The sequence below is a fragment of the Haemaphysalis longicornis genome, unplaced genomic scaffold, assembly GCF_048455015.1.
Source record: "Haemaphysalis longicornis isolate Haplotype H1 unplaced genomic scaffold, Haemaphysalis longicornis Haplotype H1 scaffold_7, whole genome shotgun sequence".
Classification (NCBI taxonomy): Eukaryota; Metazoa; Arthropoda; class Arachnida; order Ixodida; family Ixodidae; genus Haemaphysalis; species Haemaphysalis longicornis.
This window is the reverse complement of record NW_027526422.1, coordinates 111814370-111886458: the sequence shown is the minus strand read 5'-3', so window position 1 is coordinate 111886458 and position 72089 is coordinate 111814370.

Genomic DNA, 72089 nt, shown 5'->3' with positions numbered 1-72089 from the left:
GTCTTGTAGATGAAAAGCGAATAGTTGACGAGGGTAGAGAAACAGCGGTGACACTGACAAAAAACATTACGGTCTCTGGTCAGCCAAGCCCTTCTTTTGTTGTGCATGCTCTTGAAAGACGAGTAGCATAATCATTCCACTGCGGAGAGGGCTATACTCTAAGAAGTCGAGGAGTGCTGGGCAATCTGTCTAGAAGTAAAAACGTTTGTGCAACATTTCACTCCCAGTTGAAGCATTGGGATACTCTTCCCAGGAGTTGCGCGTTGCCGTCAAAGGGAGACGCAAAACACTCCTCGTGGGATTCACTTACTGCTTTCGAGGTGGAGTACTTGAACTCTGTATGGGAATTGCAATGCCATATGCAAGGCAGCGTTCTGTTACTCTCCTTAAGCTCTATTGGCTGCGGCGTTAACCTAAACTACAAAAGGGTACTACTACTCTCAATTGGAAAGCATCCATTTACGCCCCAAGAGCTTTCTGCCACTCCCCGCGAGGCAGCGTGTTTTTGCTCCTTTTGCTATTACCTCATCCTCCCCACGATGGTACTGTATAGTTACAAGCAAAAATGGAAAACAAGAAAAAACAAGCTAAAACTTTATTTTCCAAGAAAATGTTACAACAGTCGGTTCATTCTGCAATTTTACACAAAAAGCAATTTATTTGACAATAAAATATCACAGCATAATAAGCGGTTCCTACTCCCATCAACACAGATGGAGACGTAGCTCCTTTCTGGGGCACATTCAAACAAAATTCACAAATAAAAATGCAGCAAAGCAACTGAAAACACTGAAACTACAAACATTAAACTAAGACAATAAAGTGGACATTAACACCCACAAAAAAGATAATGGCATTAGCACAAAAAAGGATCAGCAGAAATGCAGCAGTGGGAGAACAGTTAACTCTATTAAAATAAGACAAAATGGCCTTAGTACATCAGTGAGAGCTTCACACGGACTGGAAAGCCAGCTCTTCTTTAGTACACAATACAGACCTTCACAAATAAATTTTACGAAAAAAAAATCTGACACTAAAACAAATCAGATTGTATTACTAATAACGCATTACAAGATGCCATCAACACATAGATTAAAAAAAATGACACAAACTCTGCAACAGATATATGTTGGTGGGACAATAGAAAATCGCAGGAAACGTTGCCACTGGGTTTTTACTAGGGGTGGTTCTAAAATAAGGAAGCGCTAGTAAAATAAAACAGGCATAACTTGGTTATAAAAACAAACAAGTTCAAGCTGACTGCTTCATAATGTAGAGGCGGCCTTCAGAAATGTACGGACCAGGTGATTGGGCTTGAGCCGAAGTAACGTCTCCAGAAGCAAGAAAATGCACTTCGCCTTTGAAGCGTATTACAGTGAAATCTCGATATAACGAACTTCAGGGGACCGTGGAAAATTGCTCGTTATTCTGAAAGGTCGTTATAGTGAAAATCGCAAAATTAAGAAAACAAATAGTATTTCAATGCCTAAAACGACCTACGTGTACAGCAGTACATCCTTGGAGTAATTTTTCACAAAAAAATGCAGTAGTGATTATGAAACAATGCACGTTTATTTAAAGTGGTTGGCGATTTTCATCTAGCGCGAGTAGCACAAGCTTCCTAGCACGAAGGACTCAAACTCTTACACCTTCCTGGGGAGTGAATCAGTGGCCGTGCGGTTTTTCCCCGGACATGTGCGGAGTTTTTGTATGCTGTGCACCACATCCGCAGTCGTCGTGTGCTCCTCAAAGTCTTCGAGTGCTGCTGCGGCACCTTCAGAGGCATCGTTGTTTATGCCATCCTCGCTGCCATCTTCACTTCTTCATCCTGAACGCTCACGGTCTGGGCAATGTCCTCTGTTGAGAGCTCCGCTGATGTCCGTGAAGTTCCAGCAAGCCACATGAGCAGCGGCGGAACGTAGAAAAAGTTGGGGTGAGCGCGAATAGCGCGGCCGCGGCTTTCGGGACGGAGAAGGCTACCCATGCTTCATTTTTTCTCTTCTCCTCACCTTTTTTTCTCCCTCTTGCATCGGCTCCCGCATTCCGCGGAGCAAGTTGCAAGACGTCCTCTTCTGCGCTGCGCTTTGCCGTGTCGTCTACTGGCACAATGCCGCGGTTGCCGCGATTGTTTAACTGACATCTAAGAATATCCGGCGTTAAAAATATGAGTTCGTAGTACTAAGGTGTTGTTAACATGGCACGGAACTAAATAAAACGATCGTTATTTTGAAAAGTTCGCTATTCTGAAGTACGTTGTAGTGAAATAATTTTACATTATTACTATAAGCAGTCGGCGTGGGATTTCTTAAATGCTCGTTAATCTGAAAAGTTCGTTAATGTGGTGTTCGTTGTACCGAGATTTTACAGTACACACTGAACAGCCAAAACACAGACAGCAGCAATGGCAACCGATCCGCTCACGGTATAAAAACATCGCAAAAATGTAAGTACAGACCACTCGTTGTGTAAGGTTATAATCACCGATTATTTTAATCCAATTTTGTCGTCCTGAGTCGTCTGCGACGTACGGCTTATTTTACGTTGGCAAATTTAGTGTGGTGAAGTTGCTTGTGGGTGACATAGCTACCGTGTTCTTCATTCTCGAGTACGCATTGTTGCATACACGCTGCAGATCGCAACATTGGATGAGAACCAATGTGCTCGTTATTGAATGATGAGAACGCTCGAACAATAAAGGGGTAACCACATGCAGCGACAGCAAACAAGCGACACGAAAAGCATGACGTAATGTGTGCAAGATCCGCGTGGGCGACTGCAACAAGCGAAAACAAAGCAATGTATTGCCGCCAATGCCCTCCATCATCGTCGCTGCCGCTCTCTTGTGGGATGTGTATGGCCGGAAAAAATCCCGCGATGGCGACATCCAATCGCCTGCCGCAGTCGCCGCCGCCGGCGGCTAGTGTAAACATTTTCCGCTTGTCTGCGTCGCCCGCAATACCCGTTTGCTGTACCCATTGAGGGAGGTTTCTCTCGCCGTTCATCGCCGTAGACGCATGTAGTTATCCCTTAAGAGTGCGTGGCGTACGCCCCAAAAAGTCCCGTTTCCGTCCATCGTAACCTGAATCAAAACGTAAAAACCCTGTCTGAACAGCATTTCAATCTGCTGCTGCTCGCGGGGCGTACACTAAAATTATTGTACATTTAGTGACTGCCACGCGCTACACACGCTCCTACCACTCAGCCTATTGTACAAAATTTTTTGGAGTCGTGCAAGTAGCCACAGCCACTGCACGATAGTCGCTCTAAACCTAGCTGCCGAGCGAAAAATGCTGGGAAGCAATGCCACTATTCGCGCCACCGTACTTCGTACGTGGGAAAACATTCAGCTAAAAAAAACATCCGATTAAAATACCAACAGTTCACGAAACGAAGGGATGAAAATGGTGCAAGAATTGAGGCTGTTTGCACACGGGAACAAAAGCCGCCCTTCAAATCTACGCAACGATCAACTTGAGTCTGCGCAAACGTTAGGGCAAACCGCTTCCCCGGAACGAAGTAGAGGGCAACTGTGCTTCGTTAAATATATAAGATAAGATGACTAGGTTTTCTCCGTCTGGTAGATAGCTTTTCTTCGTTTGGTAGATAAACTCAAGTGTGTCATAGCAGCGAAAGTTCCCAAGCCTAAGGCGCGAAGCCTGCGAAGGCCGCGAATCCACTCCAGCCAATTACGCGTGCATCGCTACACAGCGCACATAGTTGCGGTATCGGCCCCCGTGCAGCCGCCGCTCTGATGTTCGTTCCAGAGAAAACTAGTTCGAGGCACGCACGCACGAACGAACAAACGAATACATGGCTTGCTCGCTTGTTCGTGAACTAGCGCTGACACACAGGCATGCAAGCCGTTCCCGAGCACACGTCGTACTGTGTCAAAGCCAGTAAGACGATAAGGGCAGGTCCAACTTCCCATGTTGCATGAAGGGCCTGTTTGAAAGTCCACTTAGGGTGTAGCACATAGTTTACAAAACGCAGCCCTGTATTCTCCGCTTACGGGACATCACGGTCTGACGCGATCAGTTAGTCGCCCGCCCGGTCTTGGCGGGAACACCGCTTCTGTCGGCTGTCGCCATACACGCTACAGATTGTCGCGACCGCACCAGAATACCTGCAACAAACTTTCACGACGAAGTTCGCGCGGTAGAAAATCCGCCGTGGCAGAATGCCGCATGTTCGTCGGGCTCAGCTTTTCTTTCCTCTATGGTCAGAGTAAAGATGGTTGTGGTTCGTTCCCCCGAAGTCCAGCCTTGATCATGAACCAAATCGCCCGGGCTCCGGTTGATTTGGCACGGTGATGGCAGGGCGATGGTTTTGAAGCTCTTGGAGACGGCGGTCGAATTGATAAACTCAAGTCGTTGGGGTTGATTAAATGAAATGAAGAGTTTATATAAAGCTTTTTACAGCAGGAAAACTGGGCAGATGAGTAGTAAAAGGAAAAACTCCCAACTTCAGCTAGACGCTAGCTCCAAGTGCGTACAAATCACTCGAGTTTCTTAATCTTCGTCTAACTCTCCTATCCTCGCAACGTACACAAACCGCTCGAGAAACGACGGCCGAGACTCTGTCTCGCCGCAAGATTCGTCTAGTTGCCCGGTACGTCACTGTACCCTAAACTTCCGACGCGATCTTAACCTCTAGCCTAGGGGGCTCACAAATCCTAACGTAGCTTCAACAGTCGAGACTCCTTGTCCCGCCGGTGACTGCCCACCTCAGCGCTCAGAGAACAACGATATTTAACGGCCAAGTTCGGCCTTATAACACCTCGAGCTCACGCTGTCTCGGGAACGCCCCTGTAGCGTTTGTACACGCGGAAGGGAGTGCCAAATCCACGTAGACAGCTGTGACTCAGTGCGCTACGGAATATTCAATGAGGCGCCACCACCTTTGGTCAATGGCCCGCTCGCAGACGAGCAAGCGCGCGCGACCCCGCGGGGTAAGGGTGAAAGGCGACGACAGTGCACTATGCCGACCGGAGCACATTAACAATGGAGGCTCGCGCGGCGCACGCTCCGACGTCGGCAATTCTGCGTTCCGGTGGCGCACGCTCCGACATCGGCAACCCGGTGGCGCCGTCTGCGTTTTCAATGGGGGATTATCCCCGTGGTATTCGTTCGGCCAGACAATCCGTCTCTCGTGCATGCCGTGACAAATTGGCGTCGACTGCTCTGCAGTGTTGACAGTGCTACGTCGCCAGACAGAGTGGCGAGTTCTCAGGCGCCGCCCGGGCGCTTGGCCACTGACCTCATCAGTGGGTTTTACAACTGCTTCGACACCGACTGCATTCTGAATGGGGGATCATCCCAGCGGAATTCCGTTGGCCGGACTATCCGGCGCCCGTGCGTGCGGTGACGAATTGGCGACGGCTGCCGCGTAGAGTTCACAGTGTTGAGCCAACATACAGAGTGGTGGGTTCTCACGCGCAGCCTGCGGGCCTGGCCACTGACCTCACAAGTGGACCTTACAGCCAGGCTGAAGTACAAAGACATGGCGTCAACAACCACACCGCCACTGGGAAGCTCTCAGTGTGTCTAACACCGTGCCCATAATCAACGTCGGCGTTCAGTAAACAGACCCAGTGAAGGAGATTCCCGCTTGGGGTGCACGTCGTTTGACGATTCTGCATTACGGGGGGTGTTTCTTATGCTGAATTATGCATTTTCAGTTCTCAGAAGCGCTAAAACCAGTGAATAAATGAATAAAGAAACGAGCGTCCCTGGGGAGATTCAAGCCATGACTACCAGAACATGAAACTGGCGTTTACTTCCACTCCACCTCGCCAGAGGGCGCTTCAGTGCAAACAAGGGCATGCCAAGCGTGGTTCTAAATACATACTACTGGCTGCTTCTATTCTAATGTATAAGAGGCACCCTCGCAGTGATATTGCCTGTTCCTCACACGCCGGTCTTGCAGACGGGCCCCATGTTGCTGTTAATACAAGTTATGCAGCCGATTTCCTTTATTTAGCCTAATAAAAGCTACCATACATGCCTATCTCGGCGACACAAGCCACGGTATTTGGGGGGAGACTGTGTTGCGCTTGGCGCTTGAGCTATCATAAGAGCGCGGGCGTCACTTGTTGCAGCACAATGTTCCTCAATCGATCTCAGATTTGCAATCAATTTTCTGTTAGCTCGACTAGGCACGGGTCAAGCGCACCTCCATCAAACTCTTCCACGGCGACCGTCTGCAGCGGCTCGTAGATTGGTAAAGCTGTAGACCGGGCTAGTTGGTAAATCATAGTGAACAAATGTAGATTGTTTCCTTTGGATTCCCGCTCGCCGCCGCTACCCCGCCAAGAAACCTCTGGTCCAGCTAGATCGACAGCGGCTGACGTACTTTCCCCCGCCAGACGACGGGCGTGCGCCACCTGGTTTTGTTCGTCGTTTTTCGTCCATAATAACTCCATGTACTCTGGCCTTTACGCACGTATGCATGTTTGGCGTGCACGGTGCCGCGCGCAATGCGAGTCTAAATTGCCGGCAGCTCCACTGAAATCGGCGCGGAATATTCTTTCCCCTCTGGTGCGCACCTTTTATGATGCATAGTCAGCCAAATTTTTAAATGTCAATAACGAAGTCACGAAAGAGGAAAAACAAAAAATATTGACAAAAAAAAAACTAATCGAGACATGCATTTTTTGAGTTTTGTTAAGTTTGCTTCATTCATGTCACTGAACGAGGCGAACACTCGTTACATGAATTAATCTTGCACGTTTAGAAAGCGCGGAGGAAGTAATCAGGCGCTTTTTACACAACTGCATTATATTTTATATACGTATGCAAATAGAACATCGCTGATGAATTGGTGAGGGTAAATGGTAGGAGTCTATCTCCATGCTTACTCGCGCACTGGACAAGAATGAAATTGCAATTTTACTCTTCGTACTGGAGAGGGAGACGATTCGCCGGTTTACTCTTCATTGGTGCCGGAGCGGAACTGTGGCTGCACTCCTCCAACTACGAGAAAAGTACGCGGTCAGTTTTGCTCTTCCTCCTCATGGGGAGCGAACATTGCATCTAAACTCCCCGCAGCTTTCTAGGGGAGTGCACCAACGCTTACTCGAGTACAATGAATGTTGGAATCTTTAAATACTCCCCCAACTTCTTAGAGTGTACACCCATAGAAACCCTAACCATCATTCACACAACCTGTGTCTTGTGACTTCTCCTGCATCACAAAAGCATCAGTGGAAGCAGCGTTCACCTTTTTATTTACTCTTCGCCAACACAATCTTTAAGAGTGTGCGAACTGGATCGGGTAGCCGCGGAACCGACGTGACTAGGTTGCGGCCGCCTCCTCACCTTGCGTCGCAAATCCCTGACAAGCCAGATGTCACAACACCTGATTAAAATTTCCTGTACTCACCCCTCTTTTCTCATGTCATTCCGGAGACCTTAAACATATCGTCCCTACTTGAAATGCATTGCAAATTCGGGGCCCGGGGCCCGGACAAACAACGCCCCCGGAGTGCGCGAGCCATTTTCAGTGTTCATTGCCATAGCATCGCTGAAACTCGCTCCATTGGTCGCCTTGCAACAGCTTGGGCCTGAACGATCACCCTCGACAAGCAGATATGTCGCATGAAGGGTGTTTAAAACATTTCTTCTAATATCTGTGACTGAGACAGTAAACACGGCAAACTGCATAAATGAACGATTATAAATTTTGCATAGAAATTAGAAACACATACAATCAGTACCACCAATTATCTCCTTACGAGCCACGTTTGTGCCGTGGTTCATTTGTCGCTTTGCCCAGAACAGCCGCGATTACTCCTCCTTTGTGCCACGTGAAACCACAGAAAATATATTTCAAATGAATTAGGAACATGACAATTTGGCATTCGCATTGACCATATCTAGTGTAGGAAGCCAAATAGGCTGTTGGCTTGCAGCCTCACAATCATCGTTACTGCACATGTCCTCAAGTTTGGGCTTGATGCTGCCTTGAACTATGTTTAAAGACGGTCACGAGATTTTCAAATAGGGGCGTGTCTGCATGTTGTTCCCCTGGATCCAGTCGCTTCCTATTGAAAGGAAGAGAATGGATTCTTGTAGCAGAAAGACTTCTAGAAAATAATTTCCCTATTTTTCTTTTTCTGGACATTTTGACAACACGGTCAGTTGGGTGCATTTTGTTGATATGCTTCCGCATTTTATAGTGAAATTCTAAAGCTTTTCACTATTCGCTTCAGGGTTACTTTTGCTGTACAGCTGTTATATCAAACATCAACACAACTTAGTGACCGTTTCAGACGCATATTTTTCTTCCACAAAATACAGCGAATTTCTTCAGAAAAATAACCGTCCATTCCTCATCCCCTGTTACTACTCAATTTTAGTGTTTTATTTTTAAATTTCACTGTTTTCCTCCGGATAGCTGCAGAATTTGCCACCTGGCCGTCGCGTGGTAATGACACTGGGCTTCTTCAAACACAACAACAGCTCCTAAAACAATGTTTGCAGTTGTAATAAAGCTTATATTGTTTTTTTTCTTGTATCAGTGAAGGCGTAGTTTGCGCAATTCCTGTTCCTCCGCCTGTTGAATATTGTATTCAATTGCCACCCTGCCACCGCACCACGTTAGCGTTTTAGAGTGCTTAATACAAGGTTTCCAACAAAATGTTTCACAAGCTGTTCTGCCATCGCTTTGCATAGAGCCTGTCATGGCGATTGACTTTTAGGTGTTCGCTTGATATTATGAAAATTCGAACGCTCGTGGGCATTATCAAAAGCTCAATCTTGGCTGGTTGAATCAGTATAGTTCTATTACTTTTAGCCTGCGGATGTTAAGTGGTTCGTGAGAATTGCTAGATTGCGCTCATTTGTGCAGTCCCTCGTTTGTGAAGTTACAGTCCCTCAATGATTTCTTTTTGTATTTAGAGCAGCAATGCAGCCCCACGCATCGTAATAGACGCACTAGTATATTGCTTGGTGTGCCTCGATCCGTGGATAATCGCCCGTTTCATCCAGGGAATAATCACCATTCTCTGGCACCCTTAGCGGAGCACTGGTCTCCACCGCTGTTCGGTCTATTTAAAGTGCACTCGGCCCGGCTACCCTTTACTGTTTTATCGCCGTCTCACTAGATTACGCCATGGCTATAACATCATTGAATTTGGAGGAGCTGCTGCTTTGAAACTACTCCACAAAGCCAGCACGGAACTCAGTACCCGATACTGCGACTCATCTTCGTTTCCAACACGGCTGGTTAAACGGGAAGGATACCGCCCCTTAACAATCTTCCAACAACTGTACCGGACGTACTTGCAAGCGTTGACCCGAAATCTTTAGCGGGACCGTAAACAGTGCCAACGAAGTCTGGTTGGGCGGCTTAGGAGATGGAGAGCGCGCCTGAGAGATAGAATATTGTTACAAAGCAAATTAGGTTTTTTATCTCGGCAGTGTAGCCATCATGTTGCTACAAATCACGAATATGAAATACACACGTGGAGGACCTTTATGGCCTGCTTTGTAGACATTTTGCTCTGTAAGTCGTGCGCTAACCTCGTGCAGAGCAGTGCATAAGACTACGGTGGCAGCTGTATTATAAGCTCTATAGAAGACGCCATACGCATCTGCAAGCATGCGAACAGTGAAATTCCTGAGCACGAAAAGACAAAACACATTCTAAAGTGCGTCCAAGAAGACATCTTCTGTTTGTTGCAAGGTGAAAAACCTCAAAATGTCAAAGACGTCATTAGCATGTCTTAAATTCATGGCGAATAGCGAAAACTGTGTGTCTGCTTGCACCGTGCAACGTTCGACTGAAGCGTATCTATCGTCGTTCTCTTCTGATGACGCTTAAATAAAAGGGAGCATAAAAAACCTATTGCGAAGTAAGTCACTGTGCAACTTTGGCTGCTAAACCAGTTTGCGTGGTTGCTGCGTCAAAACACCACCTGAGAGCAAATAGCTGTGGCTCCTGCATCAGCCTGTCAGATCGAACTTGTGGGATATTCTCTTCTTCAGGCTTAAGTCGGGGGCAAGTCCTTCTCTCACAAAGCCTTACATGTTGCGACTTACACCAACACTGGCAATCCAATCTTATTGAAACGCTCGTTAACTTCAACTGTTTTGGCGCTCTTTGCCACCAACGGCCTGCTGATAATCATCCGATATGCTTTGCTTGTAGCATTTGTTGTCACGCCATTCGATTCTGTCACCGCGGGCTGGCAGATAGAAATGCGGCTGAATGCGGCGAATTTCAGTTTGGGGCGATGAGTGTTTTATATCGTGATCAACACCAGCCTATCTACACCCACTGCAGGACAAAGGCCTCTCCCAAAATTCTCCAATTACCCCCGTCCTGTGCTAACTGCGACCTCTTTATCCATGTAAACTTGTTGATCTCATCTGCCTATCTAACATTCTGCCGCCCCCTGCAACGCTTGCCTTCTCTAGGGATCCACTCTGTTACCCTCAATGGCCAACGATTATCTTGCCTCCGCATTATATGCCCTGCCCATGCCCATTCCTTCTTCTAAATAAATAGAGGAAGATTTTACAGTCAAAAATGCTGAAGCTGAGTTCGAAAGATTGCTCGAATATGAAATGAAGATAGGGAAGACCTTATCCATGATTGAATTGAACTTGAGGAAAACGGGCTTAATTCTCGCAGAGCCTATCGTGCTCGATAAAATAATGCCGATATCGACATGCAAGGTATTAACCGCACAGAACCATGTGACATAGTGAAACTGCCAAGGCTCGAAATGACCAAGTTGACGGAAGCAGGAAGCTGTGGCCCCGGTTTCGGAATCAATTGGAAACGACAATACGCGACAGAGAGAGCATGCCAAAGACGCAAAAATTCAATTACTTGCCGCCATCGCTAACAGGGGAAGCTAAGTCAATAGTTGAAGGGTTGCAGTTTTAAGAAGACAACTATGACCGCGCCGTAGAACTGCTGCGGGAAGCCTTCGGCAAAGCGGAGAATCTGGGAGAGGTCTATATTATGGATCTTACAAGTATCGAAGCTGTCAAGAGCAAAAAACCCCTGACGGGAGGAAAGCGGCTTTATAACAAGGTGCAGCTAACCACAGAAAACTCGAACTATTGGGAGTCAAAATGGAAAGCTATGCGACAATGCTACTGACATTGATCAAGAACGCTTCGCCTCTGCGCTTCGCCTTTGATGGTGGACTTCAAGATGGAGGAAGCCACCAAACCAACAAACAACGTGACAGCATCATCGCTATCTGCATCGGACGCCAGTGTTCAAATTTTCCAGAGACTGTTAGATTTTCTGCGAATGCACATTAGCAGAGGAGAATTTGATTTCCAAAGAAACAACTAAGCGGAAGACCATCGGGCACCCAGGACAAACGTCAGACCTGCGTTGAGGATGTCAAGTTTCCAGAGCGCCACAAGCAAAATGTGCGTCTTCTGTAAAACACAAGGACATTATACAGAATGCTCTATCTCGGTGTACTCGATGTACTCGGTGTACTCGATCTTTCTTTGTTAGTATTTTTTTGTTGTTGTTTTGTTTTTGTTTTTTTTTGCCTCTTTTTTTGTTTCTGCTAAGGCTAAGCATATATATTTGCCGTCTTGTGAATAAAGTCTCAGTTGGAAGAGAGCGCTCGTCCGTGTGCATTCTTTCTGCCTTTTGTGTTTCTTCTGCGCTACTTTTGTTCACTATGAATTACCAACTAGCCCAGTCTACAGCTTCACCTAATTATACAGAAGACAGCAGACGGACCATTAAGCTGATCGAAAAAGGGAAAATCGATGCTTCTGATGCACCAGACCAAACCATACGGCACCAATTTCGACCAAACGTTGGATGGAAGACCTGCAAAGGAAGACACACCACTTCGACGTGCTGTCCAAGAAAACGGGACCACGATAGGAGTGGTGAAGAAACGATGCATATTAAATGCAAGAAAACGTCAAGACAAGCTGCACCCAGCCTGTCATGCAATATGTGCATCTTGCTACAAACTGCTGTCTTTTGGACGGAAGGGCAAAAATCAGGCTGCTATGCAAGAATAATACTTGACAATGGGATCCGACGATCCTTCCTCATTCCCAGCTTGTCGCAAAAACTAGGGCGCAGGGAAGAAAATGTTGGAGAGGCTAACCGTTGGGCTGTTCGGGGGTGGCGAGAAAGAAATATAAATACGGGTTGTGGAAGTACACATTGAGCGGCATCCGTTAGAAGAACATATTATAATTGGAGCACTGCAAATGGACATGATCTCTAAAGACACCGTGCCATCACCACGACAGAGAGTAGTGCAGGAAGTGAAAGCTCCAGGACTGAGATTACAGATGACCTGGCGCAGTACCAGAAGACAAGGGCCCCATTAACAACATCGTTGCTCGTCGCAGCGGATTAATATTGGTAGGTCGTTACGGGACGAACCAAACGGCTTCAAGCCAAAGTAATGGCCGCGGAAACGAGTTTCGGGTGGACGTTAGATAGGTGAACGCAATTTTCAGCCCAACCAATGAATTTGTCAGCAGTGGTGGTGCTGAACAAAAACACTACGAATGAAGACATAAACAAAGAAGTAAAAACATTTAGGGAATTGGAATCAGTAGGCATAAGTGACAACATAGCTGACACCAAGATAACAGACAACAATGGAGTACATGCGTACATCAGACACCATGGCTTTCCAGCACCCACGTTACAAAGTCAGGCTTCTTTGGAACGAACATGTCACGTTGAACGAATACAAGGCGGTCACCGAAAAGAGACTCTTACAGGAGACAAAAAGTACTTAAGGACCCCAAAAATCTTCAAGCATACAATAACGCAATACGAGCATATATAGAACCAGGTATACCTGTGAAAGTGAGCACGTACGAAGACAAAAAATGGAAGAACTTCGCTTACTTTATGCCACATCAGGCCTTGAAAAAGATGATAGAGCGGCAACCAAGATTCGATTCGTGTGTGGTGCATCTGTAAGTCACAGGGAAATTGGACGTTAAATGACAACTTAGGGAATGGACCAAACCTTAACCCTCACATCGAATTCCTACTGATGCATTTCAGGCAGCACAAAATAGTGATGGCCGCAGACATGGAGAAAGCTTCCCTGCAAATAGCCATTCACGAGGAATATCGGGATGCACTTCGCTTCCTGTCGTGGAAGGAGGTACAGAACAAAGATTCCGAGCTCCCGACAGTTGATACCTGGAGGATGAAGAGAGTTACATTTGGCACGAAGCGCAGAAGTCTTCTATTATCTGCAGCGATTTATCATCATTTAGTTGCAGTGAGAGAAAGGTTCCTCTCCACAGTGTGTTAACTGAAAACAGCAATTTACGTCGATGATGTGTTGCTAGTTGCTGAAAATAAGCCAACAGTAGGAACCATGCACAACGAGGAACCATGTATATTTGCTGCAGCCTGTATTGATTAAAAAAGTGGACATCTAGCGATCCAACACTACGAAGTGTCTTTGACAAGGAAGGGGATGACCGAGACGGCGACCAGTGGCGCAGACTCTATTTTTCTGGGGGGATGGGGGGCGTTAGGCGAGGATCAGCTTTGGAATGTGCCTCGAAGCGGCGGAGGGGGGCGGGGGGTAGAGAAGGGGGAGGGAGATCCCTATAAAGGGCACCTTACAAGTGACGGCATTTACACTGTGACAGCTAACTACGGGGTGTCCGCAAAAAAGACATCCCGCGAATCCATGAACCATGAACTTCAGCGGTTTGACGCATCCATTAGAAATTTTTTTGAACACGTGTTTTACTGGTCACATTTATGCAATATTGCACGACTGAACCACCAGCCCAGAAAAGCGAGTGGATTTGTTTTTAATAGGCAGTTAAGGGGTAAACATTTGTTGCATAAATGTGACAGTAAAACACGTATTCAAAAAATATCTCTATTTGTTGCCAGAAGGAGCAAAATTTTGCTGGCCATTTTAGTCTGTCAAATCTATCTTGAAATGGCCTATACTAAGAAAGATCTCGCGCTGTCCCACAAGTGTTCATTTCAAAAAGCGGTGCCCAGCAACAAATGATCCCTCAGTAATCAGAAGCTTTTAATATTTTAACTTTCGCACAATGCATTCATAAAGAACAGATATATCTAAGGTACACGTTTAGCAATTTTCAATGCAATGGTTACAAGCCACTTGAACTTCAACATCCATAGACCGAACATACAAGCACTAATGACGTATCTCCTCGCTTATTTTTTGTACACTGCTATTTTTTTTTGTACATTCCCCTAACGTGACCGTTCACAAAATCATTCAAAAAGAAAGAAAAGGAAACAGAATCAACATGTCCTATCAACACTAAATGCGTGCATAATAGCGACAGAGAATTTCAGCTTTTCGCGGAGACCTGTGCAGCTCTCCCGCTGGTGGCTGTCCTTTCAATAGTGTAGTTATTTAGCGAAATAAAAATATTTGCGCAGCTCATATTTGGGGTGAAAACTTGCTTTGTAGAAAGTTTCAAGTCTTGCACTTTGCGCGACTAAGTTCCTAAGCCACAGATATGAAGGGGGAGTGACATTTGACAGCGAATTGCACAAAACATATTCAGAATCCTCGAAAATTCTTTTTTGTGTTTTCATCTTCAAGTTGACGTCTTCCGTTAGGCCGAATATCATATCATATCGTTAAGCCGAATATCACGACGGGAGCTTTCTACTCGCTCGATTAGCGTTTAAATTGGACACACGCATTTGTCACTACTTAGAATGTCTGTGGCACGGAAAGTAGTAATAATAGAAGGCGTGTAAAGGAGCACTTCAAACTTTGTTTTTAGTGACTAAAGCATCACCTAAAGGGTTCCTGGAAAGCGTTTTTAGCACACCAACTAAACAAGCGCAATCACAGGGTCGGGTAGTGAATGTCATCTCTGCCAAGAATAAGCTTTTACGTACAGCACAGAGCTCACACATTCGTCGAAAAACTTTTTGGCCATTTCCACCCTTTCCTGCGCGTTTTTGGACACCGTGGTTCAGGCCCATGTACGTCATGGATTCTCCAAAGTGCGTTACACAGCATAAATCCTGGTGTCCGAAATCTTTTTCTCGCACTTCTGTAGAAGAGAAGCGTCGTTTACTCAGCGACAGGGGGTTTTGGCGGCACCTTCAATAGATGGCGCTTCGTACATAGGGCTTGCATGCTATCATTTTTGTGTATTTGCCTTATTTACTCTAATACCGAGCTTCTTGTTAAGGCACCATCACACTAAGCTAACACGTCTTCCGGGTTTGCAGACCTCGTTTTCGCACGACGCCGGCGGGGACACAAACACTTCGGCCAACATAAAGTCTGCGTAGTGCGACTGGCTAGCCGAACGAACACGCCGAAAAAACCGGTCAGCCTAAAGGTCGAATGACGGGTCGTCGGGAATCAATCTATAATCAAAACCCGCGGCCCTATGTTCATACCGCAGTGAATACGGCTCTGTTCAGTTAGTTCCTAGAGTGAAATAAACGTAAGGAAGCCCTTACATTTCAGCACTAACACTAATGGGATCTTCACTTTGTCTTCTTCCGTGACTTTTAGTATATTTTTGTTTCCCTGGGGCTGCAAACTGCGTCGGCATTTGCCACCAACAGCATCGCAGAAATGAAAAGGTGAAATGAGCGCAGAACAAACTCAAGGTAGTTTAGGTAGTAAGGAATCAATATTGAGCAAAGTTTCAGCGTAAAACGTAAAATAAAAGCAAGGGAAACACTATTGCCCCATTCGAAATCGCAGTCATGGCGGGCATTCTTTTCAATTGCTCTTTGTTCTCCGAAACACTGCTGTTGCTGGCGATCATGCAGATATACTGCGGGCTCCAGGGAGCATTACTTTGCAAAAGTTATTAAAAAATGCTCAGATTACTTGCCGAGAATTCTACACACCAAATCGATTATTTTTGCAAACTTAGCCATTTTTTGCGGCACAGCTGTACAAATTGTTGTCCCGTTTTGTTATCGTTGCGGATTTTTATTTTTTCTGCGGTGGTTTTTATGTCATTTTTGCGCATTCTGTGGTCGAATTCAAACTCAAACATTTTTATCGAACTAGGGAAACATATCAAAGGTCCATACATCGTTTGTGTCCTTGATTTGATTTGATTAGTTTTGTACTACTGGTTTGCGCTTGGAAAAAGTCAACTGTACTCGCACAGGAAGAAATACTGATGAGTGTATGTTGCAAAATTGGTATGTCTTTATATAGGGTAAGCAGAGGTTTCTTCCATCCACTTAAAAAAACTCACAAGGTAGCTGTTGGGAAAGGAAGGGAGAATATAGGGCCGTTGTTGACAGGCCACTAAGCTATCATATATCGCACTTCGCAGTACGGAGCATGTAAAAAAAACATCGAACAAGCTTTATAAGGTAAAAAGCATCTGAAACGTCCGAGTAAAAGCAAGGGTGAAATGATTGTTCCGCACAGTGATACGCATTGTAGAACAATTGGGCACGCGCAGCACCAAAACTCTCTCTAGACAATTAAGAAAGCTTGTACAGGGTGGTACGATAGTAACTGGAACAGCTTAAAAAATTTTTGTTGAGCGAACCACCGCTGTTAGCCCTTAAACTTCACACGAAGATGGCACATACGCTCGGTTTTTCTTAAATTTGGAACAAGGACGGTACTGACCTCTTTATACTGAAAAGAAATAAGAATGATTTTTTCCTATGGGAAAAAGGCGGCTGCTTTGGACGTGCAAAACAGCGCAAGTTGATCTTGGAACGACGGCGCCACCTAGGGTATTAAGAGTGAAACGTACATTTGGGATTCACGGTAGGAAGGAGCCAAATAGTGCTGCAGACGATCAGAAAATGCACCTAGTAAAGAGCCAAATGACCTAGCAGACAATGAGAAAACCCGCTTTCACAATTTCTTGTCTGCTAACCAATTGGCTCCTTCATACCGTGAATTACAAACGTCCTTTCGATCTGAATACCGCAGGTGGCACAATCGTTCTAAGATCGAGTTGAGGTGGCTCGCACGTTTAAATTAGTCGCCTTTTTCCCATACGAGAAAAACATTTTTATTTATTTTCAGAAAAAAAGGAATAAGTAGCGTCGTTTTTTCCGGGTCAAACAAAATATTCCACAAAATTCGACATTCGTGTGACGTTTGAGCGTGAACAGAGCGTCGGTTCGCTCAGGAAGAATTTTAGAGGCGAAGTTCCTCTTGCTCGATCCCTGTCCCGGCCGTATGCGGCAGAATGATGATGATTGTGGAAGAATACTCCTAGGGATTGGCCAACAAAAATTGGCCGAAGAGGTCAAAACGTTCAACGCGTTCGTGGCTACCCAACAAGAAGGAGAGGAAGAAGAAGAGGTTGTCATTCGTCGCCTGCGAGCTCAAGACTCTTGCTCGGGCCCTGTCCCTTCCCACGTTGCTGCCATACACGCCAGTATGATGATGATTGTGCCAGGATGCCCCTAGGGATTGGACAACCAAAGATTGGCCGAATAGGTCAACACGTTCAACGCGTTCGTTGCTACCCAACAAGAAGGAGCGAAAGAAGAAGAGGTTGTCGTTCTTCGCCTGCGAGCTGAAGACACATACCGGGAGTACGCGACACAAGATGCTCAGCAGAAGGTGACAGCCAAGGTGGCTAAAATGTCACACACCGAATTCGCCAACTTACCTATGAAGATTCTCATCGTACCAAACAAGCCCAAAATAATCACCACAAACATCCACGTCGTCGACAGGCTTGTCAACAGAGCGGTGGAATGCTTGACGTGTCGAGTCTTGGTATGATGTGCGGGCGAATGTTTCACGGTTTTACCGATTAGCATTTTAGCTTCGCCCCTCTCATCATCATTCACTTCGTGGAGATGGCGGGACTTGATGTGTTCTTTCGAATGTCCATATTAAATCGTCAAAGCGTTCCGGCGTCATGGCGTCAGAAGAAGTTTGGGATCTATTAGATTCACCATAGGCTATTAACGTCTGCGTTTGCGGAGGGGTGTATACACATTTTAACCACATCCTCCGTTGGGGAATCCCGGTGTGATCACGGCACAAGAAGGCCGACCGTGATAGCATACCGATAAGCATTTTAGCTTCGCCTCTCTCATCATCATTCACTTCGTGGAGATGGCGGGATTTTAACCTTGGCAAAGGAAAGAACTTCAATGAAGGAGCGAAAATTATCCAGGTGTTCAATTGTCCCCGACCTCTCCTCCAGGGACACGCGCCACTGCACTGCTCTGAACAAAATAGACCACAAAATTCTACATTCGTGTGAAGTCTGAGCGTGAGCAGAGCGTCGGTTCGCTCAGGAAGAATTCGCTCAGGAGCGTCGGTTCCCTCAGGAAGAGTTCGAATTACCGTCAAACCACCCTTTATACCAGTTACATTTACTTGTATAATTGATAAACGCAGGGTTGTTGGCAAGTCTCCTGCGACAACACTTCAAAGTCCACGCCCTTTTTCAGCACTATCGTTGCACCACCTACCTCCCTGTGCACTATGGTCATTATGTACTAGTTCATGAGAGCTGGGTAACGGTTGCCATAAAAGTGGTGTTTAACATGTGCGTGAATTCCAAAGGTTTTTTGAAGAGTTATGGTTACCTTGGCGGAATTTCCTATGTTGAGACTTATTTTCTTGGAGTTAAGACCTGTTGTAATGGCTGATAGGTATTCATTTATGTGGTGAGATCTCGTCTTAATTGAATGGGCAGGTGCAGAATGCAGACATCCGCGAAAAAACGACACCGCGCGGTAGATTCAGAAACACGTCATTTAGATAAATAAAAAAAGTGGTCCTAAAACAGACCCCTGCGGTACCCCAGAATACACGGCAGCAGAAACTAGAAGTTATATCGCTATCTGGAGGAGTTGATAGCGGTGGGATAAATAAGAATCAATCCATCAAATAATTCTTTGGTTGTCCAGGACTCGGCTAATTTTAAATATCAAGTGAGAATGAGAAACTCTGTGGAAATCTTTTTCGAAGTATAAAAAGCCGCATTATTTTCCTATTTTTGTCGAGTGTTTTCAGAAAGTCATGAGTAGTGTGAATTAACTGTGTTGTGGTTGAAAACCATTTCCAGAAACCGTTGAATTTTGGCGACAAAATGTGGTTGCTCTCTAAAATAGAACTTACATGTTTGAAAAAAAGCTTTCGTAATTTTACCTGCTCTGTAAAACAATAAAATTGGGCGGTAGTTTTTCACGTCATGTTTGTCTTCCACTTATAAATGAGTACCAAGTTGACCTTGAACTCTTGTGGAACATCCCTTGCACCAGGCTTTCCCGAAATATTTAGCCCAAGTATTTGGAACACCACTCGGCGTACTAAAAAAAAAGCATTGGCAATTTCATCCGCCTTTAGTCAATTTTTTGGTGTAGAAAAAATGGAGAGCCCACAAGATGCCTTCTTCAGTTATGCCCGCATGAGGGAGTTCGAGATTGTTTGCATGGAAATCCGGAGGGGTGTCACCCATTCGCACAAGGACAAAGCAGAAGTTGTCGTTACATTCTTCCGCTTTCCACCTAGCATCGGGCACGAAAACGTCCTTCATTTTCTTCCTTGTAACTTTTTTTTGTCGGAAAGGTGCGACTACAATTTGTTTTGGTTAGTACCTAAAATGTTGTGCATTTTTACGCTGAAGAAAGGAAGTTGGGAGCTTTTATGTTTCTTGCGCAGTTCGGTGCGTAGGCTTGTCAGAACAGCGCCACTGGGTCGTGTTTTTAGCATGACAGGTGTTTTGTAGCGTGAGCTAGAGTGGCCGAGGTTGAGCAGTTTCGCGTGGCTCCTGAAGAGCCGTGCTCCTCATGCGCGAAGGGAAGTGATGTCACACGGAGCACAGAACGTGGCCCGCTGCCCGGTGACTGCAAAAACCCCACGTGCCTAGCGTCTTCGCCGACCTCCGTTCTGAACGTGGCACCCCCGTCCACTTGATGATCATCCGAGGGGTGGTGGGTGCGGAACCTGTGGCTGGTGCGTCGCAGTAACACCGGCATGCGCCTGTGGAACCAGCTTGTCTCTATGGCAATAGGTGACGCTGCGACGGAGCCGCTAGATAAATATACATGGGTCATATAATGCGTATACCGTGTGTGTGTCTTTGATGCAGCAGTAAGCACGATCATCAAGCTAACGCTAGACAACAAGGAAAGCTAAAAACAACCAGCTGAAGCTTAGCTCACGCTACGTTTATCCACTGCTAGTTTTCATCTCGCGTTTTATATGCAGTATTTCACGCGCAATCCAGAGACTTCGGCCATGTAATCTATCACTTAATACGGAATGAATAAACTCATAAATTTATTGATGGTTGTCCTAAAGTGTGACCATAGCTAGTTAATGTCACAATAAGTTGTTCATAAGAAATTTTGTCATATTCCTCCTCCAGAAGGTCTACAATGCTTTCGTCCGAAGCAGCATTGAAATGAGGAGTCTGCGTAGTTGGGTAGCGAGTGTGCACACAAGATTTTAGTTTTGACTAGTACTATTACTTGATTCGATATTCCTGGTAGATTTCCAATAGTATTGTTAGATTTGCAAAAGTTCTCGGAAACAAAAATAAGGTTCGAAATCGGACTCGCGCCTGCAGTGACACTCGTAGGCTTCTTTACAAGTCGGGTCATGGACAGGAAAAGGCTGTATCGAGTTGAAATTCGGAGTCTTGGGAGGATGTGTCAATGCAAAAGTGGTCCCAGGTTATTTTTGGAGATTAAATCACCACCTATAAGAATGTTGGTGTAACGCTTCCGTTGTGTTAGCCAAAAATCTGGCAAAGCTTCGAGTACCGCTTTATCAGAACTGGGCGACCGGTAGAGAGCGTTATGAGTATGCTCAAGTTTTTATGCCGAAAACTATCCAAATAATTTCTATGCAAGTCTCCTGCGACAACACTTCAAAGTCCACGCCCTTTTTCAGCACTATCGTTGCACCACCTACCTCCCTGTGCACTATGGTCATTATGTACTAGTTCATGAGAGCTGGTAGTTACTGTGGAGTCGGGAATATCGTTTTGAAGCCACCTACCTCAGTGGGGACCGTGATGTCCAGATTTTGAGTAATAAGGACACTTTCTAGATCATCCTATTTGTTGACAACCCTACAAGAATTATCGTTTATTACAGAAAACATTGACGGACCTGCATGAGGTAATGGAGCCGATCGCTTTTGCTGATTCTCCAAAGCGCTGCTTTGTTGTTGTCACGGTGCTGATACCGGAAGCCACGAGTTCAGACAAACATCACACCGATACAGCTTGCCGTTATCTTTCATCTTGTCGAAGATGACAACTACTTTTACTCCACTAACCCATTCTTCTCGTGAACCCGCCCATATCGTATTGAATATCGTTTTGAAGCCACCCACGGAATATCGTTTTGAAGCCACCTACCTCAGTGGGGACCGTGATGTCAAGATTTTGAGTAATAAGGACACTTTCTAGATCATCCTATTTGTTGACAACCCTCCAAGAATTATCGTTTATTACAGAAAACATTGACGGACGTGCAAGAGGTAGTGGAGCCGATCGCTTTTGCTGATTCTCCAAAGCGCTGCTTTGTTGTTGTCACGGTGTAGATACCGGAAGCCACGAGTTCAGACAAACATCACACCGATACAGCTTGCCGTTATCTTTCATCTTGTCGAAGATGACAACTACTTTTCTCCACTAACCCATTCTTCTCGCGAACCCGGCCATATCGTTTTGAATATCGTTTTGAAGGCACCCACGAGATATCGTTTTGAAGCCACCTACCTCAGTGGGGACCGTGATGTCAAGATTTTGAGTAATAAGGACACTTTCTAGATCATCCTATTTGTTGACAACCCTCCAAGAATTATTGTTTATTACAGAAAACATTGACGGACCTGCATGAGGTAGTGGAGCTGATCGCTTTTGCTGATTCTCCAGAGCGCTGCTTTGTTGTTGTCACGGTGCTGATACCGGAAGCCACCAGTTCAGACAAACATCACACCGATACAGCTTGCCGTTATCTTTAATCTTGTCGAAGATGACAACTACTTTTACTCCACTAACCCATTCTTCTCGTGAACCCGCCCATAACGTTTTCGTAGATCTTGCACTGGAGGCTAAAAATCCTCCGGAATGCTGTAGTCTGTGCCTTTGAAATTACTGCAGTTCTTCATAATCCTAGTTGGGTCATTTCCATTTACTCGCTTCAGATTGAATGGCCGGCACTTGTTCGCCGCAGGCTTACCAATACTGTGAATACCCTCGATAGTGACATTTGGCACCTTATTTGGGTGTGTTGGCAAATGCACATTAGAGAATCTATCATACATACGTTAAAAAGTATATTCAGAAATGTTTCTCAACAACTGACTGACGTGGGGTAAGATAGACCAAATAAGCGAAAAGCGAAGAATAGCGTCCTATATCGCCAGATCTTTGCAGGAGGGATCGCGAACAGCGGACGCATCAGCCTCTCTTATTTTAGAAATTTGCAGTACTTGCCCGTGGGAATAGAAACACAGCTCGTGGTCGCTGCCGCATGGCGTAGAGTTCCCAAACGTTTTCTGAGTCGCAAGCAAACGTATCTCCATCGTGAAGAGTTGTGCGTCCGCGTATTACACTTGTGCAGAACGGGGTTTTGAGCCGGAACTCCCGAGGGGAACTTTAGGAGGTGATCCAGTCCGCCCTGTAAACATCTTTCTGTCCCGAAAAGAAGCCTTTTTGCTAAACATTGACATTTCTAGAAACTTGCGAGTGCAGACAGATCATTTAGCGCATTGAACGAGCGGAATAAATGACGTTTTTTACAAAGCGCGCGGGGAACTTGTGGCTTAACAAAAATAGAAACCACCGGAACGAATTCGCTTCTTAGGGGGGTGCTTCTGCATTGCAGCGTGCACAATTTTAGTTAATTCCTGGAGGGCCATGTTCATAATGGGCGCGTTTTACACAATGGTGCAAGAAGCATTGCGAACAAATTGGTATTGCGACCTATAAACACCACTAGCAAAATCGGTTTTCGGAGTGGTCACCGCGCGGTTGCACGCCTTGGATAGGTGAGTCGTACCGAGAAAAGATCGGTGAAGGCATCAACGGCCACAATGGGATCACGAAATTGATCAACGACGACAGAACACAAGTTTTTAGACTATGAAAAAGAAAGTTTCATTATAGTTTTGATGCATAACCACAGGCTGGCTGCCTTTAAAATAAACGAAAATAAAGAAGTTTGTTTCCTTGAAATCACCGCTGCTGTTTTCTCTTTAGTCTCACAAAGAGCCTGGGGCATTAAATTCGCGAAACAAAATCCTTCTATTGTTTTCCGGGTGGAGCCTCCCACATACACTAAGTGCCGCTGATGCAAACAAAAAGTTGTGATAGAGGCAAGGTAATACACTTCAACTGAAGCATGTCCTTTTTAATTCGCCTGCGCCTTTTAATTTCCTCAGAACCCATAGACGCTCGTTGGACTGATCAAGACCTCAGCGCCGGACCAACCAGAAAGATTTTCTCAAATCAATGCGGACTCCGCAACCATACCTTTGGCCTGTCGCTTCATCATTTCAGTTATTGCGAAATTGGTTGTAGTCATGTCTAAAATATCCCGCAAAACCGGTGTTGCCACATATGCAAACCTATGCGTTGCAGTACGCGCCGCAGTATTTCCGGATTAAGTTTTCATACAAGGGTACTTACATTTTGTGTGCTATCAACGAATATTCCGGTAGAACAAGGTGAAGCTTATTCTGAGCGAATCTTACTACACTTTGCTCGGGGCAACACTGACCCCACGTTCTTGTCGGATCACATCTGTTCTGGGAGCTTCCACCTGCTATAGATGGCGCGTAATCACAATTCCCCCTCTCAACTCTCCTAAATACTTCACATTCTTTGAATTCAAGTAACGCAATATTACACACCACTTTTCACAACGCCTCAAATCAACAAAACCGCCACCCATCGCTGTTACCCATGCCACTTCAGACCAATGGCCGCTCCCTGATGCCGCCGTCATGATGACCGCCTGCAAAGCCCTGAACACTTCCCACTCATTCCAGTCTCGCAAATTTGAACAACAAAGCATGTTGACAGACCTACGAGTAGCTTGAACCAACAGTAGACAGAGAGCCGGAGTCGCGTCACAATGGGAAAATTCATCCCAGACAAAGGCGGTCTCCGCAAAGGCGACTCCCACTGCGGCTGCTTTTGGCTCGCGCCGCTACCCTAGAGCACCAGGCCCTGCACCTACTGTGTTCCGCAACTGCTTGGGCTGCGGATCCTCCTCAACAGTTGCTGCCGGAATATCAGTTTCCCGATGGGCCACAGCATGACCTGGCGGTAGCTCCATCTGCCACGCTCGGCCCCTCCGGTGGGTGACCATGCCATCCTCGCTATCTGTAGTAATAAGTACTGCCAACTGACGCGGTTCTCTGCGATATCTGTTTGTAGACGGATGTAACAATCACCAATTTCGTGAAAGCGATTACGATTGTAAAGCGTGTCGCAGTGGATCTCCGATAACTGCTGTGACAGGCTGGCAAACCTATTGATGATCCCGGCCAATGGAGTGACAACCGGCGTGCCGGATGCCTTGTCCGCTTGCACGTTCGCTTGTACACGGAATCATGAGTCCAGCAGCCGAGCTACGTTATCCGCCCACAAATGGGAGCAGCTGGCATTATGTTCGGTTTGTAGGGTTTGATATACTCATCCCATTTACGCAGCCTGCACGGTGATCGGTAAAGCTGCATCAGAATCAAGCCTGCGGGGCTCAAACAAATTACTGGTATAACAAAAGCTGCAGTACAGCCAGATGAAAGCAAGAAATTTATCATACCAGGGACATTACAAAATTACAAAGCAATAAAAGAGACGAAACACATGGTAGCGTGCGTTTCATCTACGTTTTTTTTGTCTATCTCTTAATCTTCGCTAGTGCAATAAATTCCTTAGTACCAACCAGCCCAACTTAGGTCTTTAGTTGTCAGATAAAACCACAATGCAAGCGTCTTTCGGGCGCTCGTCACCGTATCGGTCGCCTGAGAGTCTGTCTCAGAAGAAACAGGCCATGCCTCCCAAAAAACGCGCTCCTGCTAAGTCTTGCAAAGCTCAAACTTGCCATACGTTATCTTCACATGAAACTTGAAAGCATCGAGACGCCCGAAATGGGAAAGCGTACAGTCAAAGATCCCATTGCTCCCGGTCCCCCCACGCAGCAATAAAATCAAAGCCCTTTCTTCAGAGAAGTATGGTAAAGACGCGAAGCTCTCTGCTATGAAACCTCACGGGGAGTCCTATTCAAAACTCCGACTACTTCAAACCAGTCAAAATGGCTGCTACAGATAGATGCTTGCTTGATAACGCGAGGGACCTCGATTCTATTCCGATCCCAGGAAGCAATATTTGAAACGCTTGATGTGCCCTCGCTTATCACCATCATCGTTTTGTGAAGCCCGTTATGCATAGTAGGCTTTCCTGAAGTGTGTTATGTAACGCACTCTAACGGCACCAGAGAGACAGAAAATGTCGCTTCAAAAAACTGGCGGTCAGCGTTCTCCTCAATATTTGTCAGCTGTCATTCAAGCGATCACAGCTCCTCCAACTCATAGCGCTGTATTGGCTGGTGCTTTTGTGCGAATTTGTGAACTCACAAGAACGACACGCTTGTATGTGGAGTGTGCCTTTGTGAGATGCGTTTCGGACACCTCAGCAGGCACTGTCAGCGCATCGGCGCGGGCCGGCTTGTGAGAGAGACGACCCGCCACTTTGTTAAAATAAGGCTCACGTGCACTCATCTCCAAAGGAAGCCACAACTGGGAATTCTAGGAGGCACCAGAGGGGACAGCCTTCGGTCGCACCATTCGAGTCTTGTAGGCAGGATTAGCGATTTCCTGCCATAACTGTTTCGGCACCACACACTGTCTTCCTGCCACCAACTGAAGCGAGGCACTTTTTCAAAAAAAACAAGATTCCGAGTTAAATTGGTGAGCCACAACTGCATCAACACGCACACAGCCAAAAGGGTCCTTCTAACCACCCATTCACTCGACATAGGAGATGTTGTAAAGAAAGAAATATTGCCCTTAGCTGGAATATCCGCGGACGTCATGTGTGCCAACACCTCGGCATTGTTCCAGAGACCTGGAAATGTCGAATTCATTTCAATACAAGACCTGCATTCGGGCGCCAATATGTAGAGTTCTCGGGGGAAGGGCGGCCTAACCAGGTCTCCGGCGTTGTCCACGATGCTAGCTCCGGGTGCGTTAACCGCAAGAGCCGCCATATCCATGGCGGCCGAGTGACGTTCACTTACACAAGAACGTTGTAGAGAGTCGTGAGGAGGCACAGCTGTTTATTTGAAATATGCCAAAGCTTGCAAGGCCGAAGCTCGCCGTCGTCAGTGAATCAAGTCGTCATATCGTGATCGGAATGGGACGCTGACGGCTCGCCACAAAAGCCGTTCCTATTAAAAACTTTTTGCCTCGACCACGGTGTTCATTCTGTTCTCTCGATATGACGCTCTCAGTAACCCACCACGATGATGCCGACAGCGTCTGGCATGTGACCCTGAAATGCTCCTTTGGAACCGCTCACTCCCTCAGAAGACACCCTGTCTAAGTGAAGCAGCTCGGAGCTAGTGTGCGCCACAAGCAAGGCAACGTCAGCTGCTTCCCAAAGCTGAGGTACTTCTGTAGTTGGGTCGAAACATGGAACGGCCCTATACATTGTGGAACGCCTGTTATATTATGGTCAACCGGACCATCCCGGGCCTGCAAAGGAGCTCCCGTGGCATTAGAGGCCCATAAGTCTTCTATTACTTTGCTATACTCGCGTGTACCAGCTGTGCGACAACTTCATCAAACTTCATCTCCCCACAAGAGAGCAGACTGGCCGGGCCACGACGGGAGGTCTCCCGGAGTAAAGATCCAGCAAAGGGCTGTCCGACTGCAGCTTCATTGCTCCTTCGAGGAAAACACATTTACTAGGACCTTCGTACCTTTAAATGATCAGCGCGGCCACCATCTTGCGGGGCCTTCGTCGCTGCAAGTGATGTTGCGAGAGATGGTTCATATAAGAGGAAAAAGAATATTGGGAAGCAATAAACAAAGACGGCGCACAGCGCCCGTTCTGTTTGTTTGCTGTAGATGGGTTTCGCTACTGTAAATTCGTTTTGCCTTTGTCGGAGCTCGCTCAGATCGTGGAAGCATCTGATTTACAGCCGCAGAGTGCTTACCGATTGGTGTCATCTGATAACGCCAGCTGAACATTTGCGATTATTGGATCCGGTGTACCTTTCGCACACACTCCGGAAAATATGTTTACGGCCTTTCAAGTTGTTAAAAAAACAGAAAATTTACAGCCGCCTGGGCCGAATGAACTGCTACTGTGTCTAGCCGAGTCATGCTAACCCATGCTCAGTTAGAATACTATGGTTAAACTAGTTATGTAATTAAGTGTCGTTTTGCTCCGCAGCAGCGATGGCGGAAGTGCAAAGCGATGCGATGTTTGCAAGCCGGAGACAATTCTGTCCTCCACCTTCGTGCTAGCGTGCGTCATGTGGTTCCGAAAGTACAAGCCTCCGAATGGATAAAGGGTGGCAGGAAAAGCTTTAGCATACGCTGGCCGATTTTGGGTGAGAGAAAACATACGACTACACTATCAATAACACTGCCAAGAGCCCAAACCGGTTTCATCTACCGAATCCATCAAGCAAGTTTGTTATCCAATAAAACTGCCAAGATGCCCAAACCGGTTTCAGCTACCCAATGAACACAGCAAGTTTGTTTCTCACCTCGCGTCTCCAGCCCCTCCGAGAGGACAACATAGTACTACACAAATGCGTTTTATTGCGGGATACACCAAAATAACCCAACTCTGGTAAATATACCTTGTACTGGGAGTGAAGAAGGCACCATCTGGCAGGTACGCCGATACTCGAGTACTGTTCATTTACAGCAGTTGCTGTGAAAGTTTTGGTGGGTTGTCAACTCCGCCTAGGAATTGTGAAAACCAAAATGCACAGAGCGTTTATTCACATCATGAATCCCCTATTCTAGCTAGGAGCGTAAAGTCAGAAATCAAACCTGTGTATGCCATTTCCTCTCACGGAGGGGCGTGACGGCTGCTTCGTTAGAGACAGCATAGAAGTATTGAGTTTGCCTATTACTTGAGGTGTCGGGGTCTCAAGTCTCCAAGCTCATCGGGGAGTGCCCCCGGGCACGCGCATGAACCCCCGAGAAGGAGGAGGAGGAAACAACTTTATTGAGACCTGCAGACGAGACGTGGCCTAAACGTCGCGTCGGTCTGCCGCACGTCGCCTGCTACCTCTTCATGCTGAACCTCCGAAAGAGGTAGCACTTTCGGGTCGCTGGCGTTCGAGGGCAGCCAACACCTGCTGGACGGCCAGAAATTGGATGTTGTAGTCCTTGCTTCTCGCCGCGTCCATAAATTGTGGCGGGATCGCTGTGGCTGCGTTGGCCTTGCTTGGATTCACTTCGCAGTTCCATAGAATATGAGCCGCAGTCGCTCTCTCCTTCTTACAAAATACACAGTTATCACTTACATACACTTCAGGGCACATGTGCTTGGCTAGCACCGGGGTTAATAGCGAGTTCGTTTGTAGCTGTCTAAATGTCACTGATTTTTCTCTTGTCAATTTTGGGTGAGGTGGCGGGAGAGTCCGGCGATTAATGCGGTACCACTCGAGGATGTCCCCGTATGTGATCAGTGGCTCCGTCTCCACAGGCTGGGTCATTTAGGGGAGGAGGCTGGACTATCAAGCGCGCCGCGGCAGATGAGCGCGTGCGCTGCCCGGTCGGCCTCCTCGTTCCTGTTGTCATGCCCTTCGCGGAGACCCAGGGGGCCCACATGCGCTGGGAACCACCGTAGAGTTATTGGCATCGTCCGGGGGGGAAGGGCACCGCACACCCTCACTGCACCGGGGGACACATGGTTCGTGGCATAGCTAAGTATTGCGGGTCTTGAGTAACTAAGCACTGTAGTGCAATTTAGCTCCCTAGAAAAAACGTTGTAAGTAAGGAGTTTCTACGAAAAGCAGTGATGATGTGTTCGGCCAGGCCTGGGCACTAGCTGGGCGCACTAGGAGAGAGCAGCGAGCATTTGCTTCTTTGCACGTGCTTGAGGCCGTAGCGATTTTCATTGGAGACACGCCACCTATGTAGAAAATGGTAAACCCAAATAAAATGTTGTGTTTCCTATTAACGTACATGTGGTAGCTTGCCTTGTCAGGTACGAATGTCTCTGCTTTGCTGAACGTACTGGCAACTATTCTTGTAAACGCCTATTGCGGTGGTACTTTCTTTTATCAGACAGCTCACGCTGGCCTATTTACACCCGGAATAGATATAGCGAATACAGCAGCGCGCATTAAACCAAGAAAGCGCAAATAAAAATGAAGAGTACGATCCTATACTTAAACAAATACTGCCGTGTTCAGAGACCACAACTTCGGTTCACGTTTCTAGAATCCTTCGGAAAACGTGAGCAGAAAGGTCTCTATTGATACGAAATCTGATTTATAAAAATCATGATAAAAAACATATGATTTATAAAAATATGCAATTATGAGAAGGAGAAATTCCACTCTGTTGAGCGGGAGGTAGGTTGCGGTATATGGAGCGGATCCCAGTCATGTAGAGGACAAGTTTAACCACCAGAACAATGGTGGGGCGGAATCAGGGCAGGATATAAAAGCATTTGTAAAATTATTAAAACAATTAAAAAAATTCTGAGAGGGTTTAGTACACCTCATCTTGAACACGTCGTTCTACACTGCCTTTACGTGCCGCTTTTACTGACCAAACAACTTGTGACCCTCCTAACAGAGCAAAAAATGACACCACGCCTGATACGTGCCTTTGAAGAACATCACACGCGAAAATCAGGGGCTGAGTTTCCATCCCGACGCGTTGTTCTGGTCATGACAGAGTACCTACACTAATAACCTTGAGCAGTCATCAAAAGCAAAAAAATCTGTGTGTGGTGTTTTCTAGTCCCTTCCGATATTATGTCGCCACAATTAGAGCGTAAGCCGCAGATACTGCTGCACGTCACAGACGAGGTCCTGCCCGCCTACCTTTCCCATTTGTTTCCTTCCTGCAGCACGGACTCATTTCATGGCAACAACGATATAACGAGGATGGGGGAGGATCAGAATAGTCTAAACGTAAAAATATCTTTCTTTAGAGAAATATCGTTTGTCAGCGATGGCCTTTTGTCATAGGTTTTTGAGTGGATGTTAGCGAAATGGCAGATGCGCTTCTGCGCGATTTGGGGTCGTTGATTTGGGCTTCGCAACCCAGTACAATTTTTTGTCGTTACGAAGATTGCCACACAGCTGAGGAGCATCGAACCCCACTGGAATGCACTGAAGGAAGGCCAAAAAGCCAAAACCTTTGCATCGTGATAGTACTTTTATTGTTTTTTTTCTGAGAAAGAATAGCTTATTTATTCCTCGACTTTTCTCTCGAAAACCATTCAGCTGAAGCAGGTCATTCGCAAAAGCATGGGTGGCGAAGATGGCGATGGAATGCATTGTATCAGTCTGCAACAAAACCGGCAGGGCAGAGGCGGCAAGTCGGAAAGTGCGTTCACAATACATTGCACATCATACGGTCCTGTACTCCTCTAAAACACACTTCCAATGTACAACGTTCCTACGCGCCTATGGCCAGTAATGCTGCGAATATGCTCGGCAAAAAAATATCATCTATGTGATATTCCTTGCAAGAGCACGTGAGGTTTAACTCCAATGTCATAATGTATTTGGGTTGGTAATTATAATATTAATTTTTATAGAAACCTCTGGAGTTCAAGAATGAAGAGGATCACATCAGATTGTGTAGTTTGAAACAAACGTTCCTAATTCCAAAACACGTCACCTGCAACTGCGCTACAACAGCAATTGCTGCTGGCGTTGATGCTGCTGTAATTGTCCCAAATGTCATCTTTTCTCTTTACTGTTATCACCAGTCGTCTTTACCCCAGTTGTCGAGGTTCCCTGGCATTTGAAATAATTAGCATAACCTTTTTTCTTCGGAAGACCACGTCATAAAATCCGTCAACGACGTGCACGTCCGTCTTGGATGATGACGATTGAGAAAAGTGAATACATACAATATCATATTGCTGTCGCCATTGTCGTACGTGGGCATGACTTTGCACAGATTTGTTTGCACATTTCAATAGCGCACAAAAGAAAGATGTCCCGCCTCAAACCGATAGTTATTAGCGTCTTCTCAATCCATGGTAAGTTTCCGTTGATACTTTTTTTTTGTGCGAAAGCTACATAGAAAAGTATTTTATACCACACGGGCTTACACCTCTGCAATTTGCATACTCTGCGGATTACATGCTTTCAGTACAAGTCCCTTGAAATCGCAATAACGCTCAATATTAGACAACTTTTGCAGAAGGCGTAAAACTTGCTTTGCAAGGAATTTTCTCGCCTAAGCGCAGCCACTAACAGAAAAGTATTATGTTTGCTTACCAAAAGTCATAAATTATTTCGGGTGACTTTGTGCAAACTTTATTTGTTCCCAATACTTTGGTTTCATGCTTCAGCCGCACAGTATATCCACTTCAATTAAATTGCCATTGGGATTTGACAGCGCAAAAATTGCGACTCGTTTGTGTGGCCAATACAATTTAATCCACATGAATTCTTTACGTTGATCGTAGAAACTATAAAAACAAAATACTTTTGCTAGGGAAAGCAGTTACTTTTCGCTGTCTTCCACACACGCGACTTGTAAAAGACAGGTTTTATGAAACTAATTTTATTAGGTTCTTTAAGACTAGTGCTGTCAGGAACCAAGCTGCCAGAAAAACCTTTACTGTGTGTTGCTCCTGTGACGCACACCTCAATATTAATGGACACAAATACTTTTGCACACTTGATGGAAAAGCTGCTTGTTAGAACAGGAAGGCTTAGTACAAGAAGAGCACGTATTTGTTCATCCCACGAAAGCACAGTTTCAATTCATCCAGTGCATGCTACCTGTAGTAGAAAAATGTCTATTCAGTGGAAAGGTGGCCACAAGATACCCTTGTTTATGAGAACTCTTCACGTTTCACTCACCCACGGAAACAGATTGGTAAAAGAAACATCACATTCATTGTGGATATATTTTTAAACTATACCGGCGATTTTTAACCGTAGTTGGAGAGTTCATTGTTCCTACAATACGAACTGCTCCGATATTCGCCTATACGGCTGCCCTTCCAGGCCACGTTACATGTAATATATGATTTTGCGCAATGTTGAACAATTGCTGAGCATGTATGCAGAAGGCACCGGGAACGTAAACTGACGCAAAATATACCAAAAACCCACTAGTAACAAAAACAACGCGTTGAATAGATCTTAAAAGCGTCGCACAACTCAAAACGTAAAAACTTTGGTAGACACGCTGGAATTGAGCTCAGGCCGTCAGTGCCGTGCGCCAAGACTCTACCTCGAGGCCACCGAGGGCGAACGGCGGGCTGGTTTTAGCATTTGCTCGAGAGAAAAATAGGGAAAATCACGCAGGTGTGTTACGGCGGGACTTTGGGAAGTGAAGCGCTTAGGAATACGTTTTCTAGCAAGCTGTCCTGAATTGAAAAATGGCAGAGAGCTGATGCTGAATAAGCAGGGTGTTGCCGCAACCTATATCCGCAACGCGTTTTTTAAACAGGCACCATCATAAGTATTGTGAAGTACCAGGTAGATTTTAAGAGTTACGTAATTTTGCAGTTTCTTAACAAAATACGCGGTCCTTTATGAAAGACATTGTACTGCGGATTTAAATGTACCGTCATGGGATAATGATTAAGGGATCGGCCAGTGTTTTACACAGTATTTTCTTTCAGGAAAGGGCGAGCAGTTCCTCATTCAAAATACATAACTTCCTAACAGCGAAAAACAACAATCAAACACTCCACATGACTCAGAATTCCGAACCATCCAACTCCCAGTTGTATTAGGAGAACTCTATACAACCCTCGTTTGTTTTAATTTTTTTATTTTTGTTTAGAACTAAAACAAAATGACTGATCGTCATTGATAAAGCGGGCATCTGAACCCCTTAGCATAGCTCGTAGAACACCAGCAGTGAAGTAGGAGCAGGGAGTGCGGTGTTGGGAAATATTTGCGGGTTGCGAAAATACCGGCACGACGACGCGAGGGCACCCTTCACCCCGCCCTTCTTCTCGGCCGCACAGCTTTTCGTCTGGGTGCATTGATAGGTGGCTCTTTCTAAGTTAGCTGTACCAAGCATTTTGTTTTGATACCTCTCCACTACCATAATAACCACCAACCAACTCTTCTTTCTCCCGCGTTATACTTTTTTGTATTATTCCTGACGCAATCCTCACTGCGCCTCCACTCCAGCGACTATGCGCGTTTGGGAGCAAAGAAAAGACAGACAATAGTGACAGCGTAACCCCTACTGGAAAAATACGAGTTCGCGGGTTGGTGGTGTTACCATCATCAACTGAAAGCACTTCATAAACATAAAGCACAGCTGCCTAAATATTCTTTTCACTAGGTAACTGCGAGTGCTTATTATTTTCTCAACTGCGTGGGAATAAATCGACGCTCAGAAATAAAAAAATTCACCCGCATTTCCCCGAAGGGGAGCATGGGGAAGTGCGAATGCACGGGTGATGCGAAGGAACTCTTCTTGGCCAATCGCCCTAAGTGGGTATGTGGTGGGGTCGCTTTCGCACTTAAAAACTCTTCTTGGCCAATCGCCCTAAGTGGGTATGTGGTGCGGACGGACGGACGGCGGTGGGCGCGTGATTATGGGTCGCTTAAGATAATACTGATTGTGGAATTAAAAGCTATTTATTTCCACACTAGCCTGGTCAAAGTTTCAATGACTTGTGGGCTTGGCGCCTCGTGATCCCGATGTATGCTATAGGATTCAACCAGGGCTTCAATCCCATCTCGGTGAGGGATATTTGTGTACAGAGAAGTTACATCTATAGTTACAAGGAAGGCGCCATCAGGGATTTTTATTTTGTTACTTTCCCGTAGGAAGTGGTTAGTATCACGAAGATATGCCGAATGGGTAGCGAAGGAACACTTCTTGGCCAATCGCCCTAAGTGGGTATGTGGTGGGGTCGCTTTCGCACTTAAAAACTCTTCTTGGCCAATCGCCCTAAGTGGGTATGTGGTGCGGATGGACGGACGGCGGTGGACGCGTGATTCAGGGTCGCTTAGGAAGTGCATTCGCCCTTAAAACTGTGGTTCATCCCTCTGTCATAGGAATCAGTAAAACACGACAGTGAAATGGCCACCTAAATCAAGAGCTGAGCAAAATTATCGAGTCGGCGGCTGTATTGTGGGTGTGCTTGGCCAGCGCCGTCCTCCTGGCGGGTCGGTTTGTAAAGGTGTACTGGCGTCACTTGTGTGACAGATATGGCGTTCGTGAAATGTTGGCCTATCGCGGCATAAAACTCTTCCGTGTTAAAATAAAGAACCCGAAAACAAACCACCCTAAGTATAACGTACTCTTTATAACTAAAGGTAGCTTCCCCAGAAGAAGACGCTGTGTGTAGGGTGCATTCTTTACAGGCCGCTTTCTTCGTTGTACATCCGTCACTTCCGTGTCGAATATGATGTCCGCGAAATCTTCGTGTATCCGGGACTAAAGCACTTTTATGTTAAAAAAATTGTCGCCATGCCGCCCTGCCAAAGTGGATTTCCGGCAAAGCTGTTTTAAACCCGTATACATGGTGGCGGACGCGGGTATGAAATATTCCGTGTAGTCTCGACGGGCTTGTCGCTTGCGCTCGACTAGTGTCACTACTTAATGACACAGGGTATCGGTACACTCCACTACTATTGTTCCGGGCTCCCGTAATGGTCGTTGTTCAGTTGGCATTACGTAGCATTTCTTTACACTGCGACTATTCATGGGACACACCATTGTGTGGTTATTGCGCTTTATTTGGTCACCTCTGGTACGCTTAGCTTGGCCTCCCTGCTCGGCGGCTGCGAGCGCCTGACGTCGTTCGAAATGCGGATCAATAATAACGCGTATAACAGTATTTCCGCAAAAGAAGTGCGTCCCAAGATGCCGTTTTGTTGTATCTTTGGTAGTGTTGATAAACGATTCGGTCGGCGTAGATCCTCAAAAACCTAGGTGTGGCAATGTCGCCACACTGAGAAACGCTAAAATGGCCAGCGTTGCTGACTTGCGTGCTTTAGTGGCGGTACTGAAATGCTTTACATACTTACATTGCCCTCGGCTTCCATGGCGGAAAATTCTAGGTTCTGCCTAGCCTCACGCATCCGTTCGACATCTTGTTCAATGACTGCTTCATTTATGACACTAGTGCAGCCCAACCTTCAAAAATAATCAGTAAGCAGTCTTCACCGCGAACACATGGCAGAGGTACCCTTGTTCACGGGCGCCTTAACAAGCATAATGCAGGTCTGTCACGCGTCTCACGCGGCGGAGAAATGAGGTTCAACTTGATTCATTTGATGACCACACAATATGTTTACAGAACCAAAACCTCAAACAAACGCGAACAAAACACACTCACAAGCATATCACACTATACAAAAAAAAACAGGCACAACCTCACACTACCAAAAATCTACTCCTAAAGTCACTATAACACATTAACTGCATCTGTCACATTCAAACAAATCCTACCGCCGGTACGACGGTGCGATGCAGATGACGTGGCCCAGTGGGTTGGTTGGCTTTCGCGTCGCCGAACGTCGCCGAACGTCGCGATGGCCCGTTCTGGTGCGTCGTGGTCCGGCGGACCGCGGTGCGATGACTCGGCTTCGCTGAGCAGCGCGGCTCAGCAGGGGGCCAGCAGAGCGAAGCTGCTGGTAATCGGTGGTCTTGAGCTGCCCGCTGCCAGACGGTGCGGTGCCGCTGGTGCGTCGTGGGGCACTGCTCGACGGGTCGCCGGCGGTGCGATGCCGCCGGTCAGCAGGAGGCCAGCAGAGCGCAGCTGCTGGTAATCGGTGGTTCCGGGCAGCCCGCTGCCAAACGGTGCGATGCCGCTGGTGCGTTGTGCAGGCACGGCCCGAACTTCTCACCGTTCCTCCAAAGAACCCGTTCCACCCTGTCCACTCCAACCTGGTTCTCTTCCTTTTCACCTCGCATTAATCGTGTGCAGTTCCCATTCGCTGAACTAACTACCTCCTCCTCCTCTTCGATTACCCTGTGTTTCTTCTCCATTGGTCACTTCAACATCCTTCTCACCATCCCGTATGCTGATTTTTCGTTTTCTTCATCTTTTCTGACAACATCTTCTTCTGGGGCCAATCCCCCTTCGGGTATGGGTTCTTACCACATGACAAGGTCCGATGCTTGTTTTGTAAATTTCTTAAACAAATTCTGACCTCTGAGCTGTGTGCCTGATTAGCCTTCCGCAGGCGCTTGTCATCTTAGGAATTGGCGCCTTGGCGTTTTCACCACGGAGGTGAAACTGTTGGTGGGCAGAGGTATACAGCTTGGTAGGAAAAAATACTAATAAAAATCCTCCACACCGCTCAAACGTTTCTTCGGCGTTCATTAGAAGTATTCTCATGGAGAAGAAATGGGCCTCTGGGGTACCAATAACTTATTTTGGGACCTCTGAGTCACATGTTTTCTACGGTTTTCGCTCAAGTACGGATGGTTATGCTTTTGTTTGCGACGACCAAGGTACCTTAAGATTGGAGGTGGAGTTAGCGAGATTTGGTTGGCTGCAGTGAAATCGACAGCAAGGTTCCAGACCACCCAGTTTTAACACGACGTTCCGTGTTCCAGCAAAAGAGTCGACAGTAGTCACCTAGAAGTGTTATTTTGACGGCCCTCACAAATAACGTACTCATCGTATGGGAATTCGTAGAGAGTTGATGGACAGCATAAGTACAGTGAAGAACAAGAAAGGATACCGGAAGTGGAGCATATAAAATGAGCGGAATAGCGGAGAAACAAAACGAAGGTGATGGAGGAAATGGTGTAGCATGAAGAAGATTGGCAAGGCAGGTCTCCGAAGGCAACGGTGAAGAAGCGTAGTGCGTTGGAAATGAAGCAATGTCAAGGGGAAGAAGATATAATAAAAATTTACTATGTTGATAGCAATAAAGGTGCAAGAGAAAAATGGGAACACTCTTGATTGAAGCAGGAATGGGAAACTCAAATAGTGGACTACAGTTAAGAAGCGAACGGAAGAAAAATAATGAAAGCGAAGGGGAGGAGAAAAGCGAACTGGAAGGAGATTGGGAAGCGCAATAGAAATATAGCAGAAGGATTTGGGGAGTAATCGGAGTAACCTAACTGAAAGTGAGAACGCGCATATGAATGAGCGAACGGATGTGAGGAAAATAGTCGACCGCCGCGAGATTACAAGAGTGGGCGAGGAGTGTATAAGTAGGGTTGGTGAGAAACTTAACGCTGGCAAGCAACATAAAAAGCGAATGGAAGAGAAAGTGATAAAAATAACCCGACAGGCGCGGAGGTCTTGGATTAGTGGATGGTCAACTGGAGATAAACGAGAATGGGTGCATTTTACTAGCCCAAAAGACGAACCACACGAGTAAGAAAACACAGGACGAACGCTAGACATCATCTGTTGATATTGCCGCGAACCATACATTGGGTTTGTTTATTTGTGTTTTGCTTTTACCGCCCGGCTGCGCCGGTCTGTGTTATCTCTGCACCAAGGGAAGCGCGTGTTCCATTCTTTCTTTCTGTGCCGCATGTGTTATCTGTTGTGATAGGGAGAGCATTTCGATCTAACGTGAAGAGCCCAGAATAATCTTCTTGCATCTACTATGTTCTCGATGCGAATCGACGTTTCGAGAACCACGCGCGCCAAAAGATAAAAAGCCTGCAGTGCGGACGCCGGGGCATTCGATTCGACGACACTCGCCTGTGCAAGTCACTTTGTTGACCGCTGCTTCGCCGCCTCTGTATTCTTTTGAGTTGTTAGGGGAGCACAAGTTCGCTCCAATAAACGTGTTTCTCATTCAACACAACTGCATCGTCCTTGTCTTCGTGACATCTGGTGGAGGTGCTGGGTACGCACCCTTCATGCCCACTACAACCTCGAAAAGCCGCCAAGCCAGTCCAACAAGAGCCAGCCCCCGCCTGCAAGATTTACCACCCGAGTTCGGTTTGATGCCAGAAGGGCCCAAGAAAAGGAACGCTGCAACCAACACCATGGTGCAAGAAACAACGTCGCCAATCGTCCTGCAGCAGCCCCGGGAACCGCCATCGTTCCGAGGAGCCCCCGCAGAAGACCCAGAAGAATGGTTGGAGAAACTGGAGCGCGTCCGGAAATTCAACAGGTGGGACGACGCAGAAACGTTCCGGCACGTTTTCTTTTACTTGGAAGATTCGGCTCGCACTTGGTTCGAGAACCACGAGAGCTCCTTGACAAACTGGGCTCAGTTCAAAAGCGAGTTTACTAAGACCTTCACTACCGTCGTGCGGAAAGAAAGAGCCGCCCTTTTGTTGGAAACGCGAACGCAACACCCCAACGAAGGTGTCGTGATCTTCGTTGAGGAGATGAAGCAGCTATTTCGCCGCGCGGACCCCGAAATGACGGAAGAAAAGAAGTTGCGCTTCTTAATGCGCGGAGTGAAGGAGGAACTGTTTGCTGGACTTGTCCGAAATCCGCCCAAAACCGTCGCCGAATTCGTGACCGAAGCCAGCACCATTGAGAAAGCCCTCGAAATGCGTGCTAAGCAGTATGACCGCAACTTTGTTGGCGCGGCCAATGCGAACGACTTTGGCAGCACGCGGATCCCGGCCGACAGCCTACGCGAGACTATCCGCGCAATAGTGAGAGAGGAGCTGCGGAAAGTTCTCCCAACGCCGCCGCAGCCCCAAGTCGCTTCCCTCACCGACGTGATTAGAGAAGAAGTGCAACAAGCGTTGGGAACTTCTACGCCATCCGAGGTACCCCGAGAGCCACAAGCTATGACATACTCCGCGGCTGTTCGTCGACCCCGCCCTGCCCCAACACGCCGTCAAGAAGCCCCGCCGTACCGCCGCCCACTGTCACCCGCCCGACCCCCGGTAGCCCGAAACCAGACGCCGAGGAAGACGGACGTATGGCGAACTCCCGATAACCGTCCTCTGTCCTACCACTGCGGAGAGGCCGACCACATTTACCGTCGCTGCCCATACAAGAGACTCGGACTGCGTGGTTTCTCCGTCGACGCACCTCGCCCTCTCCCTGGCCAACGACCACGTGAGATCAACGAGTATCTATCTGAAACCAGCCGTGGCCCAGCGCGTTTCAACCGTTCGCCGTCGCCCTGCCCCTACCAATCGCCGAACCGCCGTAGCAACGCTGACTTCGCCCGTGGAAGGTCCCCCAGCCCACGCGGGGGAAACTAAAGGCGGCAACTTCTGGAGGTGAAGTTGCTCTACGGCGAAAAACTGGAAACCCTCCAACGACGCAAGGACGCGCTGAAGACAGTGATTCACGACATGCCCTTATCCCGACGACCCGACCTAACCCTGACGAGACTCCCGAACACGACGACAGCTACACGGCGCGACGCGTACCCGACCTGGCCGAGACGTCCGTTGAGAAGACGACGACAACGACGATGCACAGTGCCCGACCATCAACACGTACAAGCAGAAATACGACGCCCCGACGAACCCGGAACTCGAGGAAGACTGCATCTGACGTCAAGGTGTCCATCGACGGCTTTGACGTAGTCGCCCTCGTAGACACGGGAGCTGACTATTCGGTAATGAGCGGACCATTTGCGTCTAAACTGAAGAAAGTTATGACCAGATGGGACGGTCCGCACATACGCACAGCAGGAGGCCACCTCGTGACGCCAAGTGTAACGTGCACATCGCGCGTCACCATAGACGGCACAACGTACCCTGCGGCGTTCGTCGTTCTGCCTAACTGCTCCCGCGACGTGATTCTCGGAATGGACTTTTTGACGGACAACGGCGCAATAATTGATCTGCAGACCAAGTCGATAACATTTTCCTCCAATCACTCCACGACGCCGCAGCCGAACCCCGATCACCGTGCTGCTGTCAGGATCGCCGACGATCACATCACCCTGCCATCCCGCGCAAGCTTGATGATCGCCGTCTACTGTGAGGATGCTGCTTCTGACATCGACGCTATCGTAGAGAGTGATCGAAGGTTGCTTCTCGACCACGGTGTCTCCGTCGCAAGAGGCATTGCGCACTTTAAGCAACGCCAATCTCACGTTTTGGTCACTAATTTCACCGAAGAGTACCAGCATTTAAACAACGGAGCTGCAATTGCGTTCCTTGAAGAAACGCAAGAAGCAAGTGATGTGATCGCAGTCGCCGACTTTGAACGCACACCCGTAGAAACATTCAAGCTCCCGCAGCCATTCGACGTGAATCCGGCGCTACCGCAAGAACAACGGAAAAAATTATTGGCTTTGCTGCGTCGCTATAGCGAATGTTTTTCGTCGAGCGCAAAACTACGTCAGACCCCTCTAGCGAAGCACCGAATAATAACCGAAGATGGAGCCCGACCTACCCGACAGTCACCGTACCGCGTCTCTTCACACGAACGGGAAGCCATCCGGACTCAAGTCGACGACATGCTGAGCGATGACATTATACAGCCATCGAAAAGCCCCTGGGCTGCGCCCGTCGTACTCGTAAAGAAAAAAGACGGCACATTAAGGTTTTGCGTTGACTACCGGCGACTGAACAAAATCACGAAAAAGGACGTGTACCCCCTTCCCCGAATCGACGACGCCCTCGACCACCTCTGCCACGCGAAGTACTTCTCATCGATGGACCTGAAGACCGGCTACTGGCAAATTGAAGTGGACGAGAGAGACCGAGAGAAGACTGCATTTATAACCCCCGACGGCCTATACGAGTTCAAGGTGATGCCGTTTGGGCTGTGCACAGCACCAGCGACGTTTCAAAGAGTCATGGACACTGTGCTAGCTGGCCTTAAGTGGCACACCTGCCTCGTATACCTCGACGACGTAGTGGTATTCGCCCGGACTTTCGACGAACACCTTGCAAGGTTGGAGTCTGTACTCGAGGCCATTCGTACGTCGGGGTTGACGCTGAAGCCTGAAAAGTGCCGTTTCGCATACGGGGAACTCAAGTTCTTGGGCCACGTCGTCAACGCCGCGGGAGTCCTACCTGACCCGGCAAAAACTTCAGCCATTGCGAACTTCCCAAGGCCGAAAGACAAGAAGGGCGTGCGAAGATTTCTCGGGCTGTGCGCATACTACCGGCGCTTCGTCGCAAACTTCGCACGCATTGCAGAGCCACTCACGCGCTTGACGAAAGATAGCACCCCTTTCAGCTTGGAAAACGACCAAGAAAAAGCATTCGCCGAGCTGCAAAAACGCCTGCAAAGCCCGCCCATGCTCGCTCATTTCGACGGAAATGCCGAAACGGAAATGCATACGGACGCCAGTGATATAGGCTTGGGTGCCGTCCTTGTCCAAAAGCAAAGCGGCTACGAAAGGGTAATCGCCTATGCCAGCCGTGGTCTGTCGAAGGAGGAGAAAAACTATTCTGCCTCTGAGAAAGAGTGCCTGCCTATTATATGGGCGATTTCAAAATTTCGCCCATACGTGTATGGAAGGCCATTCAAGGTTGTAACAGATCACCATGCGCTGTGTTGGCTCGCCAATTTGAAGGACCCCTCTGGCCGTCTTGGGCGGTGGAGCTTGCGCCTGCAGGAGTTCGACGTTACAGTCGTTTATAAATCCGGCAGGAAACACTCCGACGCCGACTGCCTGTCCCGCGCCCCCGTCGACCCACCACCACAAGACTCTGATGAAGACAGCGCGTTCTTCGGGATCGTGACGGAGAGCGACCTAGCCGCCCAGCAGCGTGCCGACCCCGACTTACGCGTCATAATCGAGTACCTCGAGGGATGCAACGTTGCCGTTCCTAGGACCTTCAAACGCAGCTTACCAGCATTCAGCCTGAGAAACTCCGTCCTTGTGAAGAAGAATTTCAGCCCCGGAACAAGAGCGAATTACCTTCTCGTCATCCCCGCGGACCTTCGTGACGAAATTTTGGAAGCGTGCCACGACGACCCGTCTTCCGGACATCTGGGCACAGCCCGCACTATTGGAAAAATCAAGGCGAGGTACTACTGGCCCGGCCTTACCTCTGACGTCACCCACTACGTCCGGAGCTGCCGTGACTGCCAGCGACAAAAAACGCCGCCGAAAAAACCCGCCGGACTTCTGCAACCGATCGCCGTCCCATCGAGACCATTTCAACAGATTGGAATGGACCTTTTAGGCCCGTTCCCTACGTCACGATCACAGAACAAGTGGATTGTCGTAGCGACAGACTACATGACGCGCTACGCAGAGACCGCCGCTCTTCCTAGGGGGACTGCACAAGAAGTGGCGAAGTTCTTTATAAGCCAAGTTGTGCTGCGACATGGAGCCCCGGAAGTCCTAATCACAGACCGCGGAACGGCATTTACTGCGGAGCTGATGCAAGGAGTATTACGCTACAGCAACACGGATCACCGAAGAACGACGGCGTACCACCCCCAAACGAACGGACTAACAGAACGTATGAACAAGACAATCGCAGATATGCTGTCAATGTACGTTGACGTTGAACATAAGACTTGGGACGAAGTGCTCCCGTATGTCACGTTTGCATACAACACGGCTATCCAGGAGACGACACAGCTGACGCCGTTCGAGCTTGTCTACGGTAGAAGGCCGACTACGATGCTCGACGCCATGCTTCCGCACGTAGAAGACGACGACCTCAACGCCGACGTCCACGGATATCTTCAACGTGCGGAGGAGGCCCGCCAGCTCGCTCGAGTTCGTATTACGGACCAGCAGCTGGTGGATGCGGGCCGCTACAACCTCCGACGCCGAGACGCCGAGTACCAACCAAGGGATCGTGTGTGGGTTTGGACTCCCATCCGACGACGCGGACTCAGTGAGAAGCTCCTGCGACGGTATTTCGGACCCTACCAGATTCTACGACGTGTTGGCCAACTTACCTACGAAGTAATCCCCGATGGTGACTCCGGCACTTCACGACGACGCACGCGGCCTGAAGTCGTCCACGTGGTTCGCTTAAAACCTTTCTACGGACGATGACGAACTTTTATTTTCATTTTTCGGACTGTCGCTTATGTTAGCATCGGGTCGATGCACTCTTAGAGGGGGGTAATGCCGCGAACCATACATTGGGTTTGTTTATTTGTGTTTTGCTTTTACCGCCCGGCTGCGCCGGTCTGTGTTATCTCTGCGCCAAGGGAAGCGCGTGTTCCATTCTTTCTTTCGGTGCCGCATGTGTTATCTGTTGTGATAGGGAGAGCATTTCGATCTAACGTGAAGAGCCCAGAATAATCTTCTTGCATCTACTATGTTCTCGATGCGAATCGACGTTTCGAGAACCACGCGCGCCAAAAGATAAAAAGCCTGCAGTGCGGACGCCGGGGCATTCGATTCGACGACACTCGCCTGTGCAAGTCACTTTGTTGACCGCTGCTTCGCCGCCTCTGTATTCTTTTGAGTTGTTAGGGGAGCACAAGTTCGCTCCAATAAACGTGTTTCTCATTCAACACAACTGCATCGTCCTTGTCTTCGTGACAATATCTAGAGTTCGTGATGTGTTTTCTTACTCGTGTGGTCCGTCGTTTGCGCTAGTAAAATGCACCCATTATCGTCTAACCGACTAGTCCAACTTTCTTTCCTTAATTAGATAAACGAGGACAACGTGCAAAAAGGTTTTGTAGGGCGGGAGTTTATGATAGAGGAAAGAGAATGTGGAGGTGGCGAAGGTAATCGGAGCATCAAGTACGTACAATGGGGGGGGGGGGTTAAAGGAGAATACCAAAGAAAACATGGAGGTGCAAACGGCTAGCCACCGTAAAACAAGAATAAGAATAGAATAGATAATAGAATAGGGGGTCAGCGGAGGTGACTTGGAGGATAGTGAGGGGAAAAGAAAGCCAAATCCATATAGGGACAGGCATACGTCGAATCGAAAGACGGACAAAAAGGAAGGAAAGAGAGGGTAGTGGAAGGTAGTAGTCAGAGAAAGTTAGGGTAAGGTGTAAAACAGTAGAGCAGTATATAGAATGGTCAGCATTATGGAGGGGTATTAGAGGCGTAGTGCAGAACGGTAAGAGACGTGCAGGTGGGGACTATGACAAGACCAAGAAAGGGTGGTGTACAGTCGCCAGCAAAAGTTTGCGGGATGTGCAGTGCGTGGCCGAGCGGCGCATAACTGCATTACTGCGCTATCTGCACTCAGCGAGCACCGGGTCGAGGCTCAAGGAACTGGCGTGCTAGGTGCGCTTGCGCATGCTTGTCCTTTATTTGTTACCGGGCATCTCTGATCACTCGCCTGCCCGTGATATGCTTTCGTTATTCGCGGCAGCCACTGCGGTGCCGCGTGACCATTACCGTCGTTCTGCTATCACTGGTGCAAGGAAACATGCAGCCCGCGGCAGCCGTTTTCGCGGCGTGCAATGTTGTCTGAAGAAATCTTATCTTCCAAGTGATGCGATGATTAACTACAAAATTTATTTTAGGCAACATTTTTATCCTACCTTCTGACAAAAACTGCACGCGTCGACGGGGTCTATCTAGATTTCAGTCTAATGTAGGTACCATGTAAAAATATCATACTGAAATTGGCCGCAAGGAAGACGTTAGCATTACGCCGAATCTCGTTTGCTTGCCACAGTTATTTTATATGGAAGCTTTAAACGATACGCAATTCCCGTGTGCTGTCAATACATGACACTCTAAGGAGAATACTTGGTTACAGAAAAGGACTGTTCATCTTGTTTTTTCGGGTCTACCCCGAAACAAATTATGGGGTAACTAGCCGCTGAGACAACTACAACGTTTTGCGAGCCAGTTGCAGCCCCGTTTTTCTCCTATAGAAAAAAAACGTTAGTCTGTATTACTTTCATTCAGCTGGATAACAAGAAAGTAAGCGCAACTCTTACACACAACCTGCTTTTTTCGACACCTTCATAGACTCTGCCAACCTCGGCTTGTACTCCTTCATCACAAACTGGAAGAGCTCTGAATTTTTTCCCATTTCTTTTTAATTGAAAATATGTGTGTGTCGGGCCCCTTACAACCGGTGCAGCTCCTGCAGGTCCTCATAGGAAAACATTTGCGTACGAACTGGAATATTTGCTCTGCACGCAACAGTTCTGGGTTTATGTTATGTTATGGCGGAGGCCCGTTTAAGTGCTTCGCACTCATCTGGGTCTGTAAGTTATTGCCCTTGTTCTCATCATACGGAACATGGTTCCTTTTCACGTTCCGCCATCAGAAAAATTCGACCACCACCATTGAAATTTATTGTGCCATTGCGCTTACCTGTTGAATGAAGAATGTACACGCCATCGGGCATCTATGGCGGCGAAAAACGTGAGATTACACACCAAGGGTGATTTTGTATGTGAAGCATTACCAGGGCGTTAGCAGAAGTAAATAAAAGTAAACAACAGATGATGAATAAAAAGATATATTTACAATGAGGTCCATGTTCAAACAAATTTCTTAGGCTGACAACTTCATGTGCAAATTAATATTCGGCGAAGTTGCCTTCTGCAGAGATCGCTTCGGCTATTCTCTGCAACATCTACTCGTACAGAGCCCTTATAGTCTCAGGCTCAGCGCTCAATGCCGCGCAAACGGCGGCTGCGGGCCACGTATTTCGTAGCACTAGCGACAGCAGAACGACAACGATGGTCACGCGGCGCCACAGCGGCTGCCGCGAATATCGAAAGCATATTGCGGGCGAGCGAGCCATCAGTGTTGCCCGGTAACAAATAAAGGACAGGCATGCGCAAAGCGCGCCTAGCACGCCAGTTTCTTGAGCCTCGATCCGGCGCATGCTTGCTGCAGATGGCGGCGCAATGCAGTTTTGCGCCGCTCGGCCACGCGCTGCACATCCCGCATACTTTTGCTGGCAACTGTACGTTAAATATAGTGTTAAGTCAGGGCAAGGAAGTCCCAGAGGAGAGAGGGACAGAGGAGGCGTGAAGGGGTGCGGGCTTATGGGAAAAGATGGAAAGGAGCTCGATAAAAGTGGTGACGTTGAGTGGCAGGAGGTGCAATGTGCTATCATGCTGAGGAGTTAATTTTGAGGCTGCTTTACAATAACAGCGGAAATTGACCAGCAGGGCAACATAAATGGACTCTTTGGTAAGACGGCCAACCTCGTGTCCCAGCTAGAAGAAACTACGCTATTTCTACTACGCTAATTCTACACTATTAACCCGTAATTTCTATTGATGTGAGAAGAGAGGCGGCTACTTTGCTACTATGTTTCAAATACTAAGTGTTTAAAATACATTATTTTATTTTATTTTTATACCGATAATATTTACACTATCGCGTTTCCTTATTCTGCCACATTGCCAAAAGGCAGCAAGTAGTAAGTTACATGCACAAGGTGACAATTGCTAAGGCAGAAACACTGAACAGGCAGAAAAAGTGACGAGATGCAGATGAATTCATGCACTACATAATATTGAATAGGCCAGTCCTAACACACCATGACCCGTGTAAAACACAGCCTTGCAGTTAACACCACCAAGGTATTAACTGCAGTGCCTTGTTTTATACAGTGCTGCACTGCTGCGGAGTGCTTCATTACAAAATTAGTGGAAGCAGCTTTCACCATCCTTCAGGAGTTTTCCACAGACCTTTCGCCAACAGATCACTTCCTTTCACCCGAGTGTCTGAAGCAATCTCCTGTGAACACCAGGTCTTGTGTTGTAACGGGTCGTCATCCGTTTCCTGTTCAGCTGCAGGCATTTGTACGTACCCCACCATCATTAAGTTTCAAATGTTTTCTTACCAGCTCCTCGGGTACACTTACTCCAGGGCGCATCCTCAGGCAACAATCCAATTGAAATTAAGCTGTCCCCGTATCGGCCCAATACGTCCAGAGGTGTTATTGAAGTAGACCCAAAGGAAAACAATGAAAAAATTCCTAAATCAATTCGCTGCAAGCAAGCCAAAATCATAGCATGCCGCCGCCTTGGCCATTCCAGCATAGAAGTCCTAACGTCCGACTCTTCAACTCTCTCAAAAGTGCTAAAGTACAATATGGCCATAATGAAAGTGTCGCCATACCAACCGCGTCGGATGGTTTGCAACCAATGTCATAACATCGGACATATGTCTCGACATTTTAATTCACCAGCTATTTGTCGCAACTGTGGGAAAATGCATCCTGACATAACAAACTGCGGACCCACCTTCTACTGCGTCCTAATCGATTAGTTCGGTCATATTGTAGGTAACCCTACCTGCCAGGAAATTGTTCCTATGACATCCAACGTTGCTTCCGCAAAGGAATGCACCAATGGCTCTCTTGGGTGGAACTTGTGCAGCACAAAGATATTTCAGTCCCTTGTTTATCAGTATGCAGACCATTACAAATGACCCCAAAAATAATTTTCTTCAAAAATACTCTGACAGCAGTGTGGGCTATATTTTTCTCGACTGTATGCCTTTCGTCCAAAAAATCAGCAAGTCAAGGCCGAAATCATGAAACTTGAACGTGTTCAACAACATAGACTCCCACCGTCCTCTAACCGCCCCTTCCCAACCGCCCTCTTCCCAGCCGCTCACATCGACGACCCCTTCATCTACAAGGAGTACTCGAAGCCTTAGTACTAAATGCAAACCTATGTCCAAATCCAATCTGGCCCCCCAGCTTTCTCAAGAACTACCAACCATACGTACTGGCATACAGAAAGAACAACTAGCTAGACAGGAAGATTGCAAAAACACGCATGCCTGTATAGACATACCGGTGAATCATCTACGCAACTTTCTAGAAGTCATTACTCACGTTCCGCGAACTGACCCAACCAAAGAGCCCCAAGGAAGATACCAAGACATTGTCTCATGACAGTCCCAATATTTGCACTGCAGTGGAACTGCAGAACTACACACTACTTTGCTGATGAAAGTTAAACAACCAAAGCTTCCTTTGTTTTCCTCCAAGAAGCATGCGAAACTCAAGCCTCCGCGGTTATATTGCTGATAAAACCAATCTATCACGCAACGCAAGTACCGTGCGGACGCTGCAAAGTAAAATCAGCGCTAACCTCAAGATATGCCGCTACTCTTGTGCAATCTTTTTTTGCTACCTCCCCCATAATCCTCCCTGAGTTCTCGTCCTGTAATCACGAAATCATTGCAGTTCTCATGCGCCTCCCTACTGGCCGCAAAATTATTCTCGTATCAGCATACTGCAAACTTGTCGACAGTTCCTCCGCGTTTGCCTGGATCCGGCTATGGTTTCTCAACTACCCAATATTACAATCCGCATTGGTGGTGAGTTCAAAGCTAGTCGCCAACAATGGGGTTACTGCCGCACATCTGCTTGAGCAAGCTTTCTCGCCGACACCATGTATCTCAGCAATTTCTCATCAATGTAACTTTCCAAAAGACAAGAACTGGCCTTCATAAACGGAGGAAGACACCACGGCTTACCACACCTGGGAAATAACCCGCCTGATCAACAGCGGGTCTCCCTACTTTACAACCTGGGGTAGCCACCGCTTCCCCCTTCTTATAAAGTTTTGTGGTAAGAAGATGCGCACCAAAGAATTATCGATCAAGAAGATAGATCAAGAGCCCTCTGCCTCTTTCGATGATTTTGCCAATCTTATTCCAACTTGTACCCAAGAGCCACAGAAAAAATCAAGTGCTCTTCATGTCCTGCTCCCAATCTTCTCGAAAAAAATGCATTATCTCACACAATTGTAACGCTCTACCGAAAAACATCCTACGATCCTTGTCGCCATCCGCCGCCAGATAAAGTCATCAAATCATATCACCGTTTCCTTTCCCACAACCACTGGAATAACGTATGTGCCACACTCGGCCACAAAAAAAGGTCTTCGGGCTGTCTCAAAAATTCACTTAAGTTTCGGGCCTAAGAATAAACAGGAACTTTCGCTATTTTGTACCCTCACTCTCACAAATGTCCCAGTCACCGTGGAAGATTACACTATTATGGTTTTCCTCCCGCACGCCCAACTGCATACCCCTTACCATCAACCACACATCCTCATTTCGTCGCCAAAGGACGATCTCGAGCTTCCCTTCACCTTCAATGAACCTTACACTGAAATTAATGAAGTAGATTCTAAGTGTGTCCTGGACTCCACGGTATAACCTGGAAGCGCCTCCGTGACTTGCCAAAATCTGCTCTTGTTGCCTTACTTGGTCATGTTACCAGGTTCTGGGAAACTGTTGGGTTTCTGAACATCTTCAACTTACTCTCATAATCCCTATTCCCATGCCCAAGAAGCTTGGTACCGGCCGAACATACCTCACCAGCCTCTGCCCCATCTCGCTGACTTCTGTCTTCAGCAAACTTATAGGACGGCTCATCAATACCTGTATCACCCATTACCTGGAATATGTGCAACCATACTTTCCCCCTGTGCCAACTGCCTTCCGCCCAAACCTCAGCACTCCCGATATCCTCTGGCTATTACGCCGAGTGATCAATCTGTCCCATCATAACCATTCTAATACCCACCTGATTTTGGGAGTTGACCAAGGAAAGGCTTTTGATCGCGTCCACCAATGTGCTATTGTATAGGAACTTGCGCACGTCTACTCATGCTCCCGGGCTGAAATCTATTCCACAATTCTCTCGGCGCTCTGTCAATACGAATTTAAGGGTGTCAACCAGGCTGTACCCTACGCACTTACTACTTTGACCGTGGGTAACGTCAGGGACTTGTACTTTCACTGATCCTATTTAACCTCCCCATGGTGAAGGTAACTCATAATCTCTAAGGTGACTTTGCTGCACAAATCACAATATATGCAGTCGATGTGTGATGAGGTAGAAGACAGGAGTAGTATGTGACTGCGGCAAGTGTGCGATGAAGACGAAGTTTATCAAGAAGATGAGATGGCGGACCATGGACAATTGCCATGAGTGGTGTATTCTTGAAGAAAGAGAAGAAGACGAGGAGATGGTAGCTGGGACGGAGGCGTATGAATTCGGAAGAGCAAGGCTTCTGAACGCTGTCCGCAAGGCGCGGTAGCAGTGGTCTTCCGAGGCCGTCGGCGAAGACGCCCGGAAACCCAGCAAGGCTGCACTGTCAGCCGGGCCTTGCATCGACAACCGCGCATTCAATCTCCGGCATCGAGTCGGCGACGTAGTGTTCTCCGTCACGAGCTACGGACACCAGCCGCATCCAGGACTCTTCATCGGCTCTGAATCAAATGCGCCACAGCACGTCAGGTGATCATTGATGAGATGGTCCTCCGACACCAAGTTCTTTGTAAACTTCACTCGGACAGGGTAATTTTTTTTTCTACCTGGGCCCACTTCGTGTGTTTAGGAATGACTTGACTTCACTGTACCATTCTACTGGTAATTGTAACGTTCAGTTTGTTAATCGTCTAATCTAGGTAAATGTCTATTCCGCGTGTCTCAAGCGCCTGTCTCATTTCCGCGACGCGAGTCTCGAAGCCTAGCTACCAATACCACCTCACGATGCAACCATATGGACTGAAGGAGCCGAATTTTTATGCCCCATAGTGGAGCAAACCCAACACCAAGCCACCGCAAACAGCCTTAAAGGCTCCTTTGCCTCTCATGTTCTCGAATTAGCCCCTAAAAACGAATTCTTACCGCATTTGGCCACAAACCTCCTCCGCACAATATACTTCCTACTTTTCTCCTCGCCAGTACACCCATAACCGCTGGTTTCAACCCACACGATTACTCGGCATCCCAATCGGACACAAAAATAGCCCGTTAATATGGCTACCAAAACTGAAAGCTAAACATAAAACAATTCATCATGTCATACATCGCCTCTCGAGCAATTTTTTTGGAGCAAGCCAGAGGGCAACCCAAACTTTAGCACATGCTGTCGCCATTCGCACCATAACTCACGCAGCTCAATCCTACGACTCCCACAAAATTGCCACGAGAACACTTCAACATCTGCGCAGATCCACCGTTCACCCCTATAGCGGTCCACCAAAATACATTCGCCTGGAAAACTTGCAAGCTTCAATTGCTCTCCCCCATTAGATAATATACTTCAAGAGCAAGTACATTAATCCCTTCATCAGCTCACATCAACTCGTCAAGGTATCTCGCATCATCGCCTGGGGTGGTCTCAAACCACAACTACTTCACAACATCTCGTCTCCTCTGCCTCCCTTGAGCCGCCCGTCTGGTTTGGATTCTACGGCCACCCACCCCATCCCGCGCAACACCCGCCCCGTCCGCGCTTCCCGCATCGACGCCCTCCGACACAGTAAACTTCTCCACAAAATAAACATTTACACCCGCTCAAGAATTGCTCCTCCCTTCCTTCGCACTGCATGGGCTTCATCTCTCCTCCGCTCCATCCAAGGAAATCTATCCCTTAATATTTCTTGTGGTAACATTCTGGAAGCGGAAATCCCTGTTATCATTCAAGGTACAGACTATATTATGTCTGCCTTTCACTCCTCCGTTCCTTCCCGAATACGCATACTGACAGACTCTTTCGAAGCCCTGCAGTTTCTCAAATGTCACACATCAAACACTACCATCGCTTACAAAATCCTTCATCAGATGTTTATTTTTAAATCTAGCGGCATTCATGTTCGCATCGAGTGGTCACCTGGAGACGAGGAGGCATCACCGCGGAAACAGGCAGCCCACTCGGCTGCACGACATTGTATAATCTCTAGTCCTCCGCTTCTACCGGGCTTGGCTGTACACCTTTTGAGACAAACCACCACCGATGCAGCTTCTACTTTACAAAAACAAAAAAATACCGCTTCCAGGCTCTGACTCCAACCGGCTTCTTATCCGCTCTTCCCTCGCTCCAAAGATCAGCCTAAACTCCCATAAACAAAAATTTGCGAATGCTAGCCTTACCTCAGAGACCTCCCGTAAATGGTTCACCCTCTTTCTGCCGCCTCGATGTCCCTTTTGCGGCTGTCCTAGTCCCGCCAATCTCAAGCATCTAACTTGGCATTGTCCGAGATTAGCGTTAAAAAACTCCAAGCCCCCTCCAAATACATACTCTTTATACAGTGACCCTCGTATACTAGAAACCTACATGCTGGCTTTAAGTGCACACTTTTCTGTCAAATGTGGTCTAGTGTGAGCAGTTTAGAGTCGTGAGCCTGCTCTTCTCACACCAGCGGCCTGCCCTGCCTTCTCAAGGAGCCCAACTGTTTTTGGTCGAATGACCGCCTATAAGATGTCCCAAGCTACAAACAGCCCCCCCCCCTTATACTCCCACTTCCTCCACTTCGCGTGGAGTCTTCCCACCACATCAAAGGCGTCCGTCTCCTCGTACTCTTCAATTGTATCCGGTGACAAGATTGCTGACCAATAAGGCATGCAAAAGTTTCGATTAATATCATTTAGAGCAACCATTTAGAGTTAGGCTAGCCGTAACTGTAACATCCTTCCCGCGACCAAAGTGGCTGGTGGAGTAGAAGCGCTACACCTCACTACTCCTGAGCGGCCGTGCTCCTTTAATCTGAAACTGCTGCTTTTTATCCTGACAGGGCGTCTGCATTAAAGTACGGACAAGGAGAAACAACTGGAAATACCGAGACCTTTGGAAATAACGTTAGCGGGCGCACAACTCCTGTTAAAGAATTCAGTGCGTGGGAGGAGTTTGAACTCCCAGCCCTTTACTTGCTCCATAATTACAGCTGTGATCCACTATACCCATGCCCCTTCCTGTGCTCTTATTTACCCACCCGGAAGCTAACACTGCATAATGAGTGGACTTGTTTTTTTTTTCATTTTCTAAGCGTCTATAACGGTGTTGGGTGATTTATTTGCTTAGTGATTGTTTCTACGTTTTCAGCTTTGTCAACTTTGGCCGACACGAACTCGAGTGACTATGATGGTTATGAATGTAAGTACCCCAAACTGTTGTTCAATGTTTGGCTCCTCGTTTTATTCAAAGAGCGATGATATTTTTATTTTGAGAATGCCTTCTTAGCTTCCGACGAACAATTTGTCTTGTAGATGAAAAGCGAATAGTTGACGAGGGTAGAGAAACACCGGTGACACTGACAAGAAGCATTACTCTCTCTGGTCAGCCAAGCCCTTCTTTTGTTGTGCATGCTCTTGAAAGCCGAGTCGCATAACCATCCCGCTACGGAGAGGGCTACACTCTAAGAATTCGAGGAGTGCTGGGCAATCTGTCTAGAAGTAAAAACGTTTGTCCGACATTTCACTCCCACTTGAAGCATTGGGATACTCTTCCCAGGAGTGGCGCGTGCCCTTCGAAGGGAGAGGCAAAACACTCTTCGTGGGATTTACTTGCTGCTTTCGAGGTGGAGTACTTGAACTCTGTATGGGAATTGCAATGCCATCTCCAAGGCAGCGTTCTGTTATTCCCCTTAAGCTCTATTGGCTGCGGTGTTAACCCAAACTACAAAAGGGTACTACTACTCTCAATTGGAAAGCATCCATTTACGCCCCAAGACCTTTCTGCCACTCCCGGCTAGGCAGCGTGTTTTTGCTCTTCTTCTACTACCTCCTCCCCTACCACGATGGTACTGTATAGTTACAAGCAAACAAAAAAGGACAATCTATTTTTAAACATGTAAAAGAAGAAAAAACAAGCTCAAACTTTATTTTCCAAGAAAATGTTACAACAGTCGGTTCTTTCTGATTTTACATAGAAAGCAATTTATTTGGAATTAAAATATCACAGCACAATAAGCGGTTCCTACTCCCATCAACACAGAAGAAGACGTAGCTCCTTTCTAGGATACATATAAAAAAATTCACAAATAAAAATGCAGCAAAGCAACTGAAAACACTGAAACTACAAACATTAAACTAAGACAATAAAGTGGACATTAACACCCACAAAAAAGATAATGGCATTAGCACGAAAAAGGATCAGTAGAAATGCAGCAGTGGGAGAACAGTCAACTGTATTAAAATAAGACAAAATGGCCTTAGTACATCAGTGAGAGCTTCACACGGACTGGAAAGCCAGCTCTTCTTTAGTACACAATACAAAACGTCACAAAAAAAGTTTACGAAACAAAAATCTGACACTAAAACAATTCAGATTGTATTACTATTAACGCATTACAAGATGCCTTCAACACATAGATAAAAAAATGACACAGAAACTCTGCAACAGATATATGTTGGTGGGACAATATGAAATCGCAGGAAACGTTGCCACTGGGTTTTTACCAGGGGTGGTTCTAAAATAAGGAAGCGCTAGTAAGATAAAACAGGCATAACTTGTTATAAAAACAAACACGTTCAAGCTGACTGCTTCATATTGTTAGTGGCGGTCTTCAGAAATGTCCGGACCAGGTGATTGGGCTTGAGCCGAAGTAACGTCTCCAGAGGCAAGAAGGTGCACTTCGCCTTTGAAGCTTATTACACACTGAACAGCCAAAACACAGACAGCAGCAATGGGAACCGATCCACGATGTACAGGGTCGGGAGGAGAAGCCTCTCGAATACGACGGCTACTCCTGCTGACTCCTCCGGGCTCTTTCTCTCAAAAAAAGAAAATACCTCTTCGAGCAAATAGTTTCTTCTCCTGGTTCCTACATCGGCAGAAACGGGGGCACAGCAAAGATAAGTTCTAAAATGAAAAAAAATTGACAAGGTTGAACAATGTTAAATGAAATGTATTGGGTGATACCTTAGGGTTTGCGCCGAGAGGACGCAGTGAACTCGTATTGGAATGCAATACTGCTTTGCGCAGTCACTAGTCTAGATGCGAAAGTGCGTTGACCTTGGATGCAGGTACCCTCATTATGCCCAGTTGGCCAATGTCATGTCACACAGGGCGCCCTACGGCTCTGTGTGCCTATGCACTGCGCGCCAAACACATTAGTGCTTTTAAGTCCAGCTGTCCTCAGCTTCCATTGTTTACTCCGCTATCATTCACGGTATAAAAACATTGCAAAAGTTTAAGTACAGATAACTCGTTGTGTAAGGGTATAATCACCGATTATTTTCATTCAATTTTGTCGTCCTGAGCCGTCTGCGACGTGCGGCTTATTATACGTTGGCAATTTTAATGTGGTAAAGTTGCTAGTGGGTGACATAGCTACGTGTTCTTTATTCTCTGGTACGCATTGTTGCATACACGATGCAGATCGCAACATTTGATGAGAACCATTATGCTCGTTATTGAATGATCAGAACGCTCGAACAATAAAGGGGTAACCACATGCAGCGACAGCAAACAAGCGACGCGAAACGCATAACGTAATGTGTGCAAGATCCGCGTAGGCGACTGCAACAAGCGAAAACAAAGCAATGTATTGCCGCCAATGCCCTCCGTCATCGTCGCTGCCGCTCTCTTGTGGGTTGTGTAAGGCCGGGAAAAATCCCGCGACGGCGACATCCGATCGCCTGCCGTAGTCGCCGCCGCCGGCGGCTAGTGTAAACATTTTCCGCTTGTCTGTGTCACCCGCAATACCTGTTTTCAGTACACATTGAGGGAGGATTCTCGCGCCGTTCATCGCCGTAGACGCATGTAGTTATCCCTTAAAAGTGCGTGGCGTATGCCACAAAGAGTCCGGTTTCCGTTCATGGTAACCTGAATCAAAACGTAAAAACCCTGTCTGAACAGCATTTCAATCTGCTGCTGAGCGCGGGGCGGTCACTAAAATTATTGTAATTTTAGTGACTGCAACGCGCTACACACGCTCCTATCACTCAGCCTATTGTACACAATTCTTTGGAGTCGTGCAGGTAGCCGCAGCCACTGCACGGCAGTCGCTCTAAACCTAGCTGCCGAGCGAAAAATGCAGGGAAGCGCTGCCACTATTCGCGCCACCGTACTTCTTACGTGGGAAAACATTCAGCTAGCAAAAACACCCGACTAAAATACCAACAGTTCACGAAACAAAGGGATTGAAATGGTGCAAGAATTGATGCTGTTTGCACACGGGAACAAAAGCCTCCCTTCCAACATACGTAACGATCAACATGAGTGTGCGCAAACGTTACGGCAAACCGCTTCCGCAGAACGAAGTAGAGGGCAACTGTGCTTCGTTAAATATATATGATACGATGACTAGGTTTTCTTCGTCTGGTCGATGGCTTTTCTTTGTGTGGTAGATAAACCCAAGTTATTCATAGCATCGAAAGATCCCAAGCTTAGGGCCGAAGCCAGCGAAGACCCCGAATCCGCTCCAGCAAATTATACGCGTATCGCTACACAGCGCACATAGTTGCGGTATCGGCCCCCGTGCAGCCGCCGCTGTGATGTTCGACCCAGAGAAAACTAGTTCTAGGTACGCACGCACGAACGAACAAACGAATACACGGCTTGCTCGCTTGTTCGTGAACTAGCGCTGACGCACATGCATGCAAGCCGTTCCCGAGCACGCGTCGTACTGTGTCGAAGCCAGTATGACGATAAGGACAGGTCTAACTTCCCATGTTGCATGAAGGGTCTGTTTGAAAGTCCACTTAGGGTATAGCACATAGTTTACAAAACGCAGCCCTGTATTCTCCGCTTACGAGACATCACGGTCTGACGCGATCAGTTAGTCGCCCGCCCGGTCTTGGCGGAAACACCGCTTCTGTCGGTTTTCGCCATACACGCGACAGATCGTCGCGACCGCACCAGAATAGCTGCAACAAACTTTCACGACGAAGTTCGCGATGTAGAAAATCCGCCGTTCAGAACTCCGCATGTTCGTCGGGCTCAGCTTTTCTTTCCTCTATGGCCAGAGTAAAGATGGTTGTGGTTCGTTTCCCCGATGTCCGGCGTCGATCAGTAACCCAGTCGCCCGGGATCCAGTTGATTTGGCAGGGTGCTGGCAGGGCGATGGTGTTGAAGTTCTTAGAGACGGCGGTCGAATTGATGAACTCAAGTCGTTGGGGTTTATTAAATGAAACGAAGAATTTATATAAAGCTTTTTACAGCAGGAATACTGGGTACATGAGTAGTAAAAGGAAAATCTCCCAACTTCAGCTAGGTGCTAGCTCCACGGGCGTACAAATCACTCGAGCTTCTCAAACTTCGCCTAACTCTCCTATCCTCGCAGCGTACACAAACCGCTCGAGAAACGACGTCCGAGACTGTCTCGCCGCAAGATCCGTCTAGTTGCCCGGTACGGCGCTGTACTCTAAACTTCCGACGTGATCTTAATTTCTAGCCTAGGGGGCTCACAAATCCCAACCTAGTTTTAACGGTCTAGACTCCTTGTCCCGCCGGGAACTGCCCAGCTCAGCGCTCTGGCAAGAACAATTTCTAACGGCCAAGTTCGGCCTTTAACACCTCGAGCTCACGCTCTCTCTCGGGAACGCCGCTGTAGCATTTGTACACGCGGAAGGGAGTGCCCAAATCCACGTAGACAGCTGTCACTCAGTGCGCTACGGAATATTCAATGAGGCGCCACCACCTTTGGGTCAACGGCCCGCTCGCTGACGAGCAAGCGCGCGCGACCCCACGGGGTGAGGGCGAAAGGCGGTGACAGTGCACTATGCCGAACGGAGCACGTTAACAATGGAGGCTCGCGCGGCGCACGCTCCGACGTCGGGAATTACACCTCTCCGGCTCACCACGCCAACGATTCTCGGAACCTGGCGGAGCCGTCTGCGTTTTCAATGGGGGATTATCCCCGTGGTATTCGGTCGGCCAGACAATCCGTCTCCCGTGCGTGCCGTGACAAGTTGGTGTCGACTGCTCTGCAGTGTTGGCAGTGCTACGTCACCAGACAGATTTGCGAGTTCTCAGGCGCCACCCGGGCGCTTGGCCACTGACCTCATTAGTGGGTCTTACAACTCCTTCGACACCGACTGCGTTCTGAAGGGGGGATCATCCCAGCGGAATTCCGTTGGCCGGACTATCCGGCGCCCATGCGTGCGGTGACGAATTGGCGACGGCTGCCGCGTACAGTCCACAGTGTTGAGCCAACAGAGAGTGACGGGTTCTCACTCGCAGCCTGCGGGCCTGGCCACTGACCTCACAAGTGGACCTTACTGGCAGGCTGAAATACAAAGATACGGCGACCACAGCCACACCGCCACTGGGGAGCTCTCAGTGTGTCTAGCACCGTGCCCATAATCAACGTCGGCGTTCAATAAACAGACTCAGTGAATGAGATTCCCGCTTGGGTTGCACGTCGTTTGACGATTCTGCATGACGGGGGGTGTTTCTTATGCTGAATTATGCGTTTTCAGTTCTCAGAAGCGCTAAAGGCAGTGAATAAATGAATAGAAAAACGAGCGTCCCTGGGGAGATTCAAGCCAAGACTACCAGAACATGAAACTGGCGTTTACTTCCACTCCACCTCGCCAGAAGGCGCTTCAGTGCAAACAAGGGCATGCCAAGCCTTTCTCTAAATACATACTACTGGCTGCTTCTATTCGAATGTATTAGAGGCGCCCTCGCAGTGATATCGACTGTTCCTCACACGCCGGTCTTGCAGACGAACCCCATGTTGCTGTTATACAAGTTATGCAGCCCATTTCCTTCATTTAGCCTAATAAAAGCTACCATACATGCCTATCTCGGCGACACAAGCCACGGTATTTGGGTGGGGACTGGGTTGCGCTTGGTGCTTGAGCTATCAGAAGAGCGCGGGCTTCACTTGTTGCAGCACAATTTTCCTCAATTGATATCAGATTTACAATAAATTTTCTGTTAGCTCGAGTAGGCACGGTACAAGCGCACCTCCATCAAACTCTTCCAAGGCGACCGTCTGCAGCGGCTCGTAAATAGGTTCCTTACGATTTTCGCTCGCCGCCGCTCCTCCGCCGACAAACCTCTGGTCCAGCTAGATCGACGGCGGCTGACATCCTTTCCGCCCCCAGGCGACGGGCGTGCGCCACCTGGTTTTGTTCGTCGTTTTTCGTTCATAATAACTCCATGTACTCTGGCCTTTACGCACGTATGCATGTTTGACATGCACGGTGCCGCGCGCAACGCGAGTCTAAATTGCCGACAGCCCCGCTTAAATAGGCGCGCAATATTCTTTCCCCTCAGGTGCGCACCTTTTATGAAGCATAGTCAGCCAAATTTTTAAATGTCATTAACAAAGTCATGAAAGAGGAAAAAACAATAAAATTGACAAAACAAAACAAATCGAGACATGCATTTTTTTAGTTTTGTTAAGCTTGCTCCATTCATGCCACTGAACGAAGCGAGCACTCGTTACATAAATTAATTGTTAAGAAATAAAGATGCGCAGGCCGGGGGCGACAGTAGGAGAAGAGGAAGAGGAGGATCAGTGAGCGCACTGCCTGGCTAACCGACTTCATCACCGTATCAGAAGCCAGACGCTGGTCCTCTTTCGCTACACATTTTCTGGTGCCGTGAAAGCCGGGAACCGGCGCAGGAGCGAATTTATCCTCGTGGCGAAGCCGAACAGATACTTGTATGGTGACGACCGCTTCTTTAGCAAGCGCAACTCGATTCGGGACGAGCCTTTGTACCTTGTTGGGTACGGCGAGAGCCAAGTCCTTTTGTTCGCAGAGATAACGGATACGCCGATCGAACACACATATTTCCTCATGGAAGCAGTATCAGACGTGAAGCAACGGCAATGCCATCACGCTACCGTGATGCTCTCTGGAAATTTGGCAGTCTACATCAACATTTCCCGTTTGATCCTGGCGGCTTCCTGGCGACTGAAAACCAGGAGCATGGTCTCTCTTTCCGGTTGACCGTTCGCAATATACACCTTTATCCCTTAAGTCACTTTGATCCAGCAACTCCGCAAGCGGTCGTTGCCCGTTACGTTTGCTATGGATTTGTACTGCCTCGCTCGAATGACAAGGCGGTTTACCGACACCGACGGCATCGAGACACCCAGCCGAAGGCTCCACTAGATCGCCCAGGCAGCCTACAAGCATCGCTGCTGTGAAATAATGCGCCGCAATCGAAGTCGAAAACCTGGTCGTAGTGGGGCCCGGACTTCGCCACTGACCGGGCCGATGGTAGGTAGCTCCTAACCAACTTGGCGGCGGCGGGAGTATGTTAAGAAATAAAAATGCGCAAACAGGGGGCGACAGTAGGAGAAGAGGAAGAGGAGGATCAGGGAGCGCACTGCCTGGCTAACCGACTCCATCACCGTATCGGAAGCCAGACGCTGGTCCTCTTTCGCTAAATTAATCTTGCACGTTTAGCAAGCGCGGAGGAAGTAATCAGGCGCTTTTTACACAACTGCATTTTAAATTATATACGTATGCAAATAAAACACCGCTGATGAATTGGTGAAGGTAAATGGTAGGAGTCTATATCCATGCTTACTCCCGCACTGGACAAGAATAAAATTGAAATTTTACTTTTTGTACGGGAGAGGGAGACGATTCGTGGGTTTACTCTTCACCGGTGCGGGAGCGGAACTGTGGCTGCACTCCTCCAACTACTAGAGAAGTACGTGGTCAGTTTTGCTCTTCCTTCTCACGGAGAGCGAACATTGCATCTAAACTCCCCGCAGCTTTCTAGGGGAGTGCACCAACGCTTACTCGAGTACAATGAATGTTGGACTATAAAGACTCCCCCAAATTCTTAGAGTGTACACCCATAGAAACCCTAACCATCATTCACCAAACCTGTGTCTTCTGACTCCTCCTGCATCACAAAAGCATCAGTGGAAGCAGCGTTCACCTTTTTTTTACTCTTCGCCAACACAATATTTAAGAGTGTGCGAACTGCATCAGATAAGGCGCGGAACCGACGTCACTCGGATGCGGCCGCCTCGTCACCTTGCGTCGCAAACCCCTGACAAGCCAGACGTCACGACACCTGATCAAAATTTCCAGTACTCACCCCTCTTTTCTCATGTCATTCCGGAGACCTTAAACATATCGTCCCTACTTGAAAGGCATTGCTAATTCGGGGCCCGGTGGCATAAACAACGGCCCCGGCGTGCGCGAGCCATTTTCAGTGTTCATTGCCATAGCATCACTGAAACTGGCTCCAGTGGTCCCCTTGCAACAGCTTGGACCTGAACGATCACCCTCGACAAGCAGGTATGTCGCATGAAGGGTGTTTACAAAATTTCATCTAATATCTGTGACTGAGACAGTAAACACGCCAAACTGCATAAATGACTGCTTATAAATTTCGCATAAAAAATAGAAACACATACAGTCAGTACCACCAATTACCTCCTTTCGAGCCACGTTTGTGCAGTGGTTGATTTGTCGCTTTGCCGAGAACGGCCGCGATTACTCCTCCTTTGTGCCACGTGAAACCACAGAAAGTATATTTCAAATGAATTAGGAACATGACAATTTGGCATTCCTATTGACCATATCTAGTAGGAAGCCAAATAGGCTGTTGGCTGGCAGCCTCACAATCATTGTTACTGCACATGTCCTCAAGTTTGGGCTTGATGCTGCCTCGAACTGTGTTTAAAGACGATCACGGGATTTTCAAATAGGGACGTGTCTGCATGTTGTTCCCCTTGATCCAGTCGCTTCCTATTGAAAGCGACAGAATGAATTCTTGTAGCAGAAAGACTTCGAGAAAATATATTCCCTATTTTTCTTTTTCTGAAAATTTTGACAACACGGGCAGTTGAGTGCATTTTTATTAATATGCTTCCGCATTTTATAATGAAATTTTGAAGCTTTTCACTATTCGCTTTAGGGTTACTTTCGCTGTACAACTGTTAGATCAAACATTACCACAACTTAGTGATTGTTTCAGACGCATATTTTTCCTAATTCACGAAATACACCGACTTTCTTCAGAAAAATAACCGTCCATTCCTCATCCCCTGTTACTACTGAATTATAGTGTTTTTTTTTAAATTTCACTGTTTTCCTCCGGATAGCCGCAGAATTTGCCGCCGGGCCGTCGCGTGGTAATGGCACTGGGCTTCTTCAAACGCATCAACAGCTCCTAAAACAATGTTTTCAGTTTTATTGACGCAAATCTTATTTTTTTTTCTTTTATCATTGAAGACTTAGTTTGCGCAATTCCTTTTCCTCCACCTGTTGAATATTTTATTCAATTTCCACCCAGCCAGCGCACCACCTTAGGGGTTTAGTGTGCTTAATACAAGATTTCCAACAAAATGTTTTACGAGCTGTTCTGCCACCTCTTTGCATAGAGCCTGTCATGGCGATTGTCTTTTAGGTGTTCGCTTGATATTATGAAAACTCGCATGCTCGTGGGCATTATCAAATGCTCAATCTTGGCTGGCTGAATCAATCTAGTTTCATTACTTCTAGCCTGCGGTTGTTAGGTGGTTCGTGAGAATTGCTAGATTGCGCTAATTTTTGCAGTCCCTCATTTGTGCAGTTACAGTCCCTCAATGATTTTTTTTATATTTAGAGCAGCAATGCAGCCCCACGCATTTTAATAGACGCACTAGTCATTTGTTTGGTGCGCCTCGATCCATGAATAATCGCCACTTTCATCCAGGGAATCTTCAGCATTCCCTGGCACCCTTAACGGAGCACTGGTGTCCACCGCTGTTCGGGCTATTTAAAGTGCACTCGTCCCGGCTACCCTTTACCGTTTTATCGTCGTCTCAAGAGCTTACGCTATGGCTATAACATCATTCTATTTGGAGGAGCTGCTTTCGTGAAACTACTCCACTAGCCAGCACGGAACTGAGTACCCGATACTGTGACCCATCTTCGTTTCAAACACGGCTGGTCAAACGGGAAGGGTACCGCCCCCCAACAATTTTCCAACACCTGTACGGGACGTACTTCCCGGCGTTGACCCGCAATGTTTAGCGCGTACCGTAAACAGTGCCAACGAAGTCTGCTGTGGCGCAATAGGAGATGGAGAGCGCGCCTCAGAGATGGAATATTGTTACAAAGCAAAAAAGGTTTTTAACCTCGCCAGTGTATCCATCATGTTGCTACAAATCACGAATATGAAATACACATGTGGACGACCTTCATGGCCTGCTTTGTAGAGGTTTTGCCCTGTAAGTCGGGCTTTAACCTCGTGCAGAGCACTGCATAAGACTACGGTGGCAGCTGTAATAATAAGCTATATAGAAGACGCCATACACATCAGCAAGCATGCCAACAGTGAAATTCCTGAGCTTGAAGAGACAAAGCACTTTCTAAAGTGCGTCGAAGAAGACGTCTTCTGTTTGTTGCAAGGTGAAAAACCTCAAAATGTCAATGACGCCATTAGAATGTCGTAAAGTCATGGCGGATAGCGAAAACTGTGTGTGTCTGCTTGCACCGTGCAATGTGCGACTGAAGCGTACCTATCGTCGTTGTCTTCTGATGGCGCCTAAATAAAAGAGAGCATAAAAAAACCTCTTTCGAAGTAAGTCACTGTGCTACTTTGGCTGTTAAACCAGTTTACGTGGTTGCTGCGTCAAAACACCACCCGAGAGCAAATAGCTGAGGCTCCTGCATCTGCCTGTCACATTGAACTTGTGAGATATTCTCTTTATGCTAAAGTCGGGGGCAAGCCCTTACATGCTGCGTCTTGCACCAACACTGGCAATCCAGTCTTATTGGAAAACTCGCTAACTTCTACTGTTTTGGCGCTTTTTGCCCCCAGTCGGCCTTGCGCCAGTAACACATAACCATCATCATCACTCCTTAACCTATAGCGCACTGGTGATAATCATCCGATATGCTTTGCTTGTATCATTTGTTTCAAGCAGTTCGATTCTGTCACCGCGGGGTGCAAGATAGGAATGCGGCTCAATATTTGGTGCGGAGTATCCTAGGAGCGCACAATGTCCATCTGCGGCTGTGGGCATAGCATTTCCATTTAAAACAAAATCGCACAGGCACCGGCAGGATTCGAGTCTGTGTCTTGTACACCAGACAGAGTTTCTGCCAGTCATCTTACCCATCCGGCAATGAACGTGAGTTAGTACCCAACAGTCAAACGGCTCACTCCCTCGTCCGTAACGGTGCAGAGTACCTTTGGACCCCAAAGGTCCATCCCCGTCCATCTGTGCGCACACCCCCATCAAGCGAAATTCTAGCGAAATTTGTTTGGAACAGCGAGTTCCAGTTTCATTTAGGGAATAATCAAGGCGCAACTCACGGCTCAAATCGAATGACGGTGGGGGCGCAAATGAGATGTCACTCGGGGCGGAACTTGGATGTCATTTCGAATTCCCGTACTTCGCACCCTCGCCATTATCTGCGGAGTGTAGATGCTACCATTTTTATTTATTTTTTACTTTTTATCGGCACCCTGAGCACTGTACGGTATTACAAATGGGTGTGGTTAACTAAAAGAACACAACAGAAGTAGTGCATTATACGATACATATTACATTTTTTCGGGCTTTTACAATATTAGGTAAGGCGTTCCCATATTTTTATTTATTTATTTATATGTATATACTGCGATCTCGTAACTAGACCTTAGGAGGGTGGGTTACATCTTTGTAACGAGTACATAACACGACACAGAATTATAAAGAAATACTGTCCATGGCAGGTAATAGAAAAAAAGACAGCAACAATCAAAGTAAGTGCGACTCGAATGAGGATAATGAACTTAGTGAAACAACATCCTTGGCCAGGTCATTCCAATCTACAATGGTACGTGTGAAAAAAGAATATTTAAAACAGGTATTTCTATTTCAGTTATTTCTTTTTATTTCTATATACTTTTATTTCTATATTTTATTATATATATATATATATATATATATATATATATATATATATATATATATATATATATATAGTTGGTAATCTTGAATAGTGGCTGAAGAGCGGGAACGTGGTTTCATTGAATAGATGTATGATGTATATATGACTGAAAAGAAAACTGTTGGTTCGGCATAATGGCTCTCCTACTTTATGAGCGTGATCTAAAGGAGGTGACCCACACTTTGGAGGCAAAATAAACTCATCACGTAGGATTTGATGGTAAATATTTTATGAAGCATCCTGAGGCGAAAGCATTTGCGCCCCGATGCTAAATATGGCAGGTTAAGGCTAGATTTCACGGGTGTTATGATGGCTGTTTTTTTATAGGTAGTGAGTACAAAACTGACGGAATTGTTTTGGATCATTCCCAGGTAATGTGTTAGGTTCTGTAGTGCTGGACCCCCACGCAGGCGGCGAATTCCAGTTTTGGACGATTAGTGTTTTATAGCATCATCATCACCAGCCTTTCTGCGACCACTGCAGAGCAGAGGCCTCTCCCATTATTATCCAATTACCCCCGTCCTGTGCTAACTGCGACCAATTTATCCCTGCAAACTTCTTGATCTCATCTGCCCATCTACCTTACTGCCACCCCCGGTAACGCTTGACTTCTCTAGGGATCCACTCTGTTACCGTCAATGACCAACGATTATCTTGGCTTCGCATTATATGCCCTGCCCACGCCCATTTCTTCTTAATAAATATAGCACGTTTTTACAGTAGAAAATGCTGAAGCCGAGTTCGAAAGATTGCTCCAATACGAAATGAAGATAGTGGAGTTCATATCCTTGATTAACTTGAAACTTCAGGAAAACGAGCTTAGTTCTCGCACAGTCCATCGTGCTCAAGAACATAATGCCGATATTGACATGCAAGGTACGAACCGCACACAACCACGTGACACAGTGAAGCTGCCAAGGCTCGAAATGATCAAGTTTGACGGAACCAGGAAGCTATGGCCCCAGTTTAGGAATCAATTTGAAACGACAATACGCGACAGAGAGAGCATGCCAAAGACGCAAAAATTCAATTACTTGCCGCCATCGCTAACAGGGGAAGCTAAGTCAATAGTTGAAGGGTTGCAGCTCTAAGAAGACAACTATGACCGCGCCGTAGAACTGCTGCGGGAAGCCTTCGGCAAAGCGGAGAATCTGGAAGAGGTCTATATTATGGATCTTACAAGTCTCGAAGCTGTCAAGACCAAAAAAGACGTAACGTGAGCCAAGCGGCTTTATATTAGGTACAGCTCCACAAAAGAAAACTCGAACGATTGGGAGTCAAACTGAAAAACTACGCGTCAATGCTACTGACATTTATCAAGAACGCTTCGCCTTTGCGCTTCGCCTTTGATGGTGGACTTCAAGATGGAGAAAGCCATCAATCCAACAAACAACATGACAGGATCATCGCTATCTGCATCGGACGCCAGTGTTCAAATAATCAAGAGACTGGTAGATTTTCGGCGAATGCACATTAGCAGAAGAGAAGGAGAACTTGATGGCCAAAGCAACAACCAGGCGGAAGACCATGGCGCACCCAGGACGAACGTCAGACCTGCGTGGTGGATGTCAAGTTTCTAGAGCGTCGCAAGCAAAATGTGCGTGTTCTGTGAAAAACAAGGACAGTATACAGAAGACTGCGGGCAGACCATTAAGCTGGTCGAAAAAGGGAAAATAGATGCTTCTGATGCACCAGACCAAACCATACGGCACCAATTTCGAGCCAACTTTGGCTGGAAGACCTGCAAAGGAAGACATGACTCTTCGATGTGCTGTCCCAGAAAACGCGCCCATGATAGGAGTGGTGAAGAAACGATGCATATTAAGGGCAAGAAAACCTCAAGCCACGCTGCACCCAGCCCGTCGTGCAATATGTGCATGCATCTTGCTACAAACTGCTCTATTTTGGACGGAAGGGCAGAAATGATGCTGTCATGCAAGAATAATACTTGACACCTGGAACCGACGATCCTTTAGCCTTCCGAGCCAGTCGCAAAAACTAGGGCGCAAGAAGAAAATGTTGGAGAGGCTAACCGTTGAGTTGTTCGGTGGTGGCGAGAAAGAAATATAAATACGGGTTGTGGAGGTAGACATTAAGGGGCATCCTTTAGAAAAACAGATTATAATTGAAGCACTGGAAATAGACATGATCTCTAAAGACACGTTGCCATCAACACGAAAGAGAGTAGTGCAGGACGCGAAAGCTCTAGGACTGAGATTACAGATGACCTGACGCAGTACCACAAGACAAGGGCCCATTAACAACATCGTTGCTCGTCGGAACGGAATTATATTGGCAAGTCGTTACGGGACGAACAAAGCGGCTTCAAGTCGAAGTAATGGCCGCGGAAACGAGTTTAGGGTGGGCGTTACATGGGCCTACGCAATTTTGAGCCCAACCAATGAATTCGTCAGCAGTGATTGTGCTGAAGGTAAACACTACGAATGAAGACATAAACGAAGAAGTAAAAAGGTATTTGGAATTGGAATCAATGTGCATAAGCGACAACAGAGCTCACACCAAGATAACAGACAACAATGGAGTGCATGCGTACATCACAGATACCATGGCTTTGGAGCACCCACGTTACAAAGTCAGGCTGCCTTGGAAGGAACACGTCACGTTGGACGAAAACAAGTCGGTCCCGGAAAATAGACTTTTACAGGTCACAACAAACTACCTAAAGACCGAAAAAATCTTCAAGAATACAGTAAGGCAATACGAGCATATATAGAGTCAGGTATAGCTTGGAAAGTGGGCACGAACGAAGACAAAAAAGGGAAAACTTTGCTTACTTTATGCCACATCAGGCCGTGAAAAAGAGGATAGAGTGGCAACTAAGATTCGAATCGTGTTTGGTGCATCTGTATGTCGCCCGGCCGATCGGTCGTTAAATGATAACTTAGAGAATGGACCAAACCTTAACCCTGACATCGCATTCCTAATGATGCATTTCAGGCAGTGCAAAATAGTGATGGCCGCAGACGTGGAGAACGCTTTCCTTCAAATGGCCATTCACGAGGAATATCGGGATGCACTTCGCTTCCTGTCGTGGAAGGAGGTACAGAACAAAAACTCAGAGCTCCTGACAGTTGAGACCTGGAGTATGAAGAGAGTTACATTTGACACGAAGCGCTGACGTTTTCTATTACCAGCAACAACTTATCATCACTTAGTTGCAGTAATTACGAGACAAGTTCCTCACTACGGTGTGGTAACCAAAAAAACAATTTACGGCGATGATGTGTGGCTAGGTGCTGAAAATAAGTCAACAGCAGGAACCATGTACAATGACGCAAAATATATATTTGCTGCTGTCAGTGTGAATTAAAAAAAATTACAAGGTCGCGGGTTCGATTCCCGGCCGCGGCGGCCGCTTTTCTGATGGAGGCGAAAAGTAAAAACGCCCGTGTGTACAAGATTTCGGCGCACGATAAAGATCGCCAGGTGGTAAAAATTAATCCGGAGCCCTCCACTACGGCGCGCCTCATTGCCTGCGTTGCGTCGGCGCGTTAAACCCCACAATCAACAATGAAATAAAAAAATTGGACGTCTAGCGATCGAACACAGTACGAAATGTCTTTGACAAGGAAGAAGACCTAGGCCGGCGACGAGTGGCCTAGACGTTCTGTTTTTCTGTGTGTGCGTGGGGAGACCTGGAGTGCGTCTCGAAGCGGGGAAGGGGGGAGTTGGCCGAGGAAGAGGGGAACGGGTTCCCTATAAGGGGCACCTCACCAGTGAGGGCATTTACATTGTGACAGCTAACTACAGGGTGTCCCCAAAAAGACGTCCCGTACATCCATGAACCGTGAACTTAGCATTCAGTAGAAATTTTTTAATACGTTTTTTACTTGTCATATTTATGCACTATTGCATGACTGAACCATCTGCACAGAAAAGCGAGCCGATTTGTTTTTAATGGGCAGTTAAGGTATAAAAATGTGTTGCATAAATGTGAAAATAAAACACGTATTCAAGGAATATTCATATTTGTTGCCCGAAGGAGCAAAATTTTGCTGGCAATTTTAGTGAGTAAAGTCTATCTTGAAATGGCCTATACTACGAAAGATCTCGCGATGTGCCACAAGTGTTCATTTTAAAAAGCGTTGCCCAGCAACAAAGGATCCCTCTGTAATCAGAAGCTTTTAGTATTTTAACTTTCGCACAATGCATTCATAACGAACAGATATATCTAATGTACGCGTTCAGCAATTTTCAATGCAATGGTTACAAAACACTTGAACTTCAAAATGCATAGACCGAACATACAAGCACTAATGACGTATCTGCTCGCTCATTTATTCGTACACTACTGTTTTTTTCGACATTCCCCTAACGCGACAACTCACAAAATCACTAAAAAAAAAAGACAAGGAAACAGAATCAACATGTCCTATCAACACCAAATGCGTGGATAATAGCGGCACAGAATTTAAGCTTTTCGCTGAGACCTGTGCAGCTCTTCCGCTGGTGGCTGTCCTTTCAATAGTGTAGTTATTTAGCGAACTATAAATATTGCCGTAGCTTTTATTGATGGTGAAAACTTGCGTTGTAAAACGTTTCAAGCCTCGCCCTTTGCGCGAATAAGTTTCTAAGCCATAGAAATGCAGAGGGAGTAACATTTACAGCGAATTACACAAAACGTATTCAGAATGCTCGAAAGTTCTTTTTGCGTTTTCTTCTTCACGTTGACGTCTTGCGTTATGCCAAATATCATTTTCCTTAAGTGGTGTTGCTAGGTTCCTGAGAGGTCGACATTTTAAGGGAGAAAGCTGGGTATGTATGCAAGTTAAAATATCAACTCCTACGTCATATAATGCCGCGGAAAAGAATTCGATAAGCATATCTCCGCTTTACATTTACATTTTGTAGAGTTTAAATGGTTGGGTCACTAACCCCCATTCTATGTTGCAGGCTACAAATGCAAGAGAATTTCACACTTCAGACTTCATAGTGTTTTTTTTCACTCTGAGAACACGAACATAACAAAGTTATTACAGTTCTTCGATATACCTGTAATCCTGTTGACATAAGAAAACTTATTTTTTCTTGATACACCAATCACATTAAACAAACAAATATAAACGAATGTCGATACACACGACTGAGAAATTAATAAACTTCAGCAGCGGACGATATTTTATAGCGTATTCCTGACAAGGTTGGCCTTAGATTTCAACATGAAACGTATTTTACCTTAGTACCATTCGATGAGTTAACTCATTGGGCATAAGATTTAAATCCACTTGCCTAGCCAGCTCTTTGTGGACGTAGAGCAAAGGGGAACCTATAAGTCTGGCCTGTCCGATTGTTTTGCGCAGGTAAGTCTTAACTCTTCGGAGACACGAGAAAGATATTTCTGACCAACACGACGTCACAGGAATCGTCGTTGCGATTCGTAGAAGCTTCCCCACTTCTGGAAAAAGCACCCTTAAGGGTTCACCTGCTTCTCCCTAAAAAAGGGCGACCAGATCTTTAAAGTGGCAAGACTCGTTGCACGTTGCTTTGCTATGTCCAGTAATATATTGCGGTGAAGCTGAACACGCAGAGGGATGAGATCTCCTTTGTAGAACTCGCATAAATACGTGCTGTCAGTATCACCTGATTCGAACTGCTCGGCTTGCGTCATGTGGTGCCACATTTCTGGCGGAAACATCGCGATTCGTGCAGCGTGTCAACGAGTAGATAGACCCGTTGTCGGTACAAAGCTTCCAGGGAATTGAAGTCATGTGCGCGCGATCCTTTATCATACAGATTTGGTGCCTGCACCGGTCTCTCCGAAACTCTTGTGGCCCAAATGTTCACTTCACGCGCTTCATCCGAATCATCCGCCCAAAAGCTCTAAAAGTCCTCGCGTAGCCAGGAACTTCTCAAGAAGCCAAGAACTGTAAAATCATCAGAAAAATTGGTCCTCGCTGTACAACGATTGAAGGGAATGTCTAGTTATCAAATAGGTCATCATGAGCAATTTCTTGACCAGCGAAACATGTAGTTTGTAGAGCTTTAAGGAGGAAATGTCAACTCTCAAACACTTCACGAATCGGATGGCTTTTTACTGCATAAATTAACAGCTCTAATAAAAGAGCGATTTTGGCGCCCCTACTACTTTTCCATTCTTGGACAAAAATACCCAATCCATTCATGTTTCTAACGTTCTCTGCGTTTCTCGTTTCTACAAATATTGGAATCCTGAGAACACACAGTGCAACTCTGCGTGTCTGTTGTAACGTGAACTGTTTAGAAACCAAATACATTCCCTGGTGAACCGCAATCAAAACTGCGGTAGCTATGTCAATTGATGTCAGAACAAAAAAATTTACCTGAAAACAATGCAACGTGGTTACAACATAAAAGAAAACAGCAAGAAAATACTCTAAACGAAGGCCAATTTCAGAAAATTCAGTGCCAGAATAAGCTTGTTGGAACAAGCGAGTATTTTGGCCATCAAAGGTGCTCATCTATAAAATTAGCTAACGTTGAATATGTGTTTAAATGGTGTTCACTAAGGAAAACAAAATAGCGACCAAACGATGATCAAATAGATTGCCATGCCCATTTGAAATTATTAGGTGTAGGCGCACGTTTCAAAATGACCACGTGAGCTCTCCGAGTCCAATGAGCCAAACCATGCATACCATTCGGGTAAAGTCATTATAACACCGTGTAACCTGTTAAGCTGACCTGTCTTGTGCTCGTTATTTTATAACTGCGTTTCGAATGCACTTGACATAAGGTTGAAGTATCTTTACGCACGTGTTAAATAAATACGCTAAACTTGGATGGTAAACGACTTCCAGTTTAGAAGAAGGAGACTTGTTGAAATGGTAATTACAAATAGTCTTCAGGGAAAACTCCAAAGCTGGCTCACTCGGTGCAGCCATCCCGGTCATGCATTCGTTTTTGTTTTAGTTATCATGCACACAAATATATTGCAATAATTCCCTGCGTCCCACATACGTTAGCAAAAGCTGATATTTAGATGTGAGGTGCCGTGAATGATACTGAGCGAGATGCCAAAAACCATAAAACCTTTAGCGTGTAAGTGAGATTTTCTTTGTCGTTAAGAAAGTTAATCTTGCACATTTTTCTTTAGAATATCTCAGGCGATGACACCATGCTCTATGAAGCCCCTTAGATTCTTTCGTGAAAATGTATATTTTAAAAGAATAAGAACAAGAAAAAGTAAAATACATGAACACTAAAATACATTTACATAACCCCGTTTAAACGTTTTCTGCCATCAGTGTAAATCAGCACCTTCGGTGCATTCATGCCCCAAACAACCTTTTGGTTGAAGCCTAATTGTCAACGCATAAAAAATCATGTATTAACAAACAAAGGTACTAGATGGTTCGCATACGTACTATCTTTTTTCCGAAGCTTTCATACCAGGCTCACATTAGAACGTAAAATCATTCTAAAGGAACTTTGCCGTTTCAAAGGACATATATTTGAAAAACTTATAAAACATTTACTCAAGTACGATTCTCGAAATCTTCGTAAATATACCCACCTCCCCTCGTGGGAACCCTGGTGTGATGCAACGCATCTCATGGGGGGTTGCATTGGAGTTTTTTATCGTATTGATTACGCTTATAGCAGGGAT